We start from the raw sequence: 72,089 nt of genomic DNA, 5'->3' as shown, positions 1-72,089 counted from the left end.
GTTGATCCTTTTATTGACAGACGTTCACAATCCAGATTTATCCCTTCTACTATTCAATCTCAATTCACGTCTACTATTACCCAAAGATCCCTTGTTGATGCTTGGAGATTGTTTCACCCTACCCTTCAAGAATATAAGTTTTTGTCTCCTGTACATTCCTCTCAATCCTGCATAGATTACTTGTTCATGTCTTAGGCCCTCACACACCATATTTTACACTCGGAAATAGGATCCATTTTGCTTTCAGATCACGCTCCTGTATCTCTCAATTTAGATTTGCTTCCTCCAACAGTTGGTTCTAAAATATGAAGATTCAACAATTCCCTCCCCCAAGACCTCACTTTTACCCTGGCCTTTCAACATGTTTCAACTACATTTTTTTCTTGAAAATGAAACTCCACACACTTCTCCATCATTAATTTGGGACACCTATAAAACTGCCTCTAGTGATTAATTATTTCTTTTGTAGTTCAAAAACGTAAATCCTCTTCTAAAAAAATAACAAACACTCAATTCGCATATTAAACAATTAGAGATTTCCTTTCATTCTACTAAATCCCAATCTTATCTAGATGCACTTCTTAAAGCCACATTTTTGTTTAGTACTCTTTCAACAGAGAATGCTAATCTAATTCTGCTTAAATCCAGCGCTAAATATTATAGTGCCCAAAATAAAAATGAGAAATTCTCACAAATTATCTTAAGGTTAAACAAGAACAAACTAAAATTAATTCAATTTTACCTTCAGCGGGCACTCGGGTTCATTAAAATGAAGATATCCTTTTAGAATTGACTAATTTCTATAATTCTCTATATACTGTTAAATCTCCCTCTCGCCAAGAAGATATTCTTCATTACTTATTTTCTATCACTCCTCCCTCTTCTCCTGAAATCGATTTTTCTTTCCTCGAAGATGATTTTCAAACTAAGGATATTTTGACCGCCATTCATTCTATTAAAAAAAGGTAAAGCCCCAGGACCTGATGGGTTTACAATTGAATTCTATTCTCATTTCTCCCAGATTCTTCTTTCTAAACTTTTTCAATTATTTCAACACTTTATCTCTATCCAGTAATAGGATGGATCCTTTCAAGGTGCCTTAATATGTCTCTTCCCTAAAGAAAACAAAGACCATACTTTATGCAAAAATTATAGGCCCATCTCTTTGATCAATTTAGAGTATACATTTTTTGCAAAAATACTTGCCCTTTGCTTAAATTCTTTATTACCCCCATTTGATCAGGAAGGAACAATGTGGTTTTATTAAAGGAGGACATCTATCTGATAACACCAAATGTTTTTCAATGAATTAAATAAATCCTAAAGATATAAAAAGTAATTAGCTGCAATTTCCTTAGATGCTGAGAAGGCATTTGATAGAGTCAGTTGGTCTTTTATCTTTCAAATGCTTGTCTGGTTTGGTTTTGGCCAGAAATGTATTAATTATGTTTCCTTATTATATTCCTCTCCTAAATCCCTTATTTTAGCCAACGGTCTTGTATCCCCGCCTTTCAGCTTCATAGAGGAGTCCGACAAGGATGCCCACTTTCTCCATTGTTATTTATTCTTGCTCTGAAACCTTTCTTAATTAAAATCAGATGAAATACAGCTATTACAGGGTTCCCATATGGTGACAAAAAACTCTCGGTATATGCAGATGGCATTTTATTATTTATGTCTACTTCCACAATCATCCTTACCAGCTTTCTCGTTAGAAGTGGATCATTTTGCCCTGGTTTCCAGTTATAAATTGAATGTGAAATCCTTCCTTTAAATAGTTTATGTTTTCATGCTGATTTTTCTACTTCATCTATTCATTGTAACTCAAATAAGATTGAATCCCTTGGATTATGGTTCACTACTTCTATTAAAGATACTGTCTATCTAAATTTGAAGAAGTTATTATCAGTAGTATCTGTATCCACTTTGTGATGGCATCCCCTTTATTTATCATGGTGGGCTCGATTGGCTACCATAAAGATAATGTGAGTTCCAATCATATTGCTTTATTTAGCTAATATCCCAATCAATATTCTTAAATCTTTTTACAAAAACTATACGGTATTCTATCCAAATTCTTATGGCATAATAAACCAGCAAGAATGTCCCTTTCTAAACTTAAAGGAACTAAGAATATGGGAGGCGTTCATTTCCCAGATTTTCACTCCTACCACTCTGCTTTCTTTCTTAAGGAATCTGCTTTTCTTCTATCTTATAATTAATCTGGCATTATACCTTGCCCTTTATGGGTGGAAAATCTCTTTTTCACCCTTCTTATTTTGAAGAATGTATCTCAATTTCCCATACTCCTCCCTCTTTATCTTTTCCCATTCTTAAAAATGCTCGAAAATGTTTCCAACCTCTCTTCTTCTCCTCACAAGATGATGGTTCACAATTGCTAAACTCAACATTTGGTATAATAAACATATCAACATCAATATCAAATCTATTTTTTGGAAAGATTGGTTTGCTGAGGGCCTTAAATGGACCCATCAACTTTTTCAAGATGGAGTCTGTATCCCTTTCCCGATGATGCAATCTCGTTTTTCTTTCCCCTCATTATATTAGCACAGATACACATCTTTGATTGCAACAGCTCAAGCTTCTTAGAATGATTTACCCTCTAACCCTCCTTCTGTTCCTTCATTCACTAACATAACTTTGATTCTATGTAATGCACCCTCTGCCACTCAAATTTATAAATTCTTAACTAACATCCCTCTCTCACGAGATAAGTTAGATGTAGAACTTAGGGGCCAATTATGATTGCGGTCTTCCCGCATCATCAGGGCCGGCGGAAGCAACCGCCGGCCCGGAGGTTGCGGGAAAACCGCTGCGGAGCCTCGAAAGACCCACCGCCATATTAGGATGGCTGGTGGGTCTGGCATTCCGTCCGCAGCTTTTCCGCCGCGGTCGCCTTCCGACCACGGCGGAAAAGCTCTAACATGGCTGGCGGTGTCTGTCAGACACCGCCAGCCATATTAGGATTGTGTGACTGACATGCTTTTCCGCTGCGGATTTTCCGCCGTGGAAAAGCATCAGACTTTCACTTCGGGGGCTCGTTGCGGGCCCCCTGGGTGAAGGGGGGTGGGGGGTGCACATGGGGGGTACCTATGGTACCCCCCTGCATTTGCGTGCACAAAGCAGCAGGCATTGCGCGGTGCCTGCCGCTTTGTGCATGCAAATGCGATGCATGCATTTTTAACCTTGCGGCGGGTGCAGCTTGAAGCTGCACCCATCGCACTGTTAAAGATAGAGGATGTTACCGCCACCCTGGCAGTCACATCCTAATATGCTCGGAGGGAACGCCGCAGCCCTTGCGGACGTTCCCTCCTCCTCATCGGCCCCTTAGTTGGGAATCTGATCTAGGTGAATCCTTCTCTGTTTCACTTTGGAATGAAAACTGGGCCAAAATACGGAAGTCCTCTACAGCAGCTAATACCACAGAGACCCTATTTTTTGTTTATAAAAGACTTCTTCTCACCCATGCTAAACTTCACAAGATTGACCCTAGCATTCCTTCTACTTGCTGGTCATGTGCCAATACTTTTGTGGACCTCAAACATATGTTATTTACTTGCCCATTAATTCATACTTCCTGGACTCGTGTCTAGCAACACATTAACAATATATTCCATACTCATATTCCACTTTCTTTCACTCATATTTTTCGCAGAAGCATTTCTGAGGATTGGTCATCACAAACTACAGGGGGATACATTTTTGATTTACTCCTTGCTGTTGCCTTTCAAAAAATTACAAAATCATAGAAAGATACCTCTGCGGTTTTCTTTCAGGCATGGTGGTATGAAATTTGCTATAATCATAGGTTAGATAGAGCCTATGTATATCCCATCTCACTTACAATTAAAAGAGATTTATTTTGGTTACCTGTTACTAATTTTTTTAATGCGTCTACTAAAAAGATGTCTTTGCATGAACCCTCTGTTGAAGAAGTAATTAAACCACCCTGACTTTTGCAACCTTTGTTGTTTAAATGTCTCCATTTCCGTTGTTATATGCTGTTATAATTTATTAGGAACATTTTATTGCAATACTGTTTTTTGCTTGCTCAAATATTACATTTTTCATACTTTACTTTTCTCACTCTTCTTTCTCTCCCCCCTCTTCCCTTTTCGTCTCCCTTCTACTTTTCTCTTTTTTGATATGATATCTTATTATCTTTTTCTAGTTTTATGATATTTTTCTGTATTATCTGTTTTCTGGTATTATTTTTATTCATCAAATAAAAATCTTTAAACATAGTTATTTATTGATGTGCACATTGGTATTGCTTATTGTTTTCAACTCCTAATGTAATACTGTGCCTATATGTTTTAATTCCTCCCAATAAAAATATTACATTTTAAAAAAACTGTCCCCGTCTTCCGGCGATTGTAAACAAATGCAAAAACAATGATTGCGTAGCACAGCGATTGTAAACGAGCAAGCAGGCCTCAAATGACATAAGAAGTGCAAGACCCACGGTAACAAAAATGGCTATGTGAGTTAGTGTGGTGTAAGCCAATGCCTGAAGTGGCCATATTGAATTATGGGGTGCGGACATGGGCCTAACCTGAAGACAAAGCATGGACTGAATTCTGTAACACAGTTATCACACCAGTTATCACACCAGACAAATCAAGGTTAGTCGCTTTGGTGTAAAAAATCATGTAAATACTTTCACCCTGCCTCTTTAGCTAAAATTGTTTCATTTCAAGGATGCAAAAAAAGTCCTGCCCCTTTTCAACAAGATCACACTATCTTATTACAAAGATGCCAACTATCAAATTAGTGAATCAGCAGCTGCAATATTATAACAGTGGGGTACATAGCATAAAATGCATGATCTTTTTCATGCGACACAGAACACTCTTATCTCAGCTTGTATAAAAACTCTGGGGGATATACACAAGGATGTGGCAGCGAGAGGGGTTAGCCTTCTTGGCTTAACGCCTCTCTCCCCCACTTCGGAAAAGCAAGGCTGCACCATATGTCTGGTCTGGCTAGTGCTATATAAAACTCCTAAATAAATAAATAAATATCCCTCCATTCTAATTTCACTTTCACCACTGTTTGTTGACTCCATTTTTGATTGGCATACAATGATTGTAAATGTATGTACTTGAATTTTATACCATGTTCTGGTATTTGCTCTGAGTGCCTTGAGGCATACGTTTTTATTAAAAATACTCAGGTGCTCTGAACTTGCAGAAGTAGGTCCTTTCTTGTCCTATTAGTCTTGAAAGAGACTGGAGCATCTAACCACTGCTAGACTGATCAATTGCATACAACAACAGTCTACAGTTGCTTTAGCTTGAACATACAACAATATAGTTGAAGATCTGGCAAGTAAAATCTACCTTCTCCTGGTTTCCTCCTCAATTTTTTGGAAGACAGCCTGATTCCCTTCTGTGCCCATATAAAACTTGAGAGTCTATTTTGACTTTTTAGAACCTTTTCTTCCTCAAACAGAAGAGGTATACAATTAAATTAAAAGTATTTTTAATAACGGGGCTATCTCTTCTGCTCCTTTAGATAAATTTCTTGATGGAATATTATCTATGTTATGAGATATCAAGATCTGAAGATATCCCATTTCTTTAGTAACTGTTTTCTTTGTTTGCAGGGTTGCTGACCCCTTCACTTATTCATTTGGCCTCTATTTGCTATTTCAGTTATCGGATGCATCTACAGGCTTCATTTCAGCTTCAGTATTGCTTGTTCCTAACAGCGGTGTGTAACTTTGAGATGTTTGTTTAGAATTGCTCAGGGGTGGAACCTTCATTGGAGCGGAGGAGTGTTGCCCCACGTACGTGCCCCCCCAATGCCCCAGAGATAAAAAATAAAATGGTAATTGATTACCATTTTTTTAGTTATGGTCCCATCCTGATTTGAGCCTGAGGACAAGGCAGGTCCGGGTGAGTGAGCAGGAGTGGTGGGTAGAGGGCTGCCTTTGCACTTGTTTAAAGTGTGCATGTATCTTTGGCCGTCCTTCTTGAGATGGCCAGCCACACATGCGCACTTTAAACCTCTTAGCTATGCTGTCTTAAAACAGCTAGGTTGAGAGCAAATGCAGGCATTCAGTAATCACAAGACTGGCAACAGAGGCCGCTCCCACGAATCAGGGCACTGCTCACATGTTGGTTTTCAGTGTTATTCAAGACAAGGGAACCCAATTACTTTGGTCAGGGACCTTGGGTATCAGTAAGTTATAGACACAGTGGTCCTAGACAAGGGCAATAGGAGCAGGGAAAAATTAATATAGACTAGGAATTAGTACTATATTTGTGCTGTCCAGCCGGACAGGATCAATTTAATATTTCAAATATTAGCAACAAATCAAGCTGGGACACAATCCTGCATCCAGCAGGGTGTACATAAAACAAAACAAAGGCTCAGGCAGATCTGAATGCTTGTATGTCATACAGTAAATAAAACAAGCATGGGTGTGAGGAGATATCGTTACACATGAACAATGAAAGTATAATTGCGTTTACGGTGTACAAAGAGTTGAGGACGTTTTGATTCCATGAAAGCAATTGTGGGATCATCATCAGGACATTACTTTACATGCCTTAGTAAATGCCGTAGGTGGTACCAGGTCTCAAACTGTAGGAGCCTAGAAATGGACCGCAGTCCACCCTCAGTAGATGCCAGCCACCACTGGAATTGCTTAATCTAGTCTGCTGGCTACACCCTCGCTTGTCAGCTAGTGGAACCTACCCTGATGAGTACTAGTTAGGAAAACCTTTAAAGAAGGACCTAAGGGAAGGTGTAGATATAACACTTTTTTTTGTTCCTGAGCTGTGGTCAACCCTTAAATTGTAGCTTTCTTTATGGGCTTCACTCCTATTTTATCTTCTAGTTTATTTGTCCTTAAACATTTTTAGTGCCACTTTCTTTCTGTTTGTATTTTGGTAAGCAGATTTACTAACTTTCCAGGGAATAGTGTTTACCTATTACCCTGCCTCTGGTTTTTGTACCCTTCTGAGTCTCTATGTTGTATAATTACCTCTGCTGTCTTTCTTAGTTCACCACCTTCATTTAATTTGTTATGCCCTGCCCACTCCCCCTTTCTTGATATTTTGTTATCTTCCTCTCCATTCACCCATTGACAGCAGCCAATGGTTGTGCTGGCTCTGCCCCCTCTGACCCAGAAAGGGATTAGGAGGGCTGCTGCTCTCTCTCTCTTGCACCGCAGGAACTATGCAGCTCTCAACCAGCTGCTCTCCCCTTCGCAGAGCCTTCCTCTTTAGGCATTGAACTCAAGCTCTTCCCTAAGGGATTATCAACACGGTGCAAGCTCCAGTAACTGAATCTTACCATTTGAGTCTCATCCTTCAATATTAATCACATTCCTTGTCCAGGGGAACTACGGAAGTCACTAAATAAACCTTTGCATAACCCTCTGGTAGCTTGACACAAAGAAATCAGGCTTAACGTAGAGGCAACATGTAAAGTATTTATGCAGTACTCAAAAAGTAGTAAAGTGAAAACACAATGCAAGAATAATCCCAAACTAATGTAGGAAAATAGAGTACATTTTGTTAAATTAAATGACACCTAAATGACAATAATGCTATTGATTGAATCAGATGGATGAGTTTTTAGAATTTTAGGTAAAGGTAGCACCAAAAGACACCATGCGATAACTGCAGGTATGTGGTTGCCTCGGACTGGGACTAAATCAAATATTCTGGCTGACCACAATGGAATGCACGCCAAGCATGGGACCAAGTTTGTCCTGTTGTACCTTCTATCCTTAGTGCAGTAGTTGCACGGTGCTGCGATGCAAAGCTCTAAATTGTCCTGCATGAGATTCTGTAAAGCCGGCGATGAGCTGCACAGTGCTGTGATTCATGGCTCTTCATCATTCTGCATTGTATCAGCTGAAGCCAGGGATCAAGAGCTGCAAAATGCTGTGATGCATGGCTCTGAAACGCTGCACGTCAAATCTGGTGAACCTGGCAGTCAGGACTCCGAGCTGTGTGGGACACGGTGTAAGGCTTTGCAGCATTCGGCGTTGGAGCAGGTGAAGCAGCCAATCAGGAACTGCACAGTGCTGCGATGCCAGGCTTTGCATTGCTCAGCGTTGGATCCAGTGAAACGTTTAGTAAAGCAGGGAGAAGTACATTCTGACACCAGCAAAGACTCCAGGACCTTGAGGACACCACTTGGGGTCATGACTATCCCTTACAGAGACCAACAGAGGGGACCAGTCAGGCCCATTTGGGTCTGATCAGTTGGAAAGCAGGAAAGACCTCTGGAAGCTTGCTGTGCCCAAGTAGCTCAAACAGGAGGTCAGCCACTGACTCTTGGAGTCACTTCTGGAGTCCTGGGTTCAAGGCAAGCAGGTCTATTCTTCTTTCTTAAGATAGCTGACAACTCCTTCTTCTGAATCTTGTCGGGTCCAGGAGTGATCTAATTTCAGGTTTTGTGCATGCCACGTTTGTGCCAGGTGCCATCCCGTGGGTTGGGACACTCCCTTTGTCTAACACTAAACTGGTTTGGTCAGTTGTTTCCCTTCCCCCGGGTTTGGCTCCAGCCTGGCTAGTGAAGCAAAAGGCAGGTAGTCCCAGGTGTGAGTTGCATCCTCCAGTTTGAGAGCAGACGCTTCCCCTGCTGACATCCACTGAAAAGATCATTTTTAAAATACTTGACCATATTTTGTATATTTTTAGAATTATCTGTTGCTGGTTTTACAATTATTCTTCACCTGTGTTGTTGTGCTGTGTTGGGAATTGATGTGGAGGGGGGCTGACGGCTATTATCGGGGAATCGAACCGTGGGCAGATTGCTCGAGGCGGTATGGCTGAGATGCCATTTTTCCTCCTGCGGGGCGGTCTGTCCGCTCTGGAGAGGATAAAGAGGGACGCTGCGCCAGCGCGCTCGACCCTAGTTGAGAGCAGACGCTTCCCCTGCTGACATCCACTGAAAAGATCGTTTTTAAAACACTTGACCATATTTTGTATATTTTTTAGAATTATCTGCTGCTAGTTTTACAATTATTCTTCACCTGTGTTGTTGTGCTGTGTTGGGAATTGATGTGGAGGGGGGGGCTGACGGCTACTATCGGGGAATGGAACCGTGGGCAGATTGCTCGAGGCGGTACGGCTGAGACGTAATTTTTCCTCCTGCGGGGCGGTCTAGTCGCTCTGGAGGGGATAAAGAGGGATCGGCGCTCCAAAGGCGCGCCAAAGGAAAGCCCGTCTGCACCCGTCAGCGTCCCGGAAGCGCTCTGCGCCGGAGATGCTGCTCGTGCATCAGAAGATCACCAGGATAAGACCTTACCACTACTCAGATATAGCAGAGATAGCTTGTTGCAGATAGATAACCAGAGTGATTGTCGGCCTCAGGATCTCAGGAAAAAAGGATTGTACCCCCAGTCTACAAATGGCCTCATCCGTTTTTGGGGAGAAAGGACTTAAGGCTATGCTTATTAATGCCAGATCTGTAAAGAAACATGAATCCTAAATTTTTGATGTATTTGTCGAAGCCAAGCCGGACATTTTGTTCATTACAGAGACTTGGCTCCACGAGGTCTCCAATCCCACTATAGCGAATGCCATAGCCCCTAATTATAGGATAATTAGGAATGACAGATTAGGCAATAGAGGGGGTGGCGTAGCAATTATTTAAAAAAACTCCCTCCCTTGCTCATCGATTCCGATCTTGGGACTTGAGGGTGCGGAAGGCTTAGGATTTCTTCTATCCATATCTACCCATCAGTCCGTTGCTGGGGTTTTGATCTATAGACCTCCTGGGCCAGCAGGACGCTTTTTAGAGTCCTCTGAGCATGTTATAGAACCTATTGCCCCGAGATTCAGCCAATGTCTGGTATTAGGAGATTTCAACCTCCATTTTGACCAAATTGATGCCCCAGACCGAAGAAGCTATGCGAATGCTTATACATTTTTAATATGGGAGCATATGTAACATATCCCACCCATGAAAAGGGGCATACCCTGGATCAGATCTTCTCCACATGTCAGATTATTCTGGATGACCCCCTCCCTATTACATGGTCTGACCACAGTGTGTTAACGTTTTTTTTGGAGAAAGTTACCCCAAGGACACTAGGCAAGGTTGGGGGAAAAGCTAAGGAATCCAGGTCTTTTAAGTCTATTACATATGAGGCGTTGACTACCATATTGAACTCCCATTCTATTCCTGGGGATGGATCTCTTGATGATATTACATCTAGTCTCGAGGAGTGGCTGCAGAAGTGGGCATTGTATCTTGCCCCCCCTAGGGTGCATAGAACGTCCAGAGATAATGTCTCTGCTCCCGGTTTACAGAAACCCTAAAGAAAAGCAAGAGTGCCTGTAAATGCTTGGAACGTTTGTGGAGGAAAAAATTTGATTCCAATAGGAAACAGACAAATAAATTGGCTCTTAAAGACCATTACCTTAAGGTACGTGAGGAGAAGAAAAGGTACTTGGCCACAAAAATTGATTTAGTCAGTAATAGGAGTAGAGAGCTCTTCAGGATAGTAAAAGACTTTGTTTCACCCTTGGCTACCCAAAGATCTTTTGCTCAAGATTAAGGACATCCAAGAGACTTTTTACTTGCCGACTGTGCTGAATCAAAATAGTTTTTTTCAGAAGGAAGACCTCAGGGAGGATCTATTGCGAGAGTTTCCAGTTATGACCCTGGATACCTCCCTGGTTAATATGAAGACATTGAAATCTGGATCCCCCATAGATCCTTGCCCAGGCAAGATAATAGCCGGTGTTGCTGAAGTGTTAAACCCCGCAGTGAATAAAGCCCTGAACCTTTCTCTGTCTAGTGGTCAGGTCCCGGTCAGATGGAAATTGGGTAAAATTATCCCTCTTCTTAAGAAGCCGTCTGCGGATCCTCTGGCGGCCACTAATTATAGGCCTATTACGTTGCTCCCTTTCTTTGCAAAAACACTGGAGAAGCACGTAAACAAGGTAATCACCAAATTTATTGAGGACACTAATGTCCTGCACCCCAGTCAATCAGGTTTCAGGGCTAATTATAGCACAGAGACCGCGTTGTTGGAGGTCTCAGAAAATATCAAAGGTAGGCTAGATCGAGGGGGTAAAGCAGTTTTAATACTGCTGGACCTCTCGGCGGCCTTTGATACTGTGCCCCATGGTCGACTCCTCCAGAGATTGGAAGACTGCGGGATTGGGGCACAGCTTTAAAGTGGTTTTCTTCCTTCCTGAAGGACCGTCAGCTGGCGGTTTGGACACCACCCTTTACAGTGGACATCCCGACACTGAGTGTGGGAGTGCCCCAGGGCTCAGTGTTGAGCCCTACCCTTTTTAATATTTATATGTCTCCCCTGGCGTCGTTGGGTGAGAGCTAAGGGGCCAAAGTTCTCACGTATGCCGATGATTCACAACTGTTGTTCACTTATGAAAAAGGAGAGCCCTTTGATGAAAACCAAATACATATATGGTTAAAGGCTGTGTTTAATTAGTTCTGAGAAAACCAGTTATCCTGCAATTCGCTAAAACGGAAATTATCTTTTTTGGTCATACTCCAGCAGATGAATGGCGAAAATGGAGGCCATTGGATCAGCCGGCGCCTGCTAGCCCTGTCACTACAGTGAAGAACTTGGGAGTGATGATGGACTCTGATCTCTCTATGAAGACACAGGTGCAGTCAGTGGCTGGAACTTGTTTTAGGATGCTAAAAATGATGAGGAATTTCTTAGTGTTGTTACCAGTGGCCCATAGAAAAACAGTGGTCCAGGCCCTGATTATGTCTAGGCTGGATTATGCGAATGTACTCTACTTGGGTATCCCTGAGTACTTATTAAACCGTCTTCAGATTGTCAGAATTCTGTGTCTATGGTGGGACCTAGAACCCACATGGCTAATCATCCGAAATCACACCACTGGTTATCAGTAAGAAACAGAGTGGTCTTAAAGGCACTTGTGTTGACCTTTAAGGCGTTGAAAAACAGTGGGGCACAGTCAGGAAAAGAATTGTGCCCTACTATCCTGCCAGGGCCCTGAGATCATCTACCCAACACTTGTTGCGAGTTCCTAAATTCCGCCGGACCAGGAGGGGCGGTCGTTCCTTCCAGGTGGTCATGAGTAAAATATGGAACAAGCTCCCGCTGTCTTTAAGGCAAGAAGGAGACTTTCGGAGCTTCCGCCGCCAGCTGAAAACCTGGCTATTTCATCAATAATAGGGAGAGTATTAGTAGGTGGAAATGTTGAGCTCTCCCAAGAGGGTTTTTTGCTTAATCTCCTTAGCGCCGGGACACTCCTCGGAGTAGCCGTGCGCTTGTATAAATACCCTATAACATTAACATTAACAGTGACAGGGTATACTTCTTCTGAAGTCAAGGAGGGGTGGGTACAGTGCCCAGGCTACTCTTTGAAGTGCATTCAGGGCAGAGGCGTATCCCCTTCCAGGCTATCCTGTCATGAAGGCTTACTCTCCACTAAATGCGGGTCCTTTGTGCACTGTCTGGTTTGAATACACATTTCCCAGGGGGAGGGGTGAAAAGTCAGAGGTCTCTGGACATCGGCAGAAATGCATATTTGGCTTTGGTAGAAAACTGCAAAATTCAAAAAGAGGCATTGCCAAGTGAGTAATTTAAAATCAAATTTTACCATTAAAGAGGATTTTAAATTATAATTAAAATGTGTAGAAGAAATATTTTCCCAGCTGATCCCAAACTGAAGTTATGCATTATGAGAAGTTCTAAAGTAACCCACTGCATTTCTATGAAACAGCCAGTATCACTGAAGTGGAAAAATTACTTTGTGAATTTTTCACTGCCAGAACATGCAAACCTCTAAAAATACATATCCTGCGTTTTAATACCTAGGGTTTTCACAGAGGCAGAGGGAGACGGGGGAGAACCAAAGATAGGGGGCCAGAAAGCAGAAGACCAAGGATTAGAGGGACCACCGATAAGAACAAGCTCCGTTTTATCGGGGTTCAGTTTTAGTTGGTTGAGGTTCATCCAGTTGTAGATGAAGGTACGAATGGAGTGGACCGTGGAAATAGAATCAGAAGAGGGGGTGAGATTGAAAATAAGTTGGAGGTCATCTGCGTAATTGAACGCCGTGACCTCCATGTCCTGTAAAGCAACAATGAGCGGGTGTATGTAAAGGTTAAACAGGAGGGGGGAGAGAGAGGAGCCCTGGGGGACTCCACAGGAGACCAAGCGAGTAGGGGCCATAAAGCCCTCCAGACGGACAGCCTGAGAGCGGTCTACCAAGAAAGAGGTGAGCCAGGCCAGAGCCGACCCCCGAATGCCGGCGCCCCCAACACGGTCGAGAAGGATGGAGTGGTCGACCGTGTCAAAGGCAGCAGAGAGATCGAGGAGGACTAGGGCCTGGGGGGAGTTGGTGTCGGCGCTCCGTCTGAGCTCATCGACTACCGAAAGAATAACAGATTCCGTGGAGTGAGCCAGCCTAAAGCCGGCCTGGTGGTCTGCTAGAAGGTGATGTGTCTCAATGTAGTTGGAAAGTGAGGAGGTGATGTGACTCTCCAAGATCTTACCTAGGAGTAGAAGGAGTGAAATGGGTCTAAAGTTAGAGGGGATGGTGGGGTCGGCGCGGGGTTTCTTTATGATGGGAATAACCGTAGCTGATTTGAACGCATCAGGTGCGGTGCCTAGGGAGATGGAGGCGTTGAGCAGGGTCAGAGGGGGGCTGGACAGTGGGAAAAGATTTCCCTTAGGATGTGAGCCGGGCAGGCATCAGCAGGGGAGCCTGTTTTGACCTTTCCCAGTAGGGAGCAGAAGGCCTCTTCTGAGATTGCGGGAAACTGGTCAAAGGAGGAAGCAGGTGGGGGTAAGAGAGGGCAAAAGAAGGAGGGAGGTGCCAGGGGTATGTTCTGCTTTATGGTGGTGATCTTCTCAATAAAGAAGTCATTAAGAGTGTTGCAGAGGGATTGGGAAGGGATGGGTCTGGGCACAACTCTGTCGGAAGCAGCAAGCTCATTCACAATTGGAAGATCTCCTTGGGTTTATTGGCTGCCCGATGGATTTTCTGAGAGAAGTGTTCTAACTTGGCTGTGAGTATGGCCTTTTTGTAGGCCCGAAGGAGAGTCAGGTGCCTGGATTAGCACTGCCTGGTGTGCTACCTTGTTTCCTGAGTTCCTGAGCCATAACGCACAGAAAGGCACAGTATGGCGACAATTTCTGCTGGGGCCAGAACAAGAGAATGGACCGAGAGCGGGCAGCGGACCAGGAGTACAGCAAGGACCACACTCCCCAGGGTCCCTAGCGGTAACATTGCCGTAGCGGACTCACCAGCATCATCTGCGTGCCAGGAGGGGCTGCTAAAAGCTCTCCAGGGTTCCTGCAGCACGTGATACCATAACGTACAGAAAAGCCCAGTAAGTCAACAATTTCTGGTGGTGTCGGAGCAAGAGAACGAACCCAGAGCGGGCCGCAGACCGGGAGTACAGCAAGGACCACACTCCCCAGGGTCCCTAGCGGTAACAGCGCCGTAGCGCACTCAAAAGTGTCATCTGCGTGCCAGGAGGCGCCGCAAAAAAGCTCTCCAGAGCTCCCGCAACGTGGGCCGCGCGCGGGCTTGCCCGGGTCAAGGGCGGGCCAGTCTGTGCCCGTCCGCGGCCGCACGAGCCAGGGCACGGCCACACCCCTGAGGAGTACCAAGAGCGAGCTACCATTGCGTCAAGAGATATCTACATCTATTACGCCTATTTTTTTCCTCAAAAACTCTCTCTTAAAGAGTTACATACAGCCAAATCATGGGCAAAACGAAATTACCAACTAAACGGGGTGAACTTTCTACAAAGAGTGCGCCCATCACTAATTATTTAAAGAATGCTGTGGGTCTCATTAATAGCAAAATTGTCCATGTAGAGGAACAATTAGCAGCAACAAAAACTGCAGTAGATGCTGCTTTAAAGGAATCTGCATTAGCTGGTGGAAAAGAATCCGTTACAACCGTAACTAAAATGAGAAGCGCGGGTGAGGCAATAGAGACACTTGCTATAACTACAGCTCCAAATTCAAATGCCAATAAATCAAACCCATGCGTATTTCTTACATCCCTGGAGATCTCAGTGTCTACAGACAATTCTTCCCAGATATCTCCACTTGCTGAAAAGAAGAAACAATCCCCTCGAATTTTTAAAAGCTCTGTGGAGAAGCAATCTACTATCTCTAAATATAAATCTAAACCAAAATTAAAAAAGGGTGGAATCAATCCAGGGGTGGCTAGTGGAGGCGGTTGTCTCACAAATAAAAAAACGCTCAATGATGAGTCATTGTTCAAGAAATTACACGGAAAATTGGATAGCTTTGAAAGACGCTTAATGTCTGAGATTAAACTGATACAGAAGGACATGGCCCATTTAACAGATACAGTTATAGGAATGTTACCTTCCCAGCCTGAGATTAATGTAGCAATTCCTACTAAGCCAATTCACAATGTAACGGAAAGTGTAATCGGAAATAGAGAAATAAGCTGTCGCACTACAACAATAAACTCGACTATTGCTGCCGTGACTCAATTGTATGATTCTTTTTCCCACAGTGTACCACAAACAAGGCAAAAAAATGACATTACCCATCCCAAAAGGGCGAGTGAGAATCCCCGTTCAGCAAGGGCCGATAGAAATATGCATTGTGAAAATTCCACCATTGGATCACTAAATCTTCCACCACAGGCGACTCTGTAGGTCATTATTTTAAATAATGTGCCAAAACTAGCAGAAAACCAGAAGGAAACGTACGAGACTCTAAAGAATCGAGTGGCACATTGGATTGCGATGAATACTACCTTTGGGGTGAACATATTAATGTATTGATCCCGTTTAATCAGGCTGAAGTTAATTTGTTCCCACATCCAGAGGACGATGTTGTTGCATCGAACCCATTCAATCATAAAGATGTAACTTATACTTGTAGCCAAATTATAAAACTGGAAAATGTTGACTTAATTGCTCCAGTTCAGAATGTTGAGATAATGGCTAAGCAAATAATAAGTAATACTGAATATACCCCCACTAGTAATCTGCAAAAATTGGGATCTAGTATATCCCTAGGCGAGACCCCAAACATCATGGCCTGGAATGTGGCAGAGATTACAAATAAGGTCACTGATGATGACTGGCTGAAAATGTTAGAAGGGCACGCGCTAGTTTTAGTTCAGGAAACCTGGGGCCAGATGTAGGTAACTCATTTTTACCGATTCTAAAATACCGAATTTTACCGATTCGGTATTTTAGAAAAGGGAAATGAGATGCAGGTAAAAAAATCGGTAAAAAATACCGATTCGGTAAAATTCAGAATCCCCAAGTCGGTATTTACCGAATCGGTATTTACCGAATCGGCAAATACCGAATCGGCAAATCCCATTCATTCCTATGGGCCTGGATGCCCATGGGAATGAATGGGATTTACCGAATCGGTATTTACCGATTCGGTAAATACCGACTCGGGGATACAAAAAAGCAAGCAGTTGAGCTATCAACCAATCACTTGCCTCCACCCCGCCCCTCAGCCAATCAACAGAGCGATCAACCAATCCTGTGCATCCACCCCACCCCACAACCAGGAAGTGGCCACACCGATGCAGGTGCAGAGTAACTGATCCCCCAGGAGAGCAGTTACACACTGACAGGCTGTTGTGAAGCTGAGCTGTGCAGGATTTACAAATGGATTCCCAAGACTCCCAGAGGGAAGGTGCAGAGAGGAAGATGAAGTTCAGCACAGGTGAACTTCAGGTGCTGGTGGAGGAGGTGGTAAAGCACTACTCCAAGATTTTTGGAACGCAGTCTCTGCAGGTAGCAGAGGCTGTGAAGAGGAACACCTGGTTGGGGATTCAGTCAAAAGTGAACGCAATAGGAGTGACAACCAGGGAAGTGGACGATCTGAAGAAGAGATGGTGTGATCTGAGGATCATTACCAAAAAGAAATTGGCAGCAAGAATGAAAGAGGCCAATGCTACAGGTGGAGGAATGAACAGGGCACCTGCTCTCACGGATCTGAAAGAGCTTGTGGAGTCCACACTGGAGCTAGAGAGCGTTGTAGGAATTGGTGATGCAGACAGCTCAGCCCGAGCTGCATCAAAGAAAGGTAAGGGACATGTCCATCATTCCTCACCCCTTGCCTGTCTCCCTCCCCCAATGTGGCTGTGTGTTGAGGAACTCCACTACAGGCTTCTGTGTCTACCTGCAATGCATTATGGGAGTGGTAGTCATAACAATACACATCAGAGCAGGCAACATGAATTAATGTCAGGCATGCCACACAATACAATTAGAGACAGGGGAGGATCAGGAAATAATGCAAATGATATGTGATTTAATATAGAAATACACGGTGAAAGCACCACTAAGCCACTGTCCATATCTGTCCACAGGAGAGACTTCGCGCAAGACAATGCTGGAGAGGGAGAAGAGACAACCCCAAAGGGAGAGGAGGGAGGAAGAAGCCAGGGATGCAGGGCCCAGCACTGCAACACCTCCAGCACCCTGCACACAAGCAGCTGCCACACCAGAGGCAGCCACCAAGCAACTGCAAGCATCTCCTCTGCTCCTTGACTCACCACAACATGAGCCACAACAACTTGCCACACCAGCAGACTCAGAAGTGTCAGACATCTGCAGGCCCAGGAGGCGCGACGTTCCCCCGTTAAGGATCTTACAAACATCCTCTGATGAGGAAAGGGAGGGTGAGATCCCAATGGAGTCAATGGCAGGAAATACAGCTGGGCTTCCGTCCACTCCTGTCGCTGTATCCGGAGGCACAAGACGTCGTAGGGTCCGGGAGGCAAGCGTGAGTGGGCATGATGAGGGTGTCTTCCGTGGCCTCGAGACAACAATGGTCAAGGTGCAGCGCCTGCAGGCGAAAGCAATTAGTGCAGTGCACAGACAAATGTGCCATATGAACAAAAACTTTGACACCATGAACCGGGGGATAACATCAATGGCGGACAGCATGAGGGACATGGCCGATGCGGTCAGGGACATGTCACAGTGTGTGACGTCACTTTGTGACGAACTCCATGAGGACTGCGCACAAAGGCACAGGGAGATGCAGTGCATGTAACAGCAGACAAGGGGCATGCACCATCTTGCAACAGCGACTTCACTGCAGGAGGGGCTGGTGCACTGCTGCACAGATCTCACAAGGGGGATGGGGAGAGTCACTACAGCCATGGAAGTGCTGCTGACTAACCAGTCAGTCACCACAGAAGGTGAAGGTTTAGGGGACACAGACAACACCAGCAGCAGGAGCAGCACCCCTATCCCGGAAATTCGGAGGAGCAGCAGACGCCAGAGTACAGGCGCTGGCACAGCAGACAATGAACAAACCCAACCTCAGGCATCACGCAGTGCAGTGCATGGGCGCAGGCAGTGAGGCTGCCAAATTCGAGTGGACATGTGAGGGTGAGGTAACCCCCGTCCACCCAGTTGTGCTAGGCACACTTAGGATGTAACAATTGTGTCTTCAGACATTTACCGTAGTGCCAATTAAACTATGTTCATTGCATTTAAACCCTTGCTGTGTCTCTATACTTACTCAAAAGTAGTTGTGTGTGATCTCTGCCCGTCTCTGTCTGCCGTCTGTCGGTGTTGGTACTTCTACTGTGTTGGCTGCAGGTAGTGCATGTTCATCGTCATGGACTTCATAGTCCTCCAATTCCACCTCTGTGCCCTTCTTAGTTGCGAGGTTGTGCAACATTGCACAGGTTGCAATGATCTTACAGCATATTACTGGTGAGTACTGCCGTGCCCCTCAACTTTTGTGGAGGCAGCGGAACCTGCTCTTCAGAAGGCCAAAGGTGCGCTCCACGATGTTACGGGTTCATTTATGTGCCACATTGTATCGTCTCTGCCTGGGGTTCATGGGGTTGAGGTAGGGTGTCAGGACGAAGGAACGAAGGGCATATGCCCTATCCCCTTATGTGAAAAGAGAACACCAATACTCACAGGCACACATTAACATACGTCTGCATTATCTATCAAGGGAGTGTCACACAGTAATTTACCTAGCAGGTATCCTTCCCCAAATTCCCCCGCTGTCAGGCGGGTGTAGATCCCACTGTTTTGGAAGATGTAGGAGTCGTGGGTGCTTCCTGGGTACCTGGCCACTATATCTGTGATCATGTACTTGGCATCACAGATTACTTGTACATTTATTGTGTGTGATGACTTCCTGTTCCTGTATATGTACTCAGTGGCAGCAGGTGGGCATATTGGGATGTGGGTGCCATCAATGCAGCCAATCACGTGTGGGAAATTTGCCATTAGGTAAAAGTCAGTCTTGGTCCTGAGCTGGTCCGCATCAGTGTCTGGGAAGTGGATGTAATGCTCCATTCTTTGCATCATGGCATCCAGGAACTTCCTGAAGAAACGGGACAGGCAGCTCTGGGACACCCCACTTACCGCAGCAACAACACTCTGGTAACTCCCAGATGCAAGCAGGTGTATGCTACAGAGCACCTGCACATGGGGTGGGATGGCGTGGGCCCTTGGTGTTGGGTGCTCCAGGAGTGGGTGCAGGTCCCTGATCAGGTCCAGGATGGTTTGGGGGTGCAGTCTGTACCTTTGCAGTATCTCTGGCTCAGTCAGTTGGAAGAGCGTGATCCTCTGCCTGTAGACCTGCTCCTCCCTTCTCCATTCCCTCTCTCCTGCTGCCTGTAGTCGTAGCCGCCTTGCTATGACGTAGAATGCCGCCATTCTGGTTACACTGTTGCATTTTGGGGCCCTATTTTATATCCTGCATCTGGTTACCACCTGCTTTCAATCCATGCTAAATACAGACTCTTAAATACCGAATTTGCAGCAAAATCGGTATTTTAGGGGTCACCTACATCTCAAGGGTCTTATTTTTTCATTTCTTATTTTCCGATTCGGTAAATTTACCGATTCGGAACATTTACCGATTCGGAATATTTACCGATTCGGAATTTTTACAGTTTCGGAATGTTTACCGATTCGGTAAATCTACAGATTTGGTAATTTTACAGATTCGGTAGTTTTTGGGAGCCCTACATCTCAATGTCCAAATACCGGTCGGTAAGGGCCGAAATGCGGTAATTTCGGCCGTTACCGACCGGTATTTGGCTACCTACATCTGGCCCCTGGTGTACAGAGCCCTTTTCTGTAAACAGTTATCAAAGTGTCTGCACAAACTCATCTCCATTTAGGATGGGAAGAGGAAAGGGTGGCTTAGCCGCCGTGATTGCCGTCACTTCGCTATTGGCCTTAAAGAAAGCATTTATAAAATGACAGTACTATCAGCTCTTGTATTTCCATTCAGTAGGGAAACAGGTTATTATTGTTATCAACTTCTATAATAATATCTTTGATAAATCAAAGAGCAAGGTTATAAGTGAATTAGAAGATGACTTGGAGCACTTCCTGGAGGAAGCAGGAGGAGATTAAGGGGCCGATTAGGATGGCGGACGGACTTGCGTCCGTCCGCCACCCCAGAGGTGGAGGGACCGTCCGCAGGGGCAGCGGCGGTCCCTCCGTGCAAATTAGGATGTGACCGCCACCCTGGCGGTTACATCCTGGATATTTAACATTGCGGCGGGTGCTGCTTCAAGCAGCACCTGCCGCAATGTTAAAAGTGCATGTTTAACATTTACATGCACAAAGCGGCAGGCACCGCGCGGTGCCTGCCGCTTTGTGCATGTAAATACTGGGGGGTACCATAGGTACCCCCCATGTGCACCCCCCACCCGCCTACACCCTGGGGGCCCCCAAAATCAAAAGTACACATGCTTTTCCACGGCGGAAAAACCGCCGCGGAAAAGCATGTTTCCAAATGCTTCCTAACTTGGCTGACTGTGTCTGATAGACACTGCCAGCCAAATGAGAGCTTTTCCGCCGCGGTTGTAATCCGACCGCGGCGGAAAAGCTGCGGACAGAAACCAAGACCCACCAGCCATCGTAATGCGGCGGTGGGTCTTCGGTGACTCCGCAGAGGATTTTCCGCCTCCTCCGGGCCGGAGGTGGCTTCCGCCGGCCCGGAGGAGGCGGAAAATCCTCCATCATAATGAGGCCCTATGTTTTAGTCTGGGCGGGTGACATTTAACTGTGCTAAATGTGTTTTTGAATCTGGATAACCTTGGGGATATTGTGATACATTTGGTGACAGGATCTCCCATTTTTCTTATGATTTGTATGGAGAAACTATTAATAATGATGTTTATAAATAAGGCCTTGTAACCTTAGATCCCACCTTAGAGAATGGGGTATCAAATATACAAACTTTTATAGGAGCATGGTCATCTTCAAACATTTATCATATCATTGTATCAGCTAATTGCAGCGAACTGGTGGTAAAAGTGTGGGTCAATATTAGCTTATTTAGCGACCACCATTCTCTAACAGTGTCATTGAGACTAAATCTGACTCAAAAAGACGTAGAAAAGTCTGCAGAAAATGATATTATCACACAGTGGACAAATAGTGTTTCTATTAAATGGAGGGGGGTGAACCCCACCTCATTTATGGAAAACCTTAAAACAAAAAACTAAAAGATCTGGACACCTGTTTAGATAGTTCCTCTACGAATACTGCGATCATAACGGCATTTTGTAATATCACTAGTGAAATTGCCAATGATCTAACAACTAAGAGAAGAAAGAAGATTCATGATTGTAACCCAAGATGGTTCAATTATGAATGCTCAAAACTGAATGGGGATCTGAAACTGGCACTCAAACAAAGCCCAAAGGACAGTGCTAGGATCATTACGTTGAGGAGAATGTGTAAAAATACCCTGAAAAAAAGGGAAAAGGGAGATTCGTGAAGGCGCTTGGGAGAAATTAACACAGATGGCAAACTTGAAAGATTCTGAGCTTTTCTGGAAAACAATTAATCACCATTTTTTTAAAGAAAACTCAGGATCAAACGTTGACATTGTGATACCTCCAGAAGATTGGACATCACATTTTGAGGGTATTTTTAATCCAGACGCTAAAAAAGTAATTGAGGACAAAAAAGGTGATTTCATATTGGTGGAACCCGTCAATTCATCACCTATAACGTTAGAAGAGATTGAACTAGCCCTGCGTAAATGTGCGAATGGAAAAGCTGCAGGCTCAGACGTGGTACCCATCGATGTTTTTAAGCATAAAAGTGACTTCTGGATACCGATTTTATTTAATGTTTTTAATGCCACCCCCTGGGGCATCTTACCCACAACCTGGGCTGAAAGTATTATTGTACCCATCTTCAAAAAGGGGATAGAGGGAAGACAAACTGCTACAGGCCAATACCTCTTCTTGATTCCACGTCAAAACTAATGGGACGAATTATACTGGAAAGACTCGAAAACTGGGCTAGTGTGAATAATATTCTAACTGATGCCCTGTATGGTTTCAGAAGAGGCATTGGCATGGTAGAACAGTGCCTAAATTTAGTACACTTAATAGGGAAATATACCATACCTAAGGAGGGAGCACTACACCTCTGTTCTGTTGATCTTACTAGCGCTTTTGATTTAGTCAATCATTGTAAAATATGGGACACTTTGAAAGCATTAGTAGCACCCATTGATATAATTATTTATCTATCCCAGAGCGATACCGATTTACCATCTAGGGTACGATTTGGAAAAATGAGGGAATGCACACCTGATTTTAGGGTCATGTGTGGCCTTAGACAGGGTTGTGTACTAGCACCCCTCCTTTTTTCTCTTTATGTAAATAATGATGATCCCTTTTTACAAAATCTAACTGTGAATGCCCCGAAAATTGGATACTCGCCCCACACCAGTAATATTATATGCTGACGATGCCATCCTAGTTTCAAGGACAGCAAATGGCCTGCAATCCCTCATTGAGAATGTTGCCCTGTTCATGACTGATAAGGATCTTAAATTAAACAAAGGAAACATTTGTCATGACATGTGGGAAAAACGAACCCAAAAACAAACTACATTATGTGAATGGGGATGTTATTAAGAGAGTCTCAACCTTTTCTTATCTGGACATGCTTTTTATTAGGAGTGGCACTTGGAATACCATATTGAATTATGTAATATGAAATTCCTGCGGGTTATAGAGAGTATTCTAAGATTTTCAGCGAAAATAGGCAATAAACCTATCCGAGAGGTCTTGACACTTTATAGGAGTAAATGTATTACTGGGGTTTGCTATGGGGCTGCAATTTGGGGGAGAGCTAACATTGCCCACCTACAAGTTTTAGATATTAAGTTCTTAAAGAGACTGTTGGCAGTTCCTAATAATGCAACAGCAAATTACATAATACATAAAGAACTTTCAGTCCTGTATATAAGTGACTCCATAGAATCAATTGGTCTCACTTTCTGGCATGGACTTTGGGTTAAGGATGAAACAAAATGTATAACCGAATTAATCATGGATCGTTTAACCCTTGACCAAAGTAGAAAAATACTGTGGCTGGAATATATTTTTTTCAATTGCAAAAATATTGTGAAGTTACCATCGATAAGAAGAACCCTATACTTATACACGATATTAGTAAAACAGAGTTGAAGTCAAGGGGGCAGATTTACAATAACTGGCGCAACCCTGCATATTAGCAGGGATGCGCAGTTATTGTACGTCACGGCTCTGCCTCCATGGATGCGCCGCATTTATGCAGCGCACCATGGGGCAAAAATGGACAGATGCGTGTTGCTTTTGCTGCCATAAAGGCGGCGCATTGCTGGAGTTGCAACGCAAGTGCGACACAGCTCCAGGAAGGCTCGGGGGTGCCCTATCCTTAAAATGCTCCATCAATCCTTGCGGCTGCTTCAAGCAGGCGCAGGGTTTTGACGCAGCATGGCCTTAAAAGTGGAAATCTTGGAGATTTCACTCAGCCACTTCTAGGAGGCATTCCTGCACCCAAACGCCCACCCCCCTGCGCTGGAACGCCTACATGTGGCGCAGGGCTTTACAACGTGACACAACGGCGGTGTAAAAGAGGCGCAAGAGGCTTGTACATCTGCCCCAAGATTTTTAAATGCCACCGAAAATGAAAGAGAAACAAGTGCCAGTCATAAATCTGTTGTTGTTTCCTATTGTGAACGCCCACTTATGAGGGGCATACAACCATATTTAATAATGGTGAGAAACGTACAACAGATATTTTACTTAACTAGATTGAGGATGGGCTCAATACATTATTTAGTTGCATTCCCAAAAATGGATAAATGGCATCATAAATTACCAAATTGTCTTTGTGATGGAAAATCCAAACAATCCACATTACATTTTATTCTTTTTTGTAGTTTTTATAAAGATATTCGGAAATCAGTTTTAAAAACTCGTTTTTTATCACATAGACTTTTTAATTATAAATATGCTTTTAACTTCATATGCAGTCTGGAAAATGTGAAAATTATTAATGCTGTCTCTCTCTTTGTACAACTCGCAATCAGGAAAAGAAAAGACAATTCGTATTTAGACATATTGCTATATGAAAATTAGGATGAATCCGTTTAGTCTAGCTCCCTGTTCCGAGTTAGTAGGTGGAATTTGCACTTTATATATCCCAATGTACTTTTATGCACAAGCACTTTATATCTCATGTATGTATGGCTTGTAACTCCATAAACTTGAAGTATTGTTGACTTTTAAAATAATGGTATCTCTTCATTTTGTGCACTAGATTTTTCTTATGTATTAGTATGTGTCCTTTTTTAAATGTTATCGATGAGTTCTTAAGCTGTTAAAACTGCATACCTTTTATGACACAATGTACGAATGTTTTTTTATTAGTATTCTTTTTACGGTGGTATTTGCTGCACCGAATAAAGCTATTTTGATTTGAATTGAATTGATTAATAGACAGAAGCAGATAAATGTGATTAAAAGCACCAAAAGTGTAAAAAGCAGATATAGTTTTACCGGTATGAGGACAAAATATCGAAAACATAAATATCATGCACAGAATATCATGTCAATAATATAGAGGACAAGAATATCGTGAAGGTCATTTCTAATGGGTAAGTAAAGTTTTACTATATATTACTCCACATATATGTACTTTGACGATATATATATCTTCAAGGTACGTAGATCTGGAGTTAAGAATAGTACATTTATACCTATATATTTGCACTTACCTACTCGATATTCTTGTCCTCGATATTTTTGACACAATATTCTGTCTACACGATATTTGTGTGTTCAATATTCTGTCAGTGAACCAGTTCTATCTTAATGCTAAAACAATGAATATATGCAGGCATATAAAACAAGGTAGTAATCTAGCGTACTCGTGTTACACAAACCATACTCTAAGTGTACCTAGAGTGTGTGTAGATGTAGAGCCACGAATCTTCCAAAGCAACAATCTAATCCTATTACCTGATGGGATAGAATGAAAGACCCCATCTTGGTCACGAACTGGACACCCCTCACGAGATGTCAGACCACTGCATGGTGAATTCTCAGCATGCACAGACCTCTGGTGTCAGCTGGAGTGCCTTCTCTGCTAATCTATCGGGATGCTCATCTTTTATAATAGAAAGCAGCCTTGCAATGTGAGGATAGATTAGGAATGTTATTAATATTTAGATAGCCCTGTCGCCCGTGGATGAAGATGGAAATGACATTTGTACATAGTGCGAAAAGAGCCCTTGAACATGATGTTCAGGGCATTGTGATAATGTTTTGCAAAGCTAGATGTGTAAACAAGTTTAATTTCAGTGAAACGAATCCAACATTGTGGCGCACGCAATTATGTGCAAAAGTTTACAGCAGAAATGTTATTGTGAGGACAATGTAAGAAATAAGCTGCTTTGCTACATGTGCCTATCACGGGACTATCACAGTTGATATGGCAGTTTAAAGCTCCACTACAAGTTGCAATCGCCGGTCTAAGACAAGTTTTTCAGTGCTACTTTAGTCAATGGCACAATGAGTGCTGCAGGCCCACTAATTTATCTGCCCTAAGTGCATATAGTACATACACTAGGGACTTATACGTAAAATAAATGTATCAATAGGGTTTATTCCAAGTCTAACATATTTAGAAGGGAGGACACATACACTTTATCACCGGTTAGCAGGAATAAAATCCACAGTCCTATGACCAACAAAAACAGAATCTGGGCATTACCATGCAAAAGATGGTCCTCTTTAACATAGTCAAATGAACATCTGCCCATTTTCGGTTTCAAAATATAGGCAAATGTGCAAAAAAGAACACTTTTGCAAAATGCCCTCTTTTTGTAAAACAATCTTTATTGATGTATATTAATATCCAGCACAATCAGAATGAGATGCAGTATCAACATGCTAACAAGTCACGTACAGCATGTTAACTTATGTCATTATGAATAGTGTTTGGATTCCACAATGGTATGGTAGTATATAAAGTGTAAAAAACTGACTACCGAACATGAGCCTTGTAACCCAACTGGAAACGAAACACGAATAACAGAATCCAGTCCTGAATATAAACTACCCGCAGCAATGATGGGTGTAGAGAGTCAGAGAAATGGCGTGGGAAGAGGGACATACCAGCTGGGCGGGGGCATCTCAAAGGTGCATATGGTAAGGAGGTACCTGCCGTGGCTTTTCACACATGCATCTCATCATCCTCAGGGGGTTCTGAAGGGATGTGAGAAAGTATCCCACTCTGCCACTATGCAGCCTCTGCGTATGTCTCGTAATTCCTCACGGCGCAGCGCAGTCGCCTCTGCTGTCTCCATTTAACAGCCCCACCCCTCTAATACGTCACCCAAGGTAGTTAGAGGGCCTTCCATTGCAAAGCAATCACCCAATTAATTAACAACAGCGCTAGGTCTATGAGATAGAAAGTGACGCCTCTCGTTTACAGCACTTAGTAAGGCCCAGCAAACTGCTCACTACTCATTCCAAGTCTCTCTGACCAGTGATAAACAAAAGGTGCAAACTGCTGGCCACAACTTGCTGGCCAATGGACAGCTCCAATACACATGCTCCATGTCTGCCACTGGTGCCTGAAAATGAGGGCATTCAGTAGACGCAGTGGGATATATATCCTATGGATCCTAGCTGGAGTTAAACAAGCTCTATGTAACATATTAAACTTTATGTATTGAAAATGGGCATTGCTCAAGAGACCATCCCTGGATATATCAAAACTCTGTCCCACTCCCTTTGGGTCAACTCACACCCCAAGTGCGTCGGTGCACTTCCAGTGGACCTTGCGCTGTATAGGGGATGGCCCTACTTGGCCACATAAGCAACCTCTTTCTGTTACACATGGTATGAAGGACCAGTGCCAGGGGGTGCATTTGAGGTTCCTTATCGATAACGCCCACATGCACTCCAGCGTCCTCATGAGATGCTTGTGTGTCAGAAACTGCTCAGCCAAGATTCTGGTCTTTTCAAACAGGAGATTGAAGGGGATCAGAGCTCCTTTGTGGAACAAATCCCCTTGTGTCTCCACCCCTGCTGATTCCCAAATGGCTAGACTGTCACTACCCATACTCAATCAAAATAAGTGGATGGTGCCCAGTGGATTCTCTGGGGTGTACAACCACAGTCCGGGTGCAACCTTCCGAGTCCTACGGTCAAAGAAAGGCCTTCGCAGACTCAGGAAATGCCGAACCTGGCAGAAACAGTCCCCGCACAGGCCTCAGTGCTCCCTGCTCTGACCTCGGGCAAGGTGGCTCCAAGCTAGCCAACATGTTGGCCACTGGAGATGTGCCGTCAGGTAGCAGAGTTCCAATACTAGAGCACCAAGTCTTCCACGCGCCGTTGGTAGTTGCAGTTTGGCCAGTGCTACTCTACATCTCCTCTTAATCCACACAAGGCCTCCCAGCATTGAATACAGTGCCTTAAATGTGCCACGAGGGTCGAGGATCAGTAATTTGATGAAGTAGTACAGGAGCTGCGTAAGCATACACTTTTTTTGAGAAGGCAACCCGGACCTGCACCGTCAAGGGAAGAGTTCAGCAGAAAGCTATTTGTGGTCACAATGAGGAGATCTCCCTCTCAAGGCTACCCTTAGGATGTCCTGAGCCTTATGATACATATTTATACCCAAATATCATTAGGTGCGTGGCTCCCAACGGGCTGCTTGTTCATCAATAGTTATGGGATGCCGAGTGCAGTCCGGGCAGAGTGGAAAAATGATGGTCTTTTTGCCAATTAACTCCAAAGCCTGATGCGGCTTTAAAGTTTTCCAGCATGCATGTGATACTTCCAATGCCTGCGTGTATCAAGAAGGAGAGAGAGGACCAGAAAGCTAGTCCTTATACCCCGGATTATATGTTTGTAAATCAAAAATAGACTAGCTTAATTATTCAAGAGAAACAAAAAAATAAATTGTTTTAATTTATCAAGGACTCAAGTATGTTTCGTCACCGGTTAGTGGCACCTGGTAGGTGTGCTCATAAAGCCCTCACCCACCAACCTAGTTGGTGGCATGCTTCATCATCGGGCCCACCCAGTGACACCTAGCGTGTCCCGGGTGTGCTTCGACGCCTGATGACAGCGGAGCAGGTATGTCGCTGTGTGTGCGGTGAAGACTGTTATGGATCGTGAGTTTAAAACGGCTTGGCGGGGATCCCAGTGCCCGAGGGCAAACACACTTTATTGGCTGCGTCACCGTCAGCGGTTAAAAATAAGGCTGTTGGATGTTAGAGGCGAGTTATGACCTCCCACATCCTGGGATGTGTCAACATGTTTCAGCCAGTGCCTTATGACTAAGCTGGCTTTCTTCAGGACGGATAAAAAGGGTGTGTGCAGTTAAAACTAGTGGGTGTATATTCAGACTATGTGTATACACGCCCTAAAGTGTTTTTCTATGTGTGAGTGGGGGATTCCCATCTCGAGAAAACACGCTAGTTTGTCAAGAGTGCTACTTCATGGTTTGAGAAGTGGCATGGGTTGACCAGAATTCTTGGTCAGAGCCTGCCGTAGACCTGTACTGCCTCCTTCGCTGGACCGGTGCAGCGAAGGAGGCAGTACAGGTCTACGGCAGGCTCTGACCAAGAATTCTGGTCAACCCATGCCACTTCTCAAACCATGAAGTAGCACTCTTGACAAACTAGCGTGTTTTCTCGAGATGGGAATCCCCCACTCACACATAGAAAAACACTTTAGGGCGTGTATACACATAGTCTGAATATACACCCACTAGTTTTAACTGCACACACCCTTTTTATCCGTCCTGAAGAAAGCCAGCTTAGTCATAAGGCACTGGCTGAAACATGTTGACACATCCCAGGATGTGGGAGGTCGTAACTCACCTCTAACATCCAACAGCCTTATTTTTAACCGCTGACGGTGACCCAGCCAATAAAGTGTGTTTGCCCTCGGGCACTGGGATCCCCGCCAAGCCGTTTTAAACTCACGATCCATAACAGTCTTCACCGCACACACAGCGACATACCTGCTCCGCTGTCATCAGGCGTCGAAGCACACCCGGGACACGCTAGGTGTCACTGGGTGGGCCCGATGATGAAGCATGCCACCAACTAGGTTGGTGGGTGAGGGCTTTATGAGCACACCTACCAGGTGCCACTAACCGGTGACGAAACATACTTGAGTCCTTGATAAATTAAAACAATTTATTTTTTTGTTTCTCTTGAATAATTAAGCTAGTCTATTTTTGATTTACAAACATACTTCCAATGCCACCACGGATATCCCTTATGTACACAAGGACATCATCCACATACATTGAGACAGCATGTATGGTGCCACCTACCAGAATGTCCCATTCTAGTCCGGCTTGCCGAAGACGCTGAGCAAGAGGATCCACAGCTAGAGCATAGAGCAGCGGTGGGAGATGACAACCCAGAAGGGTGTCATTAGCCACTGGCAGTGGCACCGAAATCTGACAGCCAATCCGAACCCTCGCCGTCAGAGACACACAGAGAATTGTTATAATTTGCAGCATCTTGCCCCCGATTTCCATTTTCTGTAAGGCCTCAAACATATATGCCCCGTCCAAGGTGTCAAAGGGTTTTTCCATTTCTAAAGTCAGGCATACAACTTATGGCCATCGCTGCGGTGCCTCCAATAACAATCAGTGGAGCCTTGGGATGTTGACAGCCATGGATCTGCCTAGTATGAATCTATTTTGTTTGGGGTGGAGCAATACCGGCATGTGGCCTATCAACCGGGTCGCAAGAATCTTAAGGTATATCTTATAATCACTGCCAATCAAGGATGATGTCCTTTAGGAGGATACCTCTAACGGGTCCCGTCCCACCTTCAGGAGTGAAACCAGAAGTGTCTGTTTCATATATGGGATAAACACCCTGCATCAAAGGCAGCTGTATAAACCTCCAGTAGTTAAGGGATCAATAGGGTTTCATATTTTATATAAAATTCAAGCGGTCGGCCGTCCAGGCCCAGAGTTCTACTAGTGCGGGGGTCCCAAATTGCACAGCAGAGCTACTTCCCCTTAAGCGGACTATTCAGCTCCACCCTCCCCTCAGGCGGGATCATTGACAACGTGATGGCAGCCAAAAAGTCATGAATACTAGATAGTCGCTGTGCTAGGACCGGGTTGTGCAGGACCTGACAATGTGCAAAGAAAGCATCATGTATTGCCCCCAGAGTGGTGGCCACCAATGTCAGTGGCGGTTATCGTCACCGCATCCGTAGCATGCAGCAAAAGCCATGCCACGCGGCTAACCAGTTTGTCCCCTTCTGTGTGTTGCTTTACCTGATATGCCCTGTAATTTATACACCTCAAAGACTCAAGGAGTTGGACATGACGGTCCCTCACTTTAGTCAGTTGTTCCCAAGCACAGCCCCTACCAGCATAGCCCCCTCAAGTCCCTCTAAGTAGGATTCCACCTGAGTGAGTTCTTGGCCTATCCCTTCCCTTGCCCCTATGATCACATGTATGCAGTGGCCCTGCACCACAGTCTTAAGAGCTTCCCACTCCAACTGTTGTGTGGTAGCAGACCCACTGTTTTCCATTTATAGTTAATTAGGGTTGCATCAGTCATTTCACGAAAGACAGGGTTCTCCGGGGCCACACGTTGCAGGCGCCAGATGGGCACCAGTGGTGTAGGCTCTTTACCCCAGGTACTCCGCTCCCGTGACTTGGAGCTGAATGTTGGCATGACAGAGGAATTGGTCAAGGGGAACATGTAAGTTGTGGGGCAGGGAGTAGTAGTAGGAGTCTCTTGCATCTGGGTACAGCACCATCCAGTTATCAATCAATGACCAATGCATGAGCCACAGTGACAAAGAGGATGCAGTGCACACAGTGGCAGATTTGAGGAGCAGGAGTGTGGCCTAGCTAACTCAAGGGTTGCTGCACAGTTAAAATCCCCTCGAATATATGGCAGATGAGCCCATCTGGTCAATATGGATGACACACGGGCCATGAATTGCACCTGTGCTGTTTTTGGTAAGTAAACACTTCCCAGTGGAAACAGCTGTGCTCTCTGATCGGCCCTCCACAGATCCATAATGGCCCTCTGGATCTACCTTAACCGTCACACTCTGAAAGGGGACAGACAGATCAGCCCATATAAGCACGCTTTCGCATTGCCCAAGTAAACTATACTGTAGCAGTGCCCACTCCAGCGTCTCTGAAGAATAGTTTCCTCCCCTTTTGCTACATGGGTTTCCTGTAAAAAAGCGAAGCTCCTTTTTATGTATTGATATACGGAGTGACGCTTTCTGGCAGTGCCCATGCCCTGGACATTCCAAGTTAAGAATGGCAACCTAGACATGCTGTAGGAGCTAACAGTGTGGTCAGGGGAATGGCGAGCAGTAGAAGAGTGGCCCCCACCATGGACAGGTATGACAGACAGGCAGTTCCCACCCAGGCTGCTGGAAACCCAGTATATAGGGCTCAATAAGAACAATAAAACAGACAACCCAACTCAAGTCCCCAGGGTGGTAGAGCAACATCTGGCTGCCCAAATGCTGAACAAAAAGTCCTTGGAACGTGGGTCCCTTTGGCACTCCACAAGCCTGCCCGAGTGCCTCACATGACCAGCAAGCAGAGGGCGGCTTAGCAGTCCAACAGCACAGAAGAAGCAAGCACCCAGGGTCAAATGGGAGAGACCCAAGGCAAGGAGCTTGGAATGAGATTAGTAACATCTAGGTATGCACTGGGGTGGCTGGTCGCCGCAGAGCTATTGTGCCATTGTTTAGGTGGATATCTCAGCAGATAGGCTTGTTAGAGCCACCAAACAGGGGGCAAGGGGAACACAAGTCTATCTCTTGCAGTTTCCTTCAAACAATGTCATCTGCCATTTGTGGTGTAACTTTTGGAAGGAAGCCTGAGGGGAAACTGGACCACGATGTGTCAAAGCCCCACCCTGACAGAGCCTCCCCTGAGTCATCTGTGCCAGGAGACCCACCTTGTGTGCAAATGTCGGCTGTGGCCTCCAGACCTGCAGCCAATCCTCCTGAGCCTGCGTCTTTGTTGGTGCACCAGCAGTTGGCCTAATGCATCTCTACAACTTGAGCCTCTTACATTTGGCCCGAGGTGGCAATGAGTGACATTCACCAGCTGCGGGCTCCGACCTCATGGTTCATATAGGCACTGCTCCATCGAGATTCAGGCAACCGCTGGTTCCATGAAAAAATAAGATTTGCGTTTTACGATCACTTTGAGTTTGGTGGGGAAGAGCAAGGCATATGTAAGTCCCTCATCGTGCAGTTTTCACTTCACCTCAAAGACGGAAGCTTGCTGGCGCTGGACTGACACGTTTAGTTCGGAAGCAGAAGAATTCTCACATTTTCAAAGGCAAGTGAACTGGATTCTCTAGCAGCTCAAATTATTGTGTCTTTATCCTGAAGTTTAAGAGCTGTGCCAGCACTGGTCGCAGAGGGACCCCTGGTAGGAGGGTACTGTACAGGCACTGATGGGCTTTTTCCAGTGCAAAGTAAGTGATTAACTCCGCAGGGGCCACAGCAGCGGAGAGCCATGACTCAAAGAACGTGGTGGGGTCTGGGCCTCCACCCCCTCCAGAAAGCCAACAATACAGATGTTGTTATGCCATGACCTCCCCAATGCATCCTACACTCTATGCTCCAGGAAATGGACAGTATGGGTAAGCTCCGCAAGTTTGTCACTAATGTCCTCAGTTGCAGGCTGGAGGGCTTTTATGGACGATTTAGTCTGAGAAACTCTGTCTGAATGTTTGCGATGGTCCTCCCTCAATAGGCCCAGTTCCCTTAGAGAGACCCCTCTCCTTAGTCTCTGCAGACCACACACAACTAGGCCAAAGCCTTGCACCTCCCTGGACTCAGTGGCCTCGGTGACACTATTCCAGGCCTGTAGCTGGCCTGTATCAATGGGGGCCCGTCACTCAGTACCCACCAGCTCCTCCATCGCCGGTCGACCAGATTGCAATGGATGGTGAATATATCCCCTGAGCAAGTGAATTATGCTTCTGCCTTCGTGTGACTTCAAGTCATGCTGCCTTGCAAAATGCCCTCTTAATTGTGTGATGTATCTGTAGACCCGAATTCATAGATGTACAAATACCCACTATTCCCAAATTCAGTATAATGGGCACATTAAAAAATTCATATGTTTCCTTCATACCCATTTTTCATTAGCTTTTACCTCATGAATCGATGCATAGTCAGTAAGCAATGAAAAATCCTTATTGACTGCCGCTCAGGTGTAGACTACAGGTATCACATGTTTTTGGACAACCAGCAAACACTGTATATCCTTACAATCAGATAGGTCTGGTGGACGTAATGGTATAAACTTTTGTAAAGTGGGCATGAGGTAAAAAAATTACAGATAAAAATGCCACCTATTTCTATTTTTTACTACTCATTTTTTTTAAAATTGTCAATAATTAATTTATTTGGGAGAACCATGAGCAATCCACACAAAGGACGCTTCGTTGAATCTTAGTTTTTGTCTACTTTTCATACATGTATAATTTTCTAAGTCATCTACGAGATTCACTCCTGTTTCCAACAGGTAAACAAGTGTGAAACTTATGTAAGGTAAAAAATAGAAGAAAAAAACTGATTACCACTTAGGAAAATACAAAAACTATGGTAAAAAATTATTTTTTACAACTTTATCTAGACCTGAAAACTCTATAAGAGGGCCATCAAGCGGGTTACTGCAACTACATTGTAATTTCGTCAAACGGCTCCGTCAAACATGACGGAGCCATACGAAAAAGTTTTTTAAAATGTTATAAAAAGAAAATCCCCAAATTGCAGCATAGTTCCCTCTCTGCAACATTTAAATTGCACGCTCAGTTCGAAGGTAAAACTTTTCACTGGGATTGAACCTAGTCCCTGTATCTGACTTGCACTCCATCGTGGTTGGCCTTAACTTTTGACTCTGTCCTTTTCAAGCGCAACCACATGACCAAAGATGGGGCATTATTTTCAACCTTAAACGTTATAAATTCATATCTCTAGTTCTACTTATTAGATTTTTGTATCCGTTTTCTTGAGTTGTGTTTTTACTCTATTACTGTTTTCGTACCGCATATATTCTTTACACATTGCCTCCAAGGTAAGCCTGACTGTTTTTGTGCCACACTAGCAGAGAGTTACCCATATGTTTATTTGGTGACCTTTGTGGTTCAACCTAACAAGGATTGGGATTATTATGTGATGTGGATTCACACCCCTTCAATCGATTCTACAATTTCTTTCTGGTTCCACATCTATTCAGAGTTCAGATTAGAACGGATGTCTGAATAGATCTTCATGGACCCATTGTTTTTTTTAGTTTTTTTTATTTTGCTTCTGCATAGTTTTTAATGGCCTTTTATGACAGTTAGAAAAATAAAAGGCATTAACAATTGGTGGAAATCACACACCCCTACTGTTTTGCGTCAATACATTTGGATGCATTTACATCTTTCAATTTTCTCTCTGAGATGTATGCCAGATTTTACACTACATTGTGAAAATGGTGAAACATTCAACCCCGGTAGCCATCAGAATGGCTAAAGCATTGTATCTTGCTGCTGAGACGTAAGGTTATAACCAACTTTAACACTGCCAAGGTCAACTCACCCTTTCATCCTTCCAAGGTCAGTAAACTGAGTACCATTAACATTGTTAAAGCACCACTTGTAAGTGCTTAAAATGATGGCAGAAATGTGGTAGATTTAAATACATACATTATCATCAACATTATTAACAATATTTTTATCATCCTCTTGTGCATTCTACCTCTATTGAATATATATCATAGCACATTTCTCAGGGAACGCCCTGGTGCATGAAAATTCATGGATAATGTCAAACAAGAATATTCTAGAAAAAAATATATAACTTTCACGCTTAATTGAGACACTGTACTCCGCTTTCCTTTGAAAACATGGGGAAAGGTGTACAGGGCTTTCAGATAACGTGCCGCTGAATTTCCCAGTAATGTCAATATAGTATTCTGCCAGTCAAAATACAAGAAACAGACAAAACACTTGCTGAAAATCAAAGTGGGAATTCTGCGAGAATGGTTGCATCCTTCAGCAAAGCACTGATGAATTCTACAGACGCTTTCAAAGGTTCCCTTTTACCATCCGCGCGTGTTGCATTGTGGGGAAGATCCGGCAGGCACAACTGACCTCTTACGCAAATTGCTGAAAAACATCTATTGCTTTCCTTGGAATGGTGGGAAAGTGAATGCGGTCTCTTCTTAGAATTTCTCCTGTGAAACCTATTTGCCTTATCTGAAAAGCAGTGTCAAAAAAAGAGGGAACAAGGCAAAGCAATTATTATTATGAAGTTATGTTGATGCAGTACCCCCATCACCCTGATAACCACAATACCATCCAGTCAGCGAGAAAAACGGCTGGTACTAGAACCAGTATTGGGTAAAAAATCACTACTGGCGAAGGTGTGAGCCCTCACATACACCATGGGAACCAAACACAACAACAGAAGATATCGTAATTAGACCAGCGGTACACACGGCTTCAAAGGATTAGGTTACAATCTTGAGCAAGTTGGGATATTTGTTCTCGTGTCAAGTATTTCTCACGTAGTTACTGGTGGAAATGTTAGAAAAACACAGTAAAAAAACAACAGTACATTAATGAGTGGGTGACTGAAACTCCAGGCCGCTTATATAATTTCTAGGCAGGGGCAGTGCTTAATTTGTAAAACAATAAGTGTCAGGGCCCAAAGTTTTGCTCCGAAGCCCACGTCGCTACAAGTATCAGAAGAGCCAAACATCTGGTCGGTATACTCTTGATACCACCTCCTGTCTCTTGCATTCAGAGGCTTATCTACCATTGGTGCAGGAAGTGTAAAGGCACCAGGACACAGGGCTCTTAGGGGCTCAATGAACAGGCGGGAAAGATGCAGATAAGAGCGGTTTGGCGGGGCAAATGATGGGGGGGTCAAGTCGACAGATGACAACAAGAGAAAATAAAAGAAAAAAAAGAAAGCTACTTACCTTGCACTCTCCGCATCGTTCAGCGATGCGTTGAGTGTAAGATAAGTGTTTTTTAAAATTTTATTTTCCCTTGTCTTCGTCTGTTGACTTCACCCCCACAACCCCGTCCCGCCACTCCACTCTTACCTGCACCGTCCACGACTGGATAAAACACCTATTTTGCTACCCCAACAGCATTAAAAGGGTGTGCGAGGCTGGTCTGGTATATGATGTTCACTAATGTAAGTGGACACCTTGCACCAAACCAGACAACACTTATGGTGATTTACGAGGTCTTAGACAACCTTAGAATGCTCTCTAAGTGGTATCTCTGGAGATCAGCCTTCAGGCCTAGACCTTAAGGAGTGTGAAGCAGCTTGTTTTACCAGAATGCAATCTCATTATATAGATTAAGTGAAAACACCAAGTATTTATAAAAAGATGTATTCATTATACAATACTCGCTAGAATGTTCAAGTATCTCCAACAAGGAGATAAACACAAGGCACACAATACTTTAGCAAGGAAACACAGTAAATAGCGCGAAATACATAGTGGCGCTGGGGGGGGATCAAACCAGATACGAAGAAAGTGGTATAAGAACCACGACTCGAGTCAAGATGATGTCGAGAAGATGTAGTATTGCTGGGGACCCACAGAAGCACCCAAAGTAAGTAGATAGGGACCCCACGGAGGGTATATGTGCAGTGTGGAAAAATTACTGTGTGCTCTGTACAAGTCTATGTGCAAGTCGCAGTTAGATATTTAAATATTAAGGACCCTGAAGAAACCCAGTGTAAGACAGAAGGTTGGAGAGCCACCCGTAGATACCCTAGTACGCACCTTACCTACACTCTGGAAGCCGGGTGCATACGGGTATGTGGGGTTTCAGAAACCGCAGTCGAATCCCAATGGAGGACTTCAGGAAAGTCCGCTGCTGAATGAGGAAAAAGTGTCTGTGGGAATCCAAGCATGGATTCTTGAAGAGGAGTACCTGAAAGCAGAGGGGACAGAGTATATGCCACTAGGGAGGGACCAGGAGACTTGGAAGATGAAAGCCCTCCGATTTCGGGTGCTTCTGGAAAGATAACCATGACACTGACTCTGCAGCTGTGAGGACCAGGCAATGCTGAGGATGACTAGGTCCTGGATACGAGCTGTCCCATGAAGGATGTCAAGTGCTGAGGGGTTGGTGTCTGGTGGGAGCACCAACAAGCCTTGGCAAATGCAGCCCATGCAGGAAGTCAAGAAGGGTGCAAGGTTGGGACCATCAAGGTCCAGGGTACTCATCACAAGCAGGGGAGTTAGAGCAGGTCGCAAGCAATCAGGGGAGCCCAAAGGAAACAAAGGTGACCCTCAAATAGACCCACAAGCTGGAGGCACAGGAGTCGCGGGAGGACCTTTGTGGAAGAAGTTGTCAGATGTTCGGGCTACTTGGAGCCCAATGCACTTGTTGCAAAGTTGCCAACAAGCCTTTGCACTTTGAAAAGAACACAGTGCATAGGGATTCGGCTATTGCAGCCACCTCGAGAGATAATCAATCAACCAATCATTCATATCATTTGTAAAGCGCACTACTCACCAGTGAGGGTCTCAAGGCGCTGGGGTGGGGAATGCTGCTACTACTCGAAAAGCCAGGTCTTGAGGAGTTTTCTGAAGGTCAGCAGGTCTTGGGTCTGCCGTAGGTGGATGGGGAGGGTGTTCCAGGTCGTGGTGGCGAGGTGGGAGAACGATCTGCCGCCTGAGCTCGCTCTTCGGAAGCGGGGGACTGTAGCGAGGGGGAGGTCGGCGGAGCGGAGCTGGCGGGTGGGGGTGTAGAAGCTGAGTCGTCTGTTGAGGTACGTTGGTCCGGTGTTGTGGAGTGCCTTGTATGCATGGGTGAGAAGCTTGAAGGTTATCCTCTTGTTGACCGCGAGCCAGTGCAGGTCTCTCAGGTGGGGTGTGATGTGGCTGCGGCGAGGGATGTCGAGGATCAGGCGTACAGAGGCGTTCTGGATGTGTTGGAGCCGTCTCAGGAGTTTGGCCGAGGCTCCTGCGTAGAGGGCGTTTCCATAGTTCAAACTGCTGCTGACAAGGGCCTGGGTGACTGTTCTTCTCGTTTCAGTGGGGATCCACTTGTAGATCCTACGGAGCATATGGAGGGTGTTGAAGCAGGAGGAGGAGATGACGTTGACCTGTTTAGTCATGGAAAGGGTGGAGTCGAGGATGACCCCTAGGTTGGGTGCGTGGTCGGTGGGTGTTGGAGCGGTTCCCAGTGCGGTCAGCTACCAGGAGTCATGCCAGGCCGACGGGTTGGATCCGAGGATGAGGACCTCCGTCTTGTCCGAGTTCAGCTTCAGTCGGCTGTTCCTCATCCATTCAGCAACGGTCTTCATTCCTTTGTGAAGGTTGGTTTTGGCGGTGTGGGGGTCCTTGGTGAGGGAGAGTATCAGCTGGGTGTCATCGGCGTAGGAGAGGATGTTGAGGTCGTGCCGATGGGCGACGTGGGCGAGCGGTGCCATGTAGATGTTAACCCCTTCCATGCTCATGACGGAACGGTTCCGTCATGAGCTACGGTTGAGCTGTGCTCATGACGGAACCGTTCCGTCATGACCACGCCCGTTTCTATTACGGCCCAGCACCGGAGGGGGAAACGCGGTCGCACGGAAAAGGTTAAACAGAGTTGGGCTGAGGGATGAGCCCTGGGGTACGCCGCAGATAATCTCGGTGGCTTTGGAGCGGAAGAGGGAAGGCGGACTCTCTGTGTTCTGCTGGAGAGGAAAGAGGTGGTCCAGTCCAGGGCCTTCTCTTTGATCCCAGCGTTGTGGCGGCGTGTTCGTAGTGTGTGGTGACAGACCGTGTCGAAGGCGGCTGACAGGTCCAGGAGGATGAGGGCCGCCGTTTCTCCGTTGTCCAGCAGGGACTTGATGTCATCAGTGGCGGCAATGAGGGCAGTCTCGGTGCTGTGGTTGCTGCGGAACCCGGACTGGGAAGGGTCCAGGATGTTGTTCTCCTCGAGGTAGCCGGTCAGTTGTTCGTTGACGGTCTTCTCGATGACCTTTGCCGGGAATGGGAGCAAGGAGATGGGCTGGAAGTTATTGAGGTCCTTGGGGTCCGCCTTGGGTTTCTTGAGTAAGGCGTTGATATCGGCGTGCTTTCAGCTCTCCGGGAAGGTTGCTGTCTCAAAGGAGGTGTTGATGACTTTCCGGAGATGGGGTGCGATGGATGTGCGGGCTTTGTTGAAGATGTGGTGTGGGCATGGATCTGACGGAGACCCGGAGTGGATGGTGTTCATGATATTGATGGTGTCATCGTCGTTGATGTTGGTCCAGTAGAGCAGGCGGTTGGTGCGGATGGTGGTCGTGGGGGTGGAGGTCTCAATGGTTGTCGGGGCGGTCGTGGCGTTGAAACTGTCGTGGATGTCTGTGATCTTGCGGTGGAAGAAGGTGGACAGCGAGTCGCACAGGTCTTGCGAGGGTGGGACGTCGTTGGTGTTGGAGCTGGGGTTGGAGAGTTCCTTCACGATGTTGAAGAGCTCTTTGCTGTTGTGCGCGTTGGTGTCTAGGCGGTCTTTGAAGGAGGCCCTTTTGGCGGATCTGATGAGGTGATGGTGTCTGCGGGTGGCATTCTTGTGGGGGGCGTGGCTGTCCGATGTTCGTTCACGGAGCCAGATCTTCTCCAGCTTTCCGCAGGTTTGCTTGGAGGCCCGGAGGTCTTAAGTGAACCAGATGGCTTTCTTGTTGGTATGATTGTTGGAGGGTTTCTTGATCGGGCGAGGTTGTTGGCGCAGTCGTTGATCCACTGTCTGAGGTTGCGGGTGGCGGTGTTGGGGTCGGTATGGTCGGCGGGTGGGCTCTGGGCGAGGGTGGTGGTTAGCTGGTCTTCGGTGACTTTGCTCCAGGAGCGGTGAGGCATCTGTTGGGTGCGGTGGTGCGTGGTGAGTTTCCTGAAGGTGAAGTGGATGCAGCGGTGGTCGGTCCAGTGGAGTTCTGTGGTATGGTTGAAGGAGACGTGGGGGCTTGCGGAGAAGATCGGGTCAAGCGTGTGACCGGTGGAGTGGGTGGGTGTTGTGACGAATTGTGTGAGTCCAAGGTTGGTTAGGTTGTCGATCAGGGTGGTGGAGTTGGTGTCATCATTGTTCTCGAGGTGGAAGTTCAGGTCCCCGAGGAGGATGTAGTCCATGGAGGCGAGGGCGTGTGTGCTGACGAAGTCGGCGATGGAGTCGCTGAACTGTGGTCGGGGTCCGGGCAGTCTGTAGATGAGGGTTCCTCTGAGGGTGGTGTTGGGGTCGGTGTGGATCTGGAAGTGCAGGTGTTCGGCGGTGCTGAGGGTGTTGTCGGTGTTGGTCGAGACTCTGAGAGTGTTCCTGTGGATGATGGCGATTCCTCCTCCCGCTCTGTTGGTGCGGTCCTTGCGGGTGATCTTGTAGCCTTCCGGGATGGCTATGGCTATGTCGGGTGCCGAGGCGGGGTTCAGCCAGGTCTCCGTCAGGAAGGCGACGTCTGGGGAGGTTGAGTCGAGATACTCGCCTCAAACTCGGTGAGGGGACAGCTCAGGCATTGAGGGGCACAGGAAACTACCCCCTGTGTTGTTGAACAATTTAGAGTCCGCAGGAGCTTGGGATTAGCAGACCGGTCAGCAGTGTTGAAGTGACTCCCTCACTTCAAGGGACATCCCTTGCCCCACAGGTCTTGGAGGGTTTCTGTATGAAACACGGACACAGACGAGGCAGTAGACAAGCAGGGAGACAAAGTTGGGCCCTTACGAAGTTGAGCGAAGTTCAGAGTGTCCAGACGGTAAAAGTTCAGTGGTGTCTGATCTGAATCTTATCCCACGTTGAATCTAGGGACCTACACACAGGTAAGCAGTAAAGTACCCTAGGAAAAGGGTTGGGAAGATTCAGTGAACCCTCCCAGGGGAGGGTCTGGACAGGGGGGAGGTTACTCCCATGTCCTTTGTCCAGTTTCACGCCAGAGCAGGAGCCAATGGCTCCCAGAACTGGTTTGAACTGAACTATGAACAGGGACATCAAATGTGCCCCTCATGCAGACTTTCAGGCCCTGGTTAGTGCACCCACCCGGTCCCAATACACTAAATCCTACCTAGAAGGTGGTCACACCTCCCTGTGACAGGATGCCTATTGTTCCACCTTCCTCTGTTCGAGCTTGGCTCAGCAGCAGGAGGGCAAAAATGTGTCTCTGGTCGACAGCAACCATTTTGTGCTGTCCGGGACTAGACACTGGGAACACTTAGGGCCAGATGTAGGTAATTCTATTTTACCGATTCATAAATACCGAATTTTACCGATTCGGTAAAATAGAAGGGGGGAAATGTAGGTAAATTCGGTAATTGAATTACCGAATCTGTAAAAATCGGTATTTATCGAATCGGTAAATACCGATTCGGTAATGCCCATTGATTCCTATGGGCCTTGAAGCCCATAGGAATCAATGGGCAATACCGAATCGGTATTTACCGATTCGGTAAATACCGATTTTTGCAAGGGTGCAGGGGGTGTCACTTTGACACCCTCTAGCACCCCGAATACAGGCATATGTGCCATGAGGCACACAGACATGCCCTAAGGGCATGTCTGTCTGTCACATGGCATAGGTGTGCATGCACACATGTGCATGCACACCTGGATTCGGTATTTTACCACCCAATTGAATTGGGTGGTAAAATACCGATTCTGTAAGGCCTTTGGGACTCAGAAGAGTCCCACCTACATTTGGATTTACCGAATCGGTAAAATTACCGATTCGGTATTTTACAGAATCGGTAAATTTACCGATTCGGTAAATTTACCGATTCTGTAAAATAAATGCACCTACATGCCAATTCTTAAATACCGGTCGGTAACGGCCAAAATCGGCCGTTGCCGACCGGTATTTAGGCTCCTACATCTGGCCCTAAGAGCCTAACAAGGGACTCTTCCAGTGCTTGGAATCATACCTCCCATGGTATGAGTCCACGATGTTTGATACCAAACATGATAGGATTTGTTACAGCAGTTTTCGAGATGGTCAATGCGTAATTACACGGTCCCCCTCTATATAGTATATGACTGTTTCACTGACAACCTGGGTGAATGGACTCCATAGGTTGCAGGGGTGTCCTGCTCATTCAGGGGCACCCTCTCACTTAGAACCAAGCACCCTGCCTTCAGGATTGCTAATACCTGCTATAGGGGTGACTTATAGGTTTTAAGTGCAATGACCCTTAGTTATAGTAAACCTATATCTTTAGTAAGTGATGAATGCACCAACTTACACAGGCTGCAAGGGCAGGTCTGTAGTTCTATTTAAAATGTTCTCACATGGGTGGCATAATACATGCTTCAGCCCATGGGAGACCTCTGGGGTACCTATACCCTGGGTACATGGGTACCATATACTACAGACTGAAAAGGGTACCCCAGTATCCAATCTGGGATGTACCTAAGTACTGAACACAGCTATTTAGGGAGAAAGCAGATAGACGGAGGTCCTGATTAGCAGGATCGCAGTCACACTAGTCAAAAACAGCACCACATTAGGCAAAAAGTGGGGGTAACCATAGAAGTCGATCCTACTTTCCTACAAAGGGGTCATTACCTGGCTCGCGCCAGGACCCATGACATCTTTGACATGCCACTGCTTCTATCCATTACCAGACCCCAGGAGAAACTGTTATCCACTGTTATCCACTTGAATGTTCCACTTTTTTGTTTAAATGAGCGCAAAGACATAGTTATGCAAAATCAGTGCCTCTGGTTGCGTCTAGGTGCAACTGAAATGAAAAGATGTGTTTATAAAGCGCATACAAATACCCCGGAACAGGGTACCTTTGTGCTAAAGAACTGTCCTACACAGTGTTCCACAATGATCTCTGGCTGAAGGAAAAATCAATTAAGATAAGAGAACAGCCATGTTTCCAGGAGCTTTTGAAAATCATATTTTTTCCAGATGATCTGATGAATAGAGGAAGCCAATTCCAGGCCTTGGCCCCCAATATGGAGATGGATCTGCCACCACAAATGTGTAACTTAAATTTAGGTATCGGTAGAAGATTGTTGTTAGAAGATCTTAGAACTCTAGACAGAGAATATGAAACAAAGCGATCAGAATGAAATCTGGGACCAGTTTGATGATAGGCCCTGTAGACTATGTAGGAGGCTTTAAACATAATACCTTTTTCTACAGGGAGCCAGTGAAGAGCTCTTAATCCAGGGTGGGACTGTGCTTGGATAACTTGAGCAGAAGTCTAACTTCAGCATTTTGGATAACCTGGAGCCTCTTCCTTAGGTATTTAGGCATACCTATAAAAAGAATGTTGCATTGGTCTAATCTTGAAGTGATTAAGGCATGGCAACTATTTTCCTTGCCACTAGAGGGAGAAAGGTAAAACAACTTTTTCAGGGACTTGATCAGAGAGAAACAGGTCCCTGACACAGGAGACAACTGATGACAAAAAGAGAGATCATTGTCAAATATTCCTGGCTGACTCTGTAGGCAAAGGAGCATTAGAAGTATAATTCGACCATCACTATAAGGCAGAAAACAGATCATCATTTTGAAAAAGGAGGATTTAAGTTTTTTCTGAGTTCCACTTAAGGTGAAACTCAGCCGTAGCTGGCTATACTGGCTATTAACCTCATCGCTGCTTGAGAGTTTCCCCTGCTGTGCTGGACAGCAATAAAAACGGGTGTGGTCATCATAAGCACAGGAGCATTGTGCTGCATGGCGAGCTGAGCTCGTCATGAGCATGGAAGGGGCTAAAGGCCCGCTGCAGCGTTAAAGGCCCGAGACGAAGGCGAGGGACTTTAACAAGGCAGTGGGATTTTCATAGCCGGACTAGCCCTGCTACAAAGGGCTATAAGGCAGTTACAACATTCTGCCACTAAAAGGAAGAATGTTGCAACAAATAAAACAAAGTCTTCAGGGAATACAAGGGGATTGAAATCACCTCAGGCTCACTGAAGCCTTTGTTCACAGCCAGAGCTATGAACAAAGAAACATTGGAATGTTGGAGCTCCGGGCTTATACCAGCCATTATTAGCCCGGAGCTAAGTATGGGCGTAAAATCCGTTCCGCTCGCGGATTTTGTGGATTTTCAGCAAATTCGCAATTCGCGAACTCTCGCGAACTTGCCGAAAATTCGGAAAATCCGTGATAAGCGGATTTTTTGCTTGGTCGCACTTGCCAACTAGAATACTATACAATTTCGCGGGAGTAAACACTTGCGAACACGTAGATGCGGCGGGCAGCGACAATCTCGCAATTGCGCGATTGCAAAATTTGCAATTTCGCACAAGAAATCCACCAGCAGGCAGCATAAACCTTGAAAATTATGATTTTTATCAGAATAACTCCTCAGGTTGACATTTGCCTGCACTTTTTCTTTGCAAGGAGTCCATTTTGGGGGGGGGGGGGGGAAGGAAGTGCCCCACAGTCTCCAACTTCCTGTTCCTGTCCAGCAGGTTCCTCCCAGTGCTTTCTTCATGTGCTGGTCACTTTGATTTGGATCTTGACCTGGAAGGATTACTTTTTGCGGATGCTGCTGGATATTTAGATTTTTGCAAAACTGAAAGCACCCAGCAGGTGTAAAAGTTCAATCTTATCATTAGTAACCATTCCCTGTAGTGCTTCCTGAGGGGCCCCTTCAGAGTTCATTTACCTACTTGCAACTATTCTATGACCCTGCTCTGACCCTCACAGCAGGCTCAGTGAATAGCTACAAGTATACAACAAAGGTCCTGTTAAAAAAATTACACTGCAACAGAAAGCAATTACAGACAAAACTGAAAGCACTCAGCAGGTGCAAAAGTTCAATCTTATCATTAGTAACCATTCCCTGTAGTGCTTCCTAAGTGGCCCCTTCAGAGTTCAGTTGCCTACTTGCAACTATAGGCCACAAAGGTCCTGTGAAAAAAAAATGGACTGCAACAGAAAGCAAATTACAGATAAGGAAGCAGGTGCCAGCCAGACTGGAAGTTTAAATTCAGTGACACATTAATCAACCCCAAATTAATTCATGTCAGTTGAAGCAGGGCAGGTGTGCTTGCTTTTTTTCACCCCCATAATCTACAGTGATAAACCAACCAGAGGGTGGCAGTGATGTACCAGAGGGTGGCATGGGTGTACCAGAGGGTGGCAGTGGTGAAACAGAGGGTGCTGTGAACCTGTGATGATGAACCAGACGTTGAAACAACATAGTCACGGCCGTTGCGAGCCGACAAGTAAGTTCGCAATTGCGAACTGGTACAAAACCCTCGCGAACTGGCAGAAACCCTTGCGAACACACAAAAAAAAATTTGCACATTCGCGAGAGTTCGCGGATTTTGCGGATTGCGAATCCATAAATACGCAATTTCACGGATTGCCAATTCGCAAAATCCGCCCATGCTTACCCGGAGCACTCCATTGTTGTTTTCAATGGAGCTACCAACATTCCAATGTTCTAATATAGCCTTAAAGCCCCCCGTAGAGGGATATACCGGCTATTAAAGGCCCTCTCCAGCGTTAAAGGCCCGACCTGAAGGCAAGAGTCTTTAACAAGGGAGAGGGACTTTAATGGCCGGTATAGCCCAGCTACGAAGGGCTATCAGGCTATTAGAACATTGTGCCACCAGAGGGCAGAATGTTCTAACAAAGAAGAATATAGCCTTATGGGATTCAAATCCCCTCAGGCTCCCTGAAGCCTTTATTCACAGCCAGAGCTGTGAACAAAGAAACATTGGAATGTTGGAGCTCCAGGCTTATACCAGCCATTATAAGCCCGGAGCACTTTATTGTTTTCAATAAATGCCAGCTTGTCACTAAGTTCTTGAGAGATGGCAATGTCAATTGTCTTTGCTTTAGGGTAAAGAAAACCTTTAGATATTTGAAAGATTAACTGTGACTCATTTTTTTCCTGTTCAATCTGCCCCAAATATAATGGTGTTTTGCATTTTGTATCGATTTATTATAGTTTATATGGCTCTTATGGATGTCCTTGTCTTCTTGAATATACTTAGATCTCAATGCCCACTCTAACTGTCTGAAAACTAACCATTCCTTTGCCAAACAAGGATAGAACCAGTAAGCAGACATAGTCCAGCCATTCCAAAGGCCAGAGCACCGAGGGAGTAGATCATCTAGTGCATCACTGAGCCAGCGATTTAAATGATCTAATTAATGGTCTTTATCCCCAAATTTCAATGGGAGGGAACAATAGAGCTGCTGAGTAAAACTGGTGGCTTGCACTTTGCCCCAGTGTCAGCGGCTATTCTCAGCCTTTCCTAGGTCATTTTTATTAGAAAGGTGAGGACTCACTGCTAATGCTAACGGTATAAATATATGATCAGACAGACCTGACTTCAAGTTGCCTGATCTCCAAAGACTTGAAGTTTGTAAAAAGTAGGTCCAACATATGTCCCACTTGATGCGTGGGGGTAGTTACCACTTATGGGAGAGATTGAATGAAAGGATGTGGTCCCCAAGAGTCCTAGCTGAGGAATTATTAATATAGTCATCATGACAGATAAAGTTTCCTAGAATAGTGAAATTTGCATATTTTTGCCAATAAGGCATTAAAGTGTCTGAAAAGAGAATAGAAATGAGGAAATTGGTTTCGGAGGGTGATAGCAGGGAATGCCAGATAACGAGCTGTAATGAGAGAACTTATAAACCCAAGCTTTCTGCTCCCTGTAATTTGTCCATGGAAAACACCGAGTAGTGCATGGGGCTCCGATATACAGTTGCCAAACCACAACCCCTGCCTTCCTTCCTGTCAAGGTGGTGCATAACATAGCTGACTGGGATAGCTCTTTCTAAGTCAGGGTTAGATGATTAATTAACCCAGTTTTCTGTGAGAAACAAGAAATCCAGGCCTTTGTCAGATAGCAAGGAATATACATCCAATACGGGTTTAGAGAAACAGAAAACATTTATATGTTCGCCTAATACTTCTGATTTACTCTCTAGGATAATAGATGACCAGACCACTTCCTGCCCAGTGGTGTCGACCAGTGGAATGAGGTTATGTACAGCATTAAAGTAGGTTTACAGGATATACAGGATAAAGGTCCAATAGCTTTGACCGATTAAACAATAAACTTACAGTCCGAGCCCTTGGGCAGTCTCTTGATTTCTTTGGGAGAGTAAGTCGGAAAGCCGGATTGGGCTGGGTCCAAGCCAGCAGCATGGCTTGTGCTGAACCCAGAAAGGACGCAGGCAGGATTGCGCTCCAGCAGTGCATCTGAACCATGGGTCTGATTAAGAGCATCTTTTCCACACAAGGACTCTAATCTGATATCTGTCCCAAAATGGTGAAAGAAAGAGGGCAGTTTTGTGTCTGTTTTAAAAACTTGCAGTTTTGACAGTTAGAGGAACTTGGGAACAATAGATAAAATTGTTTGAATCAGGACTACATCATTGTGGAATGGAGTTGCCACTAGCCAGTAATATAGCCAAGATTTCATTGTCCTCAACTTAGTAATTTAGCTACAAAACCTTACATGTAATTTTTTTTAACATATCCTAAGTTGCCACAACCCTGGTAAAAAGGGATGGAAATATGCAGGTTCATGTTGAGGAAAAAAGAAAGGCCAAATGGTCTTGGTTCTTTTCTAAATGAAAGTCTTTCTTCATTCATTGCTGACATTTTATGTGTGAAAGTTCATGAACGTGACTGTGGACTTGTGAAAATTAGACAATGTTTGGATGGATCAATCAATCAATCAATCAATCAGGGGTTTTTAAAGTGCAACTATTCACCCTTGAGGACCTCAAGGCGCTGGGGGAGGAAGCAGCAGGTCCACCGAAGTTGCTGAGGTTCAGTCGAAGAGCTAGGTCTTGAGATCCTTCCTGAATTGAAGCAGTGACGTTAATTGCCTGAGGTGGAGAGGCAGGATGTTCCAGGTCTTTGCTACGGGGCAGGAGAAGGATCTTCCTGCGGGCGTGGTCGTGCAAATACGTGGGACATTAGCCAGGGCCAGTTGGGCGGTGCAGAGGTCTGTGGTGGGTGCATGGAATGTGAGGTAGTGGTTAGGGTACGCAGGTCCTGCATTGTGTCGAATTTTGTAGGCTTGTGTAAGGACCAGATGAGTGAGGCATGAATTTATTAATCGAGGAGCGGTTAAGTGCACGGATAATTATTGGATTAGTTCTCCATTCGTCCATGCCAGAATTATGTTAGACTGCAGAACGATATTAAAGGAGAGCCAGTAAGACTAATTAAAAACAGGAAACATAGGCAAATTAATTACAGAAACAGAATCCTTCATTACTGTTTGTAGAGAGAATCCTGGAATCCTGATGAAGCCAGAGCTCTAACCAATTCAATATTGTTTTTGTAAAAGATAAAACCTTTTTTGTTATTCACTGCATCAATCATAAAACAATGGGAACATCCTACCTCAGAGATTTTGCAACAAAATAGCAGACTTTTAAAAACTAAGTGATAAACAAAATTTAGAAATCCTACTAATTTAGAAATATGTTACAGGTAAACACCACTTAGTACCCAAGGTTCAAGAATATGACCCGTGTCCAAAGAAACAGATTTTAACAAGAAGAATGGAAACTGCCATGACCAAAAGAGATTTATACAATATATGGGTGAATAGTGATCCAGCTGCCTTCCTTGTCTAGTCTTTAATGTTATGTTATGTTATGTTATGTTAAACGGGGTTTTGTAGAGCGCTCAGCTACTCAAGCAGAGTGTCCCGACGCTATCAGACCCAACTAGACACAGAACGAGAAAACGGATGGAATTACTGGCAGAACAGCCAGGTTTTGATCTCTTTTCTAAATGACAGCAAATTGTCGATCTTCCTTAGCGATAATGGCAAAGCATTCCAAGCCTTGGGCGCAATATATTTAAAGGAGCGGCCTCCAATGCGGGCAAATCTGATAGCAGGGATCGTGGCCAACGACAATGATGCTGAGCGTAAGGCTCTGGCCGGAAGGTGAAAGCTGATCCTGTTCCTGAGGTAGTGGGCGCCCTTGCCATGCAAGGCCTTGAATGCCATTGTCAGGGTCTTAAAAACAATGCGTTTTCGAATGGGCAGCCAATGAAGGGATTTCAGAAGCCATGTGGCGTGGGATCGCTAGTTAAGACCAAAAATTGCCCGTGCCGCAGAGTTCTGCACCACCTGCAAGCATGACAGAAGATAGTCAGGGAGGCCAAGATAGAGCACATTCGCATAATCCAACCTGGATCCTATCCTATAAATGATAACTAGAAAATGTACAAAAGAAAATAAATACCCTAGGCAAAAATGCTTTGGCAACACGTTTATGGTTAATTAGGGCAATAAAGCAGAGCACCAATTATAACATGCCTGTGGTCAGTGCTTAATTTGTGCTGGTTGTTGCCAATGTGGACCGGCAGCAGTTTTTTTTGGGGAACGGCACTTATTTTCCCCATCAGATTTTTAGCGAGAGGGAAAAACAGGGTAGACTTGATTCACAAGGGGGCCTCCGTCGTCATGGCTGAGTCTCTGCACTCGTGGTGGACTCTCCTTATTGCTGTTTCTCATTGCTGAGATTCCTTCACGAGTGTGGAGGCTACACCATGACTATGGGGCCTCTGCCATGACTGCGGAGGCTCTTTGTGAATCGGGCTTATAGATCGAAATTAGGGAAGAACTGAAAAAAGGCAAAACCATTGCAAAGAAAGAAAGAAGGAACCTGCAAGAACAAGAACAAGCATTGGCATAGCCTATAGGTCTCACCTTAGGGACCTTATTTAGTTATGCAGCACAATATCCTTGGTGCAACAACATCAACTGTTGCATGGCTAAACACTTATAAGGTCCCAAAGGCGAGACCTATTGGTTATGCCATTGCTTGTTGGGTTAAGGTGTTGTGTCTGTGATTCTGTATCTCTAGACCATTATGCTACAAAAATAATGGGTTTATGTTAAAAAAAATGCTTTTGTTTGTGAAAACAATGACTTTCATTTAAAAAAGGTATATTTCTTATGGCGACAATGAAAGAATTTTGGATAGTAAGGAATTATTTTCTTCATTTAAAAACATATGAAGTGACAAACATTAGAATGATGCAAACCACAAATGTATTTGGGTCATGGATACTATGAAGCTAATCTTGAATGTGCACATTAGAATCTGGCCAAAATCCCTCAATGGTTTGCAGTGTGGCAAACTGGTAGCATTGTAGATCTTTGGTGCAAATTGTCAAAGCCTTTCCACTACAAACAAGCATTGGCAAAGCCTATTGCTCTCACCTATGGGCGAACTATTTGCTTTGGCAATTGGGTGGGGTGGGAAACGCAAAGGTGGGTGGAGATGGATAACAGGAGGGCGGATGGTGAAGAAATGTAATCTTCATTCTCAGGGAATACTTACTAATAGAAAAAAGAACTTGGCACAGAAGCTGAAAATATGAAAAGACATCTTTATTACATTTAATAAGTGAGGCCACGTCACACAGAAGCCGTAGCAACTGAATGAGGTAGTCTGAGGAGTACAGAGAACAGTGGCCTTATATATGCTCAGGGTTACAAAACTCAGCATAAAAGTAAGGGGCAGTCCTTGCTTTTGAAAGCATGCAAATAATGCCTAACATGGACAAGCAAGGTCTGCCAAACGACAAACCCATTTTACAGTTGTCCGGCCCATAATCAATCATTGAAGAAACCCAACATTCTTCTTTAGACAAGCCGGACAAACCCATAATAAAAAGGACCACAACCCATATCGTAAATAGACCATAAAAGAAGAAACAGAAACAGATAGAAGTAGGATAAGGCATGTTTGTGTGCAGTAAAACTTTATGATGTCCTGTGCTCTGATCCTTAATCTTGATCAGCTAAAGCGCAGGAACTGGTTTAACAAGGTCAGCTTCAGGCAACAGGGTCAGTTCACTCAGGTCAAACAGGAGTCAGCATGAACTCGAGCTAAGGTGTACATGTCCTTAAAAGACTAGTTCACCCACAATCATCGGCCTATGTGAGGGCAACCACAAAATGGCTGCCATACACAAAATGGAACCCACGGGTTCAGAATTCACAGAACCTCATACCCTCCTTTTGCCCTTACAGAGGCAATCACTCAGTCTGTATCTGAATCGATGTCAATATTATCCGTTATTCCCTTCACTAAGGCATTATTACTCGAGTTATCTTTCATGGAACGCAAGGGATAGACTTCGTTGGCATAAATAAACATTGTCTGATATGCCCATACAGACCCATTGTAACTAAATGACAGAACCAAATAGGGAATACCTCTATCTGTAGTATGTGGCATATACACCCAACAATTAGTGGTGTTCATTACTAACTGGTGTTGATGCAGAAGCTGTACAAAGGAATTATTAGTAAACTCTGACCTCCTAACCAGTTCATGTTCAGGTAAAGTATGGAAAGAATGCGAAGAAGTAGTAGTAGGAAGAGACATAGGTTGGGAGGTGGGTACAGATGTCAATTGGGTAGCAAAAACAATCCAACTCAGAAAAGACAACGTCATGCTTAAAAATACTAGAAAACATGTTATTAAGAATATATGGACAACAGGAGAAAGTAATGACCACTATTACAAACAAAATTATCATTCTTCACAACTCTAAGCAGAAAGCAAATCCTAAAATTATCTAGTAACATTTTCTTATGGCTCCTATGCATTTCAGTAACTTTTTATATGTTCAGGTGAAACAGTGGTGATCCTCATCAATGCTCTGAGGTGAAAAGGGATACTCTTCCACAGGGAATGGACTTTATTCTGCTTTTACTAAACAGAATACTACTTTAAAACAATGCCAGCAAAACAGCAAATATCAGTCTCCTAACACCCATTTTATGCAATCGCACGGGAAATACCCAGAGTCCGTCCAAGCCTCTCCGGCAGGCTCCTATTGTTCATCAAATCCTCTTCTGTTGTTTTCTTCCGCATGGGCCTCTTCATTCAGGCCTTTCATGAAAATGGTCCTTCTTAGTATCCGTTGGAGTGCCCTCCTGGCAAACACTCACAGCTTATTTGAAAGTCTCAATGTCTCAAGGCAGTGCACCAATATCTCTCCTCTGTGGCAGGCACTACAGATAGTGTGCTCTCCATTGATCATGGGCACAGATCATCTCATGCAGACCCAAGTACTATTAATCAGGAAAGAGCAACAGGCTTTCATACTCAGCAACACTTTCAGACTCCAACACTCGCTTTTCAGTGTCAGAGGATGCTCGGGCTGCTCTTTCATTTAATCATAGGTACCACAATGTAGTGCCTTTTGCCGGTCTTGGATCCTCCGGTGCACTGCCTTTCCGTTGGAGCAAAGAAAAGGGGTGTGTGGCCAAAACTCAGGCAAAGGGGCTCAATGGACTGCCTACTGTCAGAGGTTACCAGCACATGACAGGTGAAAAACTAAAACCTAAAAAAAACAACTGAAATCCTTCTCTTTCGCTCTTTTGCACAGAAACTGGTTCTGTGATGTCCAATGTCGTCTGATGGAGCAAGTACGATTCTTTGGAGATACCATGGATGGCGCGCTGGCCATCGCTGTCCAGCCTTGCTGCTTTTCTGGGTGCTGTGACTGTCACTGATGAGAATTAGCTTTTCACCAAAGGTCCGCAGGTTATTATGACTTAATCCCGCAGAACCTAGTGACGTAGGAAATGGGACACATTTATTAGTTGCCTTCAATTTAGTACAAAAAAACAGTTTGCCTTTAACAAGAGGATTGCAAGCAGGTGGTCTGCAATCTGCGAGGGAGTGGCCATACGCCATGAGACAATTCTGGTCTAGAACACACTGTCATCTAAAGCAATACAAAGACAAAGGCAGTAGGCAAAACAGTGCCTCTAGCCTCTTCAATTCATTTCCATGTGAGAGCATATCCTCTACCATCTAAGGGTAGATAGCGACATAGGGATTCTATCTGAATGGATGTCCTCACGCATGATGACATCGTCTAATGGGGTAAATATATTTTTTTCTCTCAATGATTAAGTCTAGGGGGGCCATTAGGATGACGGGCAGGCTTTGCCCGCCCGCCACCCTATCGGGAAACGGGCCCGCCCGCCTCAAGGGCGGGGGTCCCGAAATGTGCATTAGGATGCGCCCGCCACAGTGGCGGGCGCAATCCTCATTCTAACATTGTGGCGGGCGGTGCTCACTGCACCGCCCGCCACAATCTGACAAGCAAATGCACGCATTTGCATACAGGAAGTGTCATACACCCCGCGGTGCCTGCTGCTTGGAGTATGCAAATGCGGGGGGGTACCACAGGTACCCCCCCATTGCACTGAACACCTCGCCCAGCAACGCCCCCGAACCAAAGACCGCCTGCCTTTCCGTGGCGGCATTGCCGCCACGGAAAGGCGTGACAGAATGCCCATTGTAATATGGCTGGCGGTGTCTAACAGACACCGGCACCATATTAAACATATTCCGCCCCGGCCGCAAGGCCACCGGGGCGGTAAACAGGCGGGCGGTGATTTTCACTGCAGCGGCCCCCCCCCCGCCATCCTAATATGGCGGGGGGAATTTGGCAATGGATGTCGGGTGGATTGCCTCCGCCAGGCTGGCGGTGGCTACCGCCAGCCTGGCGGAGGCAATCCGCCCGACATCATAATGGACCCCTAGGTGTTCCTAAATTCCTTATCTAGAACATCTCAAAAGAGAAATTGCATGATACAGATTATCAGGGACATGTAAATACCTCCCTTTTAATAACTGTGCATCATGTGCACTGTGCAATACACAGACTAATGATCAAAATGTGGAAACTCGTCTTATAATAGCATTGAGTCAGTTAACCAGTCCATCACTACCATGACAGTCAGACTGGAAAACATCGAGGTAGGCCCAAGGAAAATTCTTAAAAACCAGTCTTGTTATGCAAAAGGGATTTATACATAATATGGGGGTCTCTGGTACATTACTGCAATCTGGAAGTGTGAACCTAATACAATAATAATAATAAAAGAAGGCTAACTGGTGAAAGGAATATGGAAAAGGGAAAATGGGACTAGGACACAGCTAACATCCCCAATTACTAGGGACGATGCAACATCAGTCAGGGGAGAAGTGACGAAAGAAAAATCTATAGGAAGAACAAGAAATTTCTTGGGTGATAGTCAAGCATGTGACACATCACCAAAAGTGGGGGGGTGATACACAAAAATCAAAAATAGTTCACGAATGTTAGCTCTACCGCTGGCCTCTACACCATATACGGTAATCTCAGCTAATGTTCCAGTTCCTTCTTCAGGGACAAAAATGAAACCTTGTTTCCTTTATGGTACAAAGCCATACACTACTTAGGAAGCAGAACAAAACTGACTAATGTAATATAGAAATTAGGTCACAATGTACAAGAGTCACAAATCTATCATTTATCCTTACGTCCAATCTGGATACATAAATTTAGGGCTGCCTGTTCCTTAAGGGAAGGGGGGCAGTAACGTGACTAACTGTAGGTGAAACCTTGTTTCCTGTATATCTTTTTTTATTTTTGTTCAAATACCATTATAGCCAAATTTGACATGCACTGGTGAAGTGTTGTCTGTCTTCCTCACAGGATGAAAAAAATATCATATCTGTGAAATTTAGCTCAAATTCACCCAGCTGTTGTACAGGATACACATCGTCATGTATATCCCTTCACAACACAGGTAAACTTTTAATAGTATCATAAGCAGCAACATAAAACAAAAAACATGCAAAAAAAACGCACAAAACGGACATGTCAAGCCATCAGATATACTTGCTGTATATCAAGCACAAAAGAAAAAACATAAACAAACAATAGGATATGTGAATGAGCGGTGAGGCACACACTTCAAGTCCTGTATTTTATGCACTGTGAACCTGCAGCCCAAAACCCGCTATTCAGGCCTTCTTAATTTGTCAGGTTTAAAATCATAATTACATTTTCTTTTACACACTTTCCCTTACTTTCCTCACACTTACTTTTACTATCCTTGCCCTCCTTTTGACAGCTGATCACTAGTCAGACGTGATCGGCTGGCAATACAATCTACTATGTCACTTCTGACATACAAGACCATCAAGAACAAGTCATGATAGGACCAAATACACAAACATGAAAACCACCTGAACATTCCTTTCCAAAGGAGTTACGCAAAAACACATCCCTTTTTCAACCAATCAAACTCACGTGTCTTGTCAGCCTTAAAATCACCCAGAACAATCCATGAATGATCTGGGGGCAGAAGCAGAGAAAAAAATACAACACACAAAAGAGAGACATTTCTCATAACAAACAAATATCCTTTATAACTTGTAATCAGAAGACAAAGCATGATACACATTAACAGACACAAAAACAAATGTCCATTACTTAACTGTTACCATCTTGTCGGTCAGCTTGCAATATTAAACTAAAACTAAAATTCTTTCGCTGACACTCCATGTTAGCTTTGTGCCACAATTTCCACTTTGAAAAAGAATTCTTAATTGGCAAATCGTTCTCACTTAGGCATGTAGCCTTCAAAATTTGAAAAAAGAGCTTCCTCTTATTTTCTGTGCAAAACTTAATGCAATACTCATTTTCTGTCAAATAAAAGCAACTGTTCTTATAGAGAAACCAGAAAACCCTCCCTTTAGAGGCCTGTTTAGCAAGGTCATTCTGCATTTCACAGAGACAAGGCCCTAATTTAAAAGGTCACAAATGTCAACATGACAGCCTCCTTCCATTGTTTACAGGGAAACTAAAGATAACACCTCAGCGCGACTTGAGCTAGCCCCCACCCTCTGCTCATTCTGAGGCTGACAAAGGCAAAAGGCCTTCCTAATTCCTCCTAACCTGCAATAATTCACTCTATTTTGAAAAATAATGTCTCCTTTTTAGGCGCTAAAAAATTATCTCTGTTTCCAGATTATTAAACAACATTTACTGTGAATAATTCACTGAACCTAATAACACACATATCAGTTTTTAGAACAAATGCTTTTTGCAATGGTACTTATTTCATCAACCTTAAATGGATCTCACTGAGTCATTTAAAAGCAAACCCCAAATGGGGACAGCCTGCGAATTTGTATTATACCTAAATGTATGCATTTACTGAAGCCTAAAGCACTTTAAAGCTTTTATAAATGGCAAAAATACCCAATTTCGACTTTGATATTTGGGGCACTTAAAAATAAATATCCTATAAGTATGTTACATATTAATCATCCTCAGAATGTTCTTTACACATTACAGATATTAGACATTAGACATATCTCATGTAAATCCTTAGAAAAATGAGTTTTTTACGCCTGCGCTAAGTGAGATGTCATATGCTAATGTCCTCATTATGCCGTGCAACACAACTCAAATTAAATTAGAATGCTAGGTCACAGTATGAGCATTAAGCTTTATGAATAGTAAAAAACGAATTTTGTAGCACTTATTTTTAATAATTATTTTTCATAATTTAATAATTATTTTTAATAAAACCAATCATTTTTGATAATACCACATATAAAAGCAAGCTGCATCCCTTGCCTATCATTTTTAGACGTATTCATTTATAAGGCTAAGCACAGAAGCCTAACTTAAAACATAAACAAATTTGGTGCCACATTTTTCTTTCTAAAAAGGACCGTTTTTATTTAGCAACAGAACCAAGAATATGCGTAAAAAAATGCTTAAAGAGAGGAAACCCTTAATTGAAATGTCTTCCTGTAATACAAAATAATGAAGAAATGCTATAAGTTGGTTTTTCTACAAAAACACACCATTCGTTTTTGGGGGCCTTTTTATTCCTAGTGAATGTGAATTTTAATTTTATTTTTTTAAGCATTTAGACATTTTGCTTAATAGACTGAAAAGATAAAAAAAAAACACAAACACACATTTGAGCTCATTTCAGACATAAACAGAAAGGGGTGAAACACTCAGGACACACAATACGGCGCGCTCTAGCCATGCATTTCATAAATAGCGCCATCGCTATGTACTTACCGAAGTTGCACTAATGGGAAAACCACAGACATTTAAACACACATTTAACCCACAAATCAATACTCAGAACAAAAATAAAGGACAGCCCACAGACTGTACTTAAACCAAACTATTTGCAAATACTAGTTGTAAGTCATATTTACAAGAAACGCTTCTCAATAGTGTTCCAAAAGACTGCAAAAACAGACTGCTGCATATCCAAGAAGCCAAAACACACTCAATTCACTAGCTTTGGCTGGCAGAACACCAAAAATCGTTCGGCATATCTTCATTTATAAAATTGCGCAGAACAAAGGATCCTTGTTTTGTATTATGTCATATTTTAATTCCCTGGGGATACAAAATCACCAAGGAAGAAATATGTTTGTATACTTAAACCTATTTAAGTAGTCCTTCTAGGAGAGCCGGCTAATTAATTTCACATCACACTATGGTACCGCCAAGAAAAACAACACATTTTTCCCTGTGAGCCTATACAAATTGCAATTTGCATATCCAAAATCCAAAACATATCTAAAGTTGGCCAACACAAATTCCAAAATTCCAAAGTTACAGTCCTAAATGTGCTAAGACCAGGCATCTTATAGCTCACTAATCTAGCTTCAAACTTCAAGGGGTTATCAAAAACGATATACTCGCAAATATACGAGCCCCTCAGCTTTGGTAATTGCAATAACCAAATCAAAACCAAGAAACCAAACAAAGTCGTGGGAGTGACCCACTTGTACTTCTTATTCTTACTAATCAAAAGGTTATCCAAATTCTAACTGTCAAGTTCTACATGACCTAACGGTCTTTTTTAGAATACTCACGTCAAAAAGGTTCTCAGTCAGGAGTGACATCATGTGGAGGATCAAAATCAGGAAGATCAGAAATATACTGGCCTGCAGAAACAAATAATCTCCAGAATCCCTGTGCACAGAGTACCTCCTTAGTAGAATCCTGTTCTGTCCTCCTCAGTAGATTTTAGTCTTCTGACAAGATCACTCCCGCAGAAAGTCACTTCTCTGATGAAGCCCGCGTTGGCCGCGCCATCTGAAGAAATGTAAAACTTATTCTCAGGGAATACTTACTAATAGAAAAAAGAACTTGGCACAGAAGCTGAAAATATGAAAAGACATGTGTATTAAATGTAATAAGTGAGGCCACGTCACACAGAAGCCGTAGCAACTGAATGAGGTAGTCTGAGGAGTACAGAGAACAGTGGCCTTATATATGCTCAGGGTTACAAAACTCAGCATAAAAGTAAGGGGCAGTCCTTGCTTTTGCAAGCATGCAAATAATGCCTAACATGGACATGCAAGGTCTGCCAAACGACAAACCCATTTTACAGTTGTCCGGCCCATAATCAATCATTGAACAAACCCAACATTCTTCTTTAGACAAGCCGGACAAACCCATAATTAAAAGGACCACAACCCATATCGTAAATAGACCATAAAAGAAGGACCAGAAACATATAGAAGTAGGATAAGGCATGTTTGTGTGCAATAAAACTTTATGATGTCCTGTGCTCTGATCCTTAATCTTGATCAGCTAAAGGGCAGGAACTGGTTTAACAAGGTCAGCTTCAGGCAACAGGGTCAGTTCACTCTGGTCAAACAGGAGTCAGCATGAACTCGAGCTAAGGTGTACATGTCCTTAAAAGACTAGTTCAGCCACAATCATCGGCCTATGTGAGGGCAACCACAAAATGGCTGCCATACACAAAATGGAACCCACGGGTTCAGAATTCACAGAACCTCAATGGGGGTGGAAAACAGGAAGGTATAAAAAGCATTATGAAGCAGCCAGCATGTGTTACGTCATCAAACTATCTTCCCCTCTGTCTGTTGGGAGGGGGAGAAGAAATAGAGGCAAAGGTGGGGTAGGGGAATAGAAACAGTGACAGGGCATGCTCACCCTCCATGCCCCACTTTAGGGAGTGTCACAAGTAGTCGAGACAAAGACAGTAAACAAAAGAGCTGTTTCTCAAGTAAACAAGACACACTAAAACTAGATACCCAGACCCTAAATTTCCAACTATTAATGCAATGGCTTAAGAGCACTACACTCACAATAGCGAATTGTAACCTGAATGCCGCAGAACAAACTCTGCCTTTCATCTTTCAGAGGTTGATGAAATGAGTACACTTGAGTTTGGTCATTATGCCAGCGTTGAGACATTCCTGATGTTATTATTGTTGGAAAGCTTAAGTCAGTTTTGTTTATAAGCAGGCGCTCCTTGGTGCTCACATCGCACGATCAGCCCAGGGGAGGATTTGATGCTGATCCGTTGGTGGAGGAGGTGGGAGGGCAGAAAGGAGGAAAGTAAGCTTCTGAGGTCTCACATCAACGAGAGCTCTGGGAAATGCACTGCCAGTCACATCCTCGCCCAACCCACATCTCAGCTTATCGTTACTCCTGCACTCTTCATTTCTTATTTAAAAGAAAATGAAAAGAGTTTCCAAGCTATTCTAGCTGACTAGACAGCTCAGCTGGTCCATGCCTTTGCTGTAGAGATCTGTGTACAATGACGTAGCTCTGTATCTCGCTACATTAGCCTGTCGTCTGTCTGAAAGCAATAGAATGAGACAGGTTGAGACAGGTGTCATGAGGTTTTTATAACTCAGCAGGGCTCAGGAACAAGCCGCATAACAGATACTGGACATACTGTTGTTCAACCTCCCATCTCCCACGCTCCCAACAGCTGAGTGTTTAACAGGAAAAGGCGTCATTGGTGGGAGGGAGGGGCAACGGGAGCACAGAGATGGCAGCAGAACCAAATGGTTGTTGGTTGCTTGTGTACAGCTGCCTAAGGGCCTTAGATTATGGACGACACTTCTGGCCAGTCCTTAATGTTTGCATGCTACAAAAAAAAAATTCATTCCATACCTGTAGTGCTGAAAACAGAACTGGCTGCTACCCAGCGACCAATGATTTAGCTGAGCACAAACAACAAACGATGTGCCCATAACAAGCGCAAGTTTAAAAACCATGCCTTCAGAGTACAACTGGAAAGTGTATGGAGTACACAGATTGGTTCAAGACCCTCCCTGAATCCAGGTCCCACATATTTTTTTAAATTAATATATGTATATATTTTTTTGCAGGTTAATATAACGCGAACTTGAACGAAAGGTATTGGTTTGCTTTACATGAAGGCCAGTTGCACTACACAGGCATACATTCATTTTTTGTAGGCACAGGGATAATAAGTTATTTGCTGACAATCACAGGATGTGGAGGCAATGATGAGACTCAAGTCATGTTCGCCAGTTGGAAAGTGAGCAGCTCTGGGTGTTAGGCCACACCCTTTGGTGTGGACCAAACGCATTATTAAAAAGGCATGAAGTGCACTGAAAGACTTTGTTAATTGGACATCAAGTTTCTTTACTAAAGCCTTAACAAAATAAAATCTCCTTACACGTAACTTACATTGCGTTAGTTGTGAGAGTTGCAATGGGCAACAACAACAAAAGGATGGATGCATGCTACAACAGAAAGAGGGAGGGTGGGGCGGGCAACAACGGAATGGGGAGGGGAGTGAGTGGGAGCGGAAAGGGCCAGTGAAGCAAGCAACACTGAAGAGGGATGGATTAGGGAGGATTGGGCACAGAGTGGGTAAACACAATTGCAGTGTTGCGCACCCTGTAAAAAAAAAAAGAACTGCAGCGGGTTTACAAAGTGGAAGGGTTGAGGGGAGTGTGACCGAGAATCAACAAAGCGTTTCCCTTGCAGGAGCGAGCCAGGGGCACCATGTGTTTTTAAGTTAATTACAAACATATGGTGTAAAAGTTCGCTCCCACAAGGGAATTGCAAAACGTGCACGCGTTGCCATTGAAAGCAATGCAATACGTGCACGTTTTTAGGGCGAAAAGTGAATCCATTCCCAAAGGTATTTTTCCTATGCGGCGCATGGTAAATGGGCTAAATATCGATTCCAAAATATCGAGTAACCTAAATATCGAGTCCAAAATATAGAATGGACAAAACATCGACTAGTCAGAATATAGACATCCAAAATATCGTTTTGAAGGTAAGTACTGTAATATCGAATTTAAAAATATAGACAGTCAAAATATTGAAGTACATAATATAGGTAATTAAAATTATCGACTTTTTAATAATATCGAATTTTTTAAAGTGTTTTATATGTTAGTTTATGTGTGAAAAGTGTATTTTTTTGTAATTTATTGTAAGTAATTAATTTTATGTTATTTAATTTTTGCATAATTTAATTCTGTAGTGGCTTGTGGGTTTATAGGGTAATAGGGTTGGAAGTAATTTTATTATAATTAATTAAATATGTTAATTAATTAATTGGTATTTATTTTGAATATATAGTCGAATAATTTTTAATTGGTAATTAATTGTTAATTGATAAATAATTTTTATTAATTGATTAATTGATAATTATGTGAATTATATTATTTTATTTTTAGTAGCGGGTTGTAGGTTTATAGGGGAATAGGGTGGGAAGTAATTTAATTATAATTAAATAAACATGTTAATTAATTAATTGGTATTTATTTTGAATAAATTGTCAATTAATTTTTAATTGGTAATTAATTATTTGTTAATTGATAATTAATTTTTATTAATTAATTGATAATTATGTGAATAATATTATTTTATTTTAGGTAGCGGGTTGTGGGTTTATAGGGGAATAGGGTGGGAAGTAATTTAATTATTATCAATTAAACATGTTAATTAATTAATTGGTATATATTTTGAATAAATTGTCAATTATTTTGTAATTGTTAATTAATTAATTGTTAATTGATAATTAAGTTTTATTATTTGATTAATTAATAATTATGTGAATAATAATATTTTATTTTTAGTAGCGGGTTGTGGGTTTATTGGGGAATAGGGTGGGAACTAATTTAATATAATTAATTAAAATGTTAATTAATTAATTGGTATTTATTTAGAATAAATTGTTAATTAATTTTTAATTGGTAATTAATTAATTCTTAATTGGTAATTAAAATGTATTAATTGATTAATTTAAAATTATGCGATTTATATTAATTTATTTTCACGACAGTGGGGATATTAAAATTTACCCCTATGCTATCCAATGCTTTCCCTACTGTTGCACTCTCTGGAGTGGGAATAGTACGTTTTTACCCCTACGCTATCCAACGCTTTCCCTACTGTTGCACTCACTGGAGTGGGAGTAGTAATTTATACCCCTACGCTATCCAACGCTTTCCTTACTGTGGCACTCGCTGGAATAGGAATAGTAATTTTTACCCCTACGCTATCCAACGCCTTCCCTACTGTTGCACTCTCTGGAGTGGGAATAGTAATTTTTACCCCTACGCTATCCAACGCCTTCCCTACTGTTGCACTCTCTGAAATGGGAATAGTGATTTTTACCCCTACGCTATCCAACGCTTTCCCTACTGTTGCACTCTCTGGAGTGGGAATAGTAATTTTTACCCCTACGCTATCCAATGCTTTCCCTACTGTTGCACTTATTGGAGTAGGAATAGTCATTTTTACCCCTATGCTATCCAACGCCTTCCCTACTGTTGCATTCTCTGGAGTGGGAATAGTAATTTTTACCCCTACGCTATCCAACGCTTTCCCTACTGTTGCACTCACTGGAGTGGGACTAGTAATTTTTACCCCTACGCTATCCAACGCTTTCCCTACTGTTGCACTCACTGGAGTTGGAATAGTAATTTTTACCCCTACGCCATCCAACGCTTTCCCTACTGTTGCACTCGCTGGAGTAGGAATAGTAATTTTTAGCACTACGCTATCCAACGCTTTCCGTACTGTTGCACTCACTGGAGTGGGAATAGTAATTTTTACCCCTACGCTATCCAACGCTTTCCCTACTGTTGCACTCACTGGAGTGGGAATAGTAATTTTTACCCCTACGCTATCCAACGCTTTCCCTACTGTAGCACTCTCTGGAGTTGGAATAGTAAGTTTTACCCCTACACTATCCAACGCTTTCCCTACTGTTGCACTCTTTGGAGTGGGAATAGTAATTTTTACCCCTACGCTATCCAACGCTTTCCCTACTGTTGCACTCTCTGGAGTGGGAATAGTAATTTTTACCTCTACGCTATCCAACGCCTTCCCTTCTGTCGCACTCTCTCGAGTGGGAATAGTAATTTTTACCCCTACGCTATCCAACGCTTTCCCTACTGTTGCACTCACTGGAGTGGGAATAGTAATTTCTACCCCTACGCTATCCAACGCTTTCCCTACTGTTGCACTCTCTGGAGTTGGAATAATAATTTTTGGCCCTACGCTATCCAACGCATTCCCTACTGTTGCGCTTCCAGGAGTGGGAATAGTAATTTTTACCCCTACGCTATGCTATGGTAATAATATTGTGTATTTTTTATTAATATTATGTTTATATATATATATATATGTTTTAACAGATATGATTATATATTTTTTTGTTTATAAGTTAAATTAATTATTTAATAATTTTAAGGTATTTTTAAGCATATTTTAGCTATTTATTTTTAATAATTTTATTATTTTACATTATTTTTAGCAAATTCGATATTTTTACAATGTATATATATATAAACGATATTTTGGACTCGATATTTTGGTACTTACCTGTTTGTAGATAGGGATTCGATATTTTGTCCGTCGATATTTTGTCCTCGATATTTTGGGTAGTCTATATTGTGTCCGTCGATATTTAGTCAGTGATCTGCGGCGCATGCGTGCTGCGTAGGCGAGACCTAAAAAGGAGCAAGTGTCTGCTTTTGGATTTAAGATTACCAGCTGTGGTATTCAGTGCACTGATGTATAATTGCACAGGACATAGGCTTTTGAGCAGACTTCGATCACTGTCACTCTTTCTTTCACAAATTAAGCATTGCCTTTGGTACTACCATCACCAGGACCAGCTTTTGGCATGGGCAAGCTGGGCCCAGGCCCAGGGCACCATTCTTTCGAGCATCGCATGGAGCTGCCTGCATTAAAGGGCTGCAGACAGCAGTATCCCTCATACTTGACACCAGTGATGCAGACTAAACTGCTTTTAATCATTTTTACTTGCCGAAGTTGCCGTTCTGTACCCCATTTTTTTTCCGGAGTTTCATGATGCGCAAACTTGACCTCAAGGTACCAGAGCGCTTTACATGAGCGCCAGTTATGTTAAACAATGGCGCATTAATTTTTGTTAGGCATGACGAAATTAAGTGATTTGCCCAGAATCGCAGGATGTTGAGCGTCGTTGCAGAGACTCGAGCCCGGCTCACCAGATTTGACATCATCCGCCCTAGCCCGTAAGGCCATTAAACCTCTTCCTACTCCTCCCATCTCCCCTCCCCCCACTGCCAACACACACTGTCATTCGACCCACAAACAACTTGGTACTAGCGTGATCAAGCTACGCTACGAGTGAATCAGAAATTTGGAGGAGGAGCCAAGAAGTTTGTGCTCAGAGAGAAGTTACTGATTTGATGTGCGACTAAACTGTGAACTCAAAATGGGCCCAATGCTGCCTCATTATATTCGCCAGCTGCCAAAAGGGAGCCGCATTTCTTCCCACCCATGGCTCTGACCATCAGTGTAGTGTAGCAATGACTATATGAGATATGGAGAGGGAGAAATTGTCACTTCTCTCTTATTTATTTATTTATTTATTTATTATAAAGTTTTGTATAGCGCGAACAAGACCCGTAGGTATCAGAGCGCTTTACATGAGGTAGTAAAAGGAAACACGGTTACATATGTATACGTCGTTAGCAAGCAATCGCAGTGATGTAGATGACATATAAATTCGTAACACATGTGACGTTAGCAAAAGTGAGTGAGCTATGATTAAATAAAGTACTAGGCATGTATATATATGAGGTAGATGACATATAAATTCGTAATACATGTGACGTTAGCAAAAGTCAGTGAGCTATGATTAAATAAAATACAAGACATGTATATATAACAAATATGAGGTAGCATGGTATAGGTTCATGTATGAGGTAGTACTGTATAGGTTCATGAAAAATAATTGTTCTTCTGTTCAATCCAATCTCCATTCCTGTTGACTTTGTGTTATTCCCATATCCTAGGATACATATTCCATTATAGTATTGTCTGAGCCTCCTCTTTTGATAGCGTACATGATCTGTACTAAGGCAGTATTATAGCAGATCCAAGATCAGTGATCTTCATTAAGTAATGTATCTGTTCATCAGCAGGCTCTTCACTTCCCGTTTGAATGTTACCAGATTCTGGATCTTCCTGATGTTTGGAGGGAGTGAGTTCCATATTCTGGGGGCCGCTCCTGAGAACGCTCTGTCATAAGTTTTTTTCTTTCGGAAGAATGCTGGTCGTAGTGGGCTCTCTGTTTTCAAGTTGTGCTGTCTGTAACAGATGCCAACATGGAGAAATTTGGACTTCAAAGGTTGCACTGTAGAAAGAACACTCGTATAAAAGCAGGTGCACAGATGTGCCCTCATAAATGCATGTCTTCCTGATACGGCCCTAAAAAGATTTTTTTTTATTTCCTGCAAGATAACATTTTTTAGGCTGTAGGAGGTGATTCAGAGTTTGGCAAGACGGAAGTACTGTAGTAAATTGTCTAGTGTCCGGCTGCACCAACTGTGTGCGTCCTGTGTGCTGGGTTTGCACTTGTGAATAATCATTTTGCTCCACCGGCAAAAAAACCTTGACTTGTTGGCCCGTCTAGCACTTATAGTGAAGGTCACCCAGTCCTATTTAGGGAGGGATTATAATCACTCCTTTCCCATACCCTGGATCTCCACGCATAGTGGTGCTAGGTAGGGAAAAAGCACAAAGGTCCCCACACATAGGGTGAATACTCCCTGCACGTCTCTGTTGCATGTTTGCTGTCTTGAAATAAATTACTGTCTTGGTATGTTTTCAGAAAACTTGGTAATGAGGACCTTCCACTTCTATGATGAACTCTCCTTACCTGAGATTAAGAAAACCAGTTTGAATGAGTAATGCTTGGGAGGACAATCAAACACATAATTCAGGGAACGCATTCAAACGTGTATGTTTGTAATATGTAGCTATGAACAAACGTCAGAAGAAATTTTACTGCTGAGAATTAACCCCTGCATACATTTTGATTTTTTTCAAAATCTTTGCGACTGTCAATCCATGTTGCAACGTCGCCTCGTTTCTGTATTCATAAAAAAAGGTTTTAGCTACTCCTGTAAATGTGTTCATAACTTTAGAGGTTAATTTAAGAACTTGGGTTTCGAGGGGAGTTGGATGAAGATATGTTTCGGCTCCTCTGCTTGCCTCAATGTGTTATCTTTGCCTGTAGCTTTGAACTAGTCTGACTGCTGACCACCACGCATATCTTATGACTAAATCATAATACAACGCATGGAAAGCATTTCATTATGACATCGAGCAAAAGCAACAATATTAAAGCACTTTTACTGTGAGACCGGACGGAGGTGGAATAGCAAAATGTAATAATAATGTGCGGTCTGCCATGCATTCAAAGGCTAGATTTCACCCAAGAGGCTTGTTTGCTGTAAATTGTACAATCCAAGGGGGAAGTGGTTTATGCAGTAGTATAGCTGTTAGACCTGGCATCATTGGAGTGGTTTCCCCCTAACTTTTGCCTCAGACATCCTATTTTTTGCTGACTTTGTTTTTTCTGGCCTTAGGACTCTACACACTTTACTACTGTTAACCTCTAAGTGCTTGTACTCTCTGTCTAAAACATGGTAACATTGGCTTATACCCAGTCCCTAGAAAAGTGTTCTATATGTACCCATGGACTGTACATTAAATGCTACTAGTGGGCATGCAGCACTTATTATGCCACCCACTTAAGTAGCCCTTTCAACATGTCTCAGGCCTGCCATTGCGGAAACTGTGTGTGCAGTTTTCAACTGCCATTTCGACCTGGCTAAAGGAACCTTTTGCCAGACCCAAACCTTCCTTTTTAATATATATAAGTAATCTCTGAGGTAGGCCCTGAACAGCTCCAAAGGCAGAGTACAGTTTTTAAAAAAAAGAATTTAGACATTTACATGTCCTGGTAATGAAAAACTCATAAATTCATTTTTCACAACTGCAAGGCCTGTCTCTCCCATGGGATAACATTGGAGCTGACATTACATTTTTTTAGTGTAATTTTCAAAGGGAAATATCAAACCCCTTCAAGTTTGGTGTCTCTTGACTCACAGTTTAAAACTCTAACTTATGGTAAAGTCAGATTTTAAATTGCAAATCTGAAAAAGTCACTTCTGGAAAATGTCTTTCCTTAGCCATTTGGTGCCTACAGCTTGTTTCTGATCATATGATTGGATGCAGCTGGCAGTTGAGTTTTGAGTATTCCTCCTAGACAGCCAGGCACAATGGGATCTTAGGTATGACTGAATGGTCCATCACTGGCAGGATGGGAGGGAGGAGCTGGGCCCAGCCTCACTTACACCTGAATAGGCTGTGTCCTGTCTACACACAAAGGGCCTGATGACGCTGCATTGTCAATTCAGGCAGCTTAGAGCCAGGACAGGAGAGAGAGAAAATTCAATGTACTTCAAATAACACTGTCTAGAAGCTTCTCTCCCACCTTCCAGAACCAGGGTACAAGTGTTTAAAAGATGGACCTCAAACGCCACCACTTCAGTACACTGTGCCAGGAGGAAGAGCTGCTACAAGCACTGGCACTCTGCTGGACTGCTGCTCTACAAGGAACTGCTGACATGCTGTGCTGACCTGCTGCCTGCTTCCCTCTTGCCTGGGGAGAAAGACCTGGACCTGAAACTCCATCTTGAACCCAGGACACCAGAGCGACTCAAGGGTATATTCTTCTGGCCTCCTGATCTGAGCCTCAGGGACACAGCAGGCTCCCCACAGCTTCTGGATCCATCTTCAGTGAGTTCCTGACCTGCAAGCGGCGCCTCTCACAGTATGACTTTCAAGTTCTTAAATTCATGTTTTTGGGCTCTTCGTGACCATGAACAGACCAGTTAGCACCAGAACCACGCTACACGCCTGGAAAATCAGCGTGAGCCTCCATAAGGTTATCTCTTCACACAGCATGCATTGATTGCCTGTATGGATCGCAAACGTGAAGGACCAACCTACCCGGCCTGCTCCTCATGCCACGCCTACCACCTCCATCGATGCGCTCCTTTTTTTTAAACTTTAAATATCGATCTAAATGTTGATTGCTGATTTTAATAGCACTCTTGTATTTTCATTTGATTTGTGTTGCGCACAATTGTACCTTACCTCACCTTGCCACGCTCGTGACCCCGTTCCGCCCCGGCTCTGTGCCGTTTGCGCGGAGGGTCAGTCAGAGGAGCGTCACTTCCTGCCTGCCTGCAACACCACTTCCGCCCTGCTTACAGGCATTGCAGGTTAGCGGTCTAGTGTTCCCTCTCATATGTATAAAATGGCAGTATGGAGGAAGCGCAGCGGACGAGCGCAGCGGGAGCGCCGACTTCGCGCCGAAGTCGCGCATAAGTCAAGCCCGTCTGCGCCCGTCCGCGGCCGACCAGGCCCAGGGCCCCGTCGTAATGCCCATTTTATAACATACTCTGCTGGGGAGCTCACTACTCTTCAGGACCACTGGCTGCTATCAGAGTCAGTCCGCTGCCACATCGCCTCACTAGGGCTTACCCCCTCTCCCTTGACTCCTTCGTCTCCCCTCCCTGCATTCCTCCCACCGCCTCCCTCTTTGCCTGGCTCCCTTCCTTCCACTCCTTCTTTATCCATCATCTTGCTCAATACCAGGTCAGCGGTTAAGCACCACCATGAACTGTTTGTCCTGCTTGATTCTGAAAAGCCCGACTTACTGCTTCTGACCGAAACCTGGTTTTGTGACTCTTCCTTACCTGCTCTCTTGGCTGCTCTCCCCCCTTCCTATGTTGCTCTACGCGCTGATCGCCCAGCAGGCAGGATTGGTGGCGGCGTAGCCTTAATTGCCCGCTCGGACTATAATTTTCAATTTTTGCCCTCCCCCCCATCTCTTCCACTGAATACCTTGTTGTCCGCTCTTTCTCTTTTGCTCCTCCGATTACTTGTCACCTAATGTATCGTCCACCCCAGCCCTCGCCTCTGTTTCTGCCAGCATTTCAAGACCTATTGGCCACCCTGGTGGTCAATTACGCCTCTGTCCTGGTGTTAGGTGAGGTGCACAGACATAATATCGACTACAGAATATCGAATGGAGAAAATATCGAGGAAAAAATATCGACAATATAAAAATATTGACAAAAAAAATATCGTCATTAAAAATATCGTCAAAAATAATGATAAAAAATATCGAGTACAAAAATATCGACTCAAATAAATCGACTTGACTAAATATCGATATATAGTGGAAGTTAAAAATATCGAAAATATGTAGAAAAAAAGTTTAAATAACTAATTTTAATTAATAGTAATATAAATTGTAGTTTATGTTTAGGAGCGGGATGTTGGGTTAATAGGGGATAAGGGTGGGGAGTAATTTAAAATAATTAATAAATTAATATATGTGTGTAAATTATTTATATAATTAATTAATTGCTAATTAGTTATCAATTATTATTTGAATAATGTTTAATAAAATAATTAATAGGAAATAATTAGTAATTAATTAATATTAATTAGTTAATTAATTAAGTAATTAGTTATTATTAATTAATAAATGCAATTGTAGTTTATGTTTAGGAGCGGGAAGTTGGGTTAATAGGGGATAAGGGTGGGGAGTAATTGAAAATAATTAATTAATTCATATATGTTTGTACATTTATTATATTATTAATTAATTGGTGAACAATTAACATTAATTATTTAATTAATTAACTTATTAATTAGTTAATAAATTATTACAATGTGTAATATTTTTTAATTAGTAATTAATTGTTAATTTATTAATGTCTATTAGTTAATTAATTAAGTAAATAGTTATTATTAGTTTGTTAATTAAATTGTAATTTATGTTTAGGAGCGGGATGTTGGTTTAATAGGGGATAAGTGTGGTGAGTAATTACAAATAATTATGTAATTAATATATGTTTGTCATTTTTGATTTACATAAATTAGTAAATAATAATATACATTATTTAATTAATTAATAATAATTAATTTAATTATTAATTAGTAATTAATACGTAATTAATTATTATAAAATTTGTAAATATATTAATGAGATATTTTTGGCCTATTATTTCGAAGTTATTGTTAATTAATTATTTAGGGAATATAATTATTAATCATAATTTTTTTTTTATTACAGCTAATTTTATTTAATATTATAATTTTTTTTTATTATTAAATAATTAGTTATACAATATTAATACTTTTATTTTTGGTAAAGGAGTATTTGTAGGGTTCAGGGTCAGTTTAGGCTTTGTGGGTAAAGGAGTTATTATTTTTTTAGGGTAATTGATCAGTTCTGGGGTAATTGTTTTTTTTTATTGTGGGACAGTTTTCATGTGTTGGATAAAGGGATATGATTTGGCTTTAGTGTCAGTTGTGGTTTATTGGGGGAAGGATTATTTTCAGTGTTGTGGGTTAGTTTTTAGTCTTTAGATACAGGTTTTTGTAAAGGCTTCAGGGTTAGTTTTCTGTTCTTGGGTAAAGGGGTATTTTTAGGGTTCAGGGTCAGTTTTCTGTTCTTGCGTAAAGGGATATGTTTAGGCTTCTGGGTCAGTTTTCAGTTCTTGGGTTAAGGGTATTTTTTGGGTTCAGGGTCAGTTTTCAGTTTTTGGGTGAAGGGGTTTTTTTTGTGTTCAGGGTCAGTTTTGAGTTCTTTGGTAAAGGGATATTTTTGGGGTTCAGGGTTAGTTTTCAGTTTTTGGATAAAGGGGTTTGTTTAGGGTTCAGGGTCAGTTTTCAGTTCTAGGGTAAAGGAATATTTTTGGGGTTCAGGGTCAGTTTTCAGTTTTTGGGTGAAGGAGTTTTTTTTGTGTTCAGGGTCAGTTTTGAGTTCTTCGGTAAAGGGATATTTTTGGTGTTCAGGGTCAGTTTTCAGTTTTTGGATAAAGGGTATTATTTTGAGTTCAGGGTCAGTTTTCAGTTTTTGGATAAAGGGCTTTTTTTAGGGTTCAGGGTCAGTTTTCAGTTTTTCCGTAAAGGGTTTTTTTTAGGGTTCAGGGTCAGTTTTCAGTTCTTCGGTAAAGGGATTTTTTTTGGGTTCAGGGTCAGTTTTCAGTTTTTGGAAAAAGGTTTTTTTAAGGGTTCTGGGTCAGTTTTCAGTTTTTGGATAAAGGGGTTTGTTTAGGGTTCAGGGTCAGTTTTCAGTTCTAGGGTAAAGGAATATTTTAGGGGTTCAGGGTCAGTTTTCAGTTTTTGGAGAAAGGGTATTTTTTTGAGTTCAGGGTCAGTTTTCAGTTTTTGGATAAAGGGCTTTTTTTTGGGTTCAGGGTCAGTTTTCAGTTTTTGTGTAAAGGGTTTTTTTTAGGGTTCAGGGTCCGTTTTTCAGTTCTTCGGTAAAGGGATATTTTTTCGGTTCAGGGTCAGTTTTCAGTTTTTGGAAATTGGGTTTTTTAAAGGGTTCTGGGTCAGTTTTCAGTTTTTGGATAAAGGGTTTTTTTAGGGTTCTGGGTCAGTTTTCAGTTCTAGGGTAAAGGAATATATTTTTGGGTTCAGGGTCAGTTTTCACTATTTGAGTAAAGGGGTATTTTTAGGGTTCTGGGTCAGTTTTGGGTTTTTGGATAAAGGGGTCTTTTTAAAGGGTTCAGGGACAGTTTTCAGTTCTTGGGTTAAGGATTTTTTTTTGGGTTCAGGGTCAGTTTTCAGTTTTTGGGTAAAGGGGTATTTTTTGGGTTAAGGGTTCCTTTGGTGTATATAAAGTGTGCTACAAAAATATTATACTAATAATTAGTAGGAAAAAGTTACACATTTTTGTTCTATTTATATATTTTTGGACTACTCAGCTACAAATATTATACAAATATATGTAAATAACATTATTTAACTATCGTACCTTTTTAATAAATTTACAATTAACTGTAACATTATACTAAAGTAGCAATTCACATTTATACATGGTCAGTGTCCAGCAGATT

Source organism: Lissotriton helveticus, chromosome 6 (assembly GCF_964261635.1).
Source record: "Lissotriton helveticus chromosome 6, aLisHel1.1, whole genome shotgun sequence".
Classification (NCBI taxonomy): Eukaryota; Metazoa; Chordata; class Amphibia; order Caudata; family Salamandridae; genus Lissotriton; species Lissotriton helveticus.
The sequence above is the reverse complement of the archived record's forward strand: the minus strand, read 5'-3'. Positions refer to the sequence as shown.